The sequence below is a fragment of the Lolium perenne genome, chromosome 7 (genome assembly GCF_019359855.2).
Source record: "Lolium perenne isolate Kyuss_39 chromosome 7, Kyuss_2.0, whole genome shotgun sequence".
NCBI lineage: Eukaryota > Viridiplantae > Streptophyta > Magnoliopsida > Poales > Poaceae > Lolium > Lolium perenne.
The window spans coordinates 322,692,590-322,764,678 of record NC_067250.2 but is presented as its reverse complement, the minus strand read 5'-3'; the positions used below and the strand labels follow the sequence as shown (position 1 = coordinate 322,764,678).

At 43.9% G+C, this 72,089-nt stretch overlaps 1 protein-coding gene across 1 annotated transcript; it reads left to right on the top strand.

Annotated features, from left to right (window-relative positions):
- The first annotated feature begins 36,599 nt into the window (after nucleotides 1-36,599).
- Nucleotides 36,600-41,131, top strand: LOC127316216 (uncharacterized). The gene is made up of 14 exons (XM_051346625.2): nucleotides 36,600-36,769; nucleotides 36,957-37,036; nucleotides 37,119-37,193; nucleotides 37,280-37,358; nucleotides 37,799-37,866; nucleotides 38,098-38,199; nucleotides 39,154-39,243; nucleotides 39,326-39,400; nucleotides 39,532-39,564; nucleotides 39,653-39,733; nucleotides 39,874-39,927; nucleotides 40,002-40,073; nucleotides 40,149-40,223; nucleotides 40,692-41,131. The coding sequence occupies exons 1-14, from the start codon at nucleotides 36,733-36,735 to the stop codon at nucleotides 40,848-40,850; spliced, it is 1,080 nt and encodes a 359-aa protein (XP_051202585.1). The 5' UTR covers nucleotides 36,600-36,732; the 3' UTR covers nucleotides 40,851-41,131.
- Nucleotides 41,132-72,089: the final 30,958 nt, after the last annotated feature.

The following is a 72,089-nucleotide window of genomic DNA, read 5'->3' as shown; positions in this document are numbered from 1 at the left end:
TGCAAGAGCTGAACGGAAAGCCATACTGCAAATGGCATAACTCGCTCTCCCATGCCACCAACGACTGCAGGGTATGGCGTCAGCACATCCAAGCGGCGATAGAAAAGGGGCGTCTAATTTTCAACCAGTACGCCATGAAGGTCGACACCCAGCCCTTTCCCGCCGTTAACATGGTAGACTGCACTTACCCTGGAGGTTGCCAGCCAGGATCCTCGTTCAGCATCAACATGGTAGGACCTGGGCACCACTCTGGCAAAGATGTAGACGAGGGCAGCTGCTCTCGTAGCAAAGACACAGAGGAGGCCGCTCCACGCGATCGGCTCCGTCATGATGGCAAGCGCTACGTCACAGAGGGAGAAGTGAAGAACATGAGATATCAGCGACCCCTCTCTGATCACCCCCTCAACAAGTATGTGAGTCAGTATGACCAACGCCGACGATCCACCGATGATGATGAGAGAGATCGTCTGGCTAGAGAAGCCAGAAGACATCGTCGACACGATCGCGGTGAGGAGGAGCACGAGCGCCGTGCCATAGGAAAATCAAGGGAGCAAGACGACAACGACAGGCACTGGGACTGCCCCTTCTTCAGACACTGCTGGGATTCAGGAATGAGCCGATTGCCCACAATCGGCAATTGCCCAGAATGCAACCAGAAGAAGAAGGAGGCAGCCAACGTGTCTGTGTTCAGGCGCTTAGGGCCTCTCCCGCCACAAAGCAAACGTGCTGAGTCCCCTCGGTGGGCAGATCTCGAGGATTCCGAAGACGAGGGACAAGTAGAGGAAGAAGACAGGTACCACCGTCCAAGGTGGTGCCCTGATGGACTCAGCCGTTCACAAAAGCGCAGGGTTCAGCGATTGCGCGGCCTGGAGGAAGCCGAAAGGTTATACTTGCATACGCTAAGGAAGGCACGACCTGATCTGGCTGCGAAAGTTCAGCGAACCCTGGATGAAGAGGGTCGTCCACGGAAAATGGAGTGGCGCCCCAAGCAAAGGAAAGCCGATGATGAAACATCGGCTGGTACAAACATGGTGCTCGTCCTTCCGACGGAGCTTAGTGCTCCACGATTCTACGATGCACTCAAGGTGGACGACAGCAGGCGCATCAAGTCAGACGTTGGGCTGGTTTTATCCACCAGCCTGGCCGAGTAGCAAGAACAAACCGATGAGCAAACGGGGCGAGGCTGGTCCTTGTGACCGGCCCCAAAAATTATGAAGGAGCATTACAGAACCTTCAGTCAGCGCTCCAATGGATATGGAGGCCGATTCCAGCAATCGGCCAAAATTATCTTCACCACATGTTCTGCTTGTGTTCAGCATCGATCCACTGGGCAGCGGCCACGTCGGCGGATGAAAGTCAGCACGAATCCTTGCGGAGCCGACGTGCAAGTGCAGTGCCCTGGCTAACCATAAAAGCCGATATCTGCAGTCATCTGGCAGATTCGGCTCGGGGGGCATGTAGCCAGAGGAACATGTGCAGATAAACATGTGTAAACATGGATACAGTGAAACATTGGGGGCCGATTAGAACAAATCGGCCAGTAAAAAAAAAAATTTATGACGCACAGCCGATGCGCAGCCATCGACTCTAGTACAGTTACACAAGACCTGCCGGCTATGTGCTCAAGGCCCAGATTTTCGCCAAGATGGTTTTCAGTTCGGCTTCTGTTTCCAGCCTTGGTTGAGCCAACAACCCTTTGCGCCAAGTTCAGCAGTAACATCAGTTAGGCATGCAAGGCAGCCTCTTTCTCATTAAGCTGGTGGTGTTTCATCTACAACATCGGCGTTCAATAGAAGAAAGCTGATCTGGGGCAAGTTTGGCTGATTCTTCATGGTGGCTATCTCGGATTACCAGATTACCTGAGGTCAGAGCCTTTTGTTTGATCTGTGCATCCTTGCCGGTATTCTCGCCTTGATTGAGGCTCGGGGGGCAGCTCGCCCTGGAATATCCTTTGCTCTGAGGAGCCGATATTGGTTGGAATCGGCTGGTTCTGCATTACGACTTGGAAACCAATGGCGACGCATTTGGCTCGCTTTGGCTGAGGCTCGGGGGGCAACTCGCCCGAGAGGTTCTTGGCTTTGGAGCCGATTTTGTTGGGATCAGCTGGCTCTACGTCGCAACTGTTCTGAAGAATCCTCGGTCTGCTGCAGTCGGCTGCACCCAAAGCTATCGTCATCGGCAGAGCTGGCTAACTTGGAAGGATGGCTGAATTGGCCTGTCTCACAGATTGTCGTGAGAAACCAAGGCGTGGCCCCATCTGGTCATTAAGCATTGGTTAGGTTAACAACCGTCAAGGTCAGATGAGGAAAATCGGCTGAGTCGGCATAAAGAACATCGGCAAAATCAAAAGAAATTTTTCATTGATAATAAGATTTCTTACAAAGAGAAGCCGATTGTTCAGCAAAAGGGACAGATTGCTACTGCTATTCCTATGCTAGTAGGTCCCTATTCTAAGGGTTGTTGCCGTCTTCGCCGTCGCTGGGGTAGCTGCCCTCATTGCTGCTGTCGACGAATCCCTCGGTGCTGCTACTGTGACCTTCAGCGGAGGCTTCTTCCTCGTCATCATCATCGTCCTCGTCTGACCAAGCCCAGCCCCGGATGCGTTTCACCGGCGGTTCGTCGGAGGAGGTGTCGTCCTCCTGTTCCTTCTTCATGTCGGAGGAGATGTCTTCGTCTTCGACATCCTCTTCTTCTCTTTTGGTGACGGATGTGAATTTACCCCGGAAAGGAGGGTCGTCGTCGCCGCTCTCCGCCTCTAGTGCTCCGTCAACCAGGTACCGGAGGTCATCTTCCCCGTCGGTTAGGGGCATGGCCCCATCTGACCAGACGAGGTTTTCACCCTCCGGCACGAAGTCGAAGTCCCACTCCTGCTCGTCCCAATGTTTGGGAGCCCGGCGGTTGTACGCCTCCATCTTGTCGTGCTCTGGAACCAACTCGCTTGAGGAAGAGGATTGGAGAGAGACGAAAGAGGAGGAAGAAGAAGACATGGCTGAGGGAGAAGAGGGTTTTTTGGGTGCCGATGGCTGGAACAGGGGAAGGGGATGAAGAGAGCTAATCAATCGGCACAGTTAAATAATGAGAAGCCTGGTGGAAATTTAATGCCATTGCAGTTTTCGAGGAAGTGATGCCAAAGTTATCAAATTTTGCAGAGAAGCTGGAAAGACAGGGCATCATGATGAGGAATACTGCGACAGGTCTGCTCTGCCATGACATGACCCTTCGAAGGAAAAACAGAATGGTTTTGAAATTATCATTGCCAAAACCAGGGGGGCATGTGTTATCACCAGATTTTGGTCAAATCAGGAGGTGGGCCGTAAGGGAGATGGGCTTAGAAGATTACGCGTGGAAGATCTCTGAAGCGGCCTTGCACGAAGAGTTTGGGCTAGATTGCCCGTGTATCTTTAATTATAGCAGATTGTATCTTAGATTAAAAGTTAGAGTTTGTATCGTGCACGGTGGGGATTATTCCCACGTTAGAAAGTCCCCTGGACTATAAATATGTATCTAGGGTTTATGGAATAAACAACAACCAACGTTCAACCAAACAAATCAATCTCAGCGCATCGCCAACTCCTTCGTCTCGAGGGTTTCTACCGGTAAGCGACATGCTGCCTAGATCGCATCTTGCGATCTAGGCAGCACAAGCTCCACATTGTTCATGCGTTGCTCGTACTGAAGCCTTGTTGATGGCGAGCAACGTAGTTATCATAGATGTGTTAGGGTTAGCATAGTTCTTCGTGTAACATGCTATCGTAGTGCAACCCTCGCATGTCTAGCCGCCCGATAGGTGTAAGGGCGGCACCCCGCTTGATCATTATTTAGTAGATCTGATCCGTTACGATTGCTCCTTGTTCTACAAGGATTAGTTTAATATCTGCAATAGTTAGGCCTTACAAAGGGGTGGAGGATCCAGCGGCACGTAGGGTGTCGTTCGCTAGCCCTAAACAGGATGTTCCGGGGATCAACCTCGTGTTGGTTTTTAGGCCTTGTTTAGGATCGGCTTACGATCACCGTGCGTGGCCGCGAGGCCCAACCGTGAGTAGGATGATCCGATTATGCGGTGAAAACCCTAAATCGTCGTAGATCTCATTAGCTTTATCTTGATCAAGCAGGACCACCATATATTCGTGCACCTCGTACGAATCATGGGTGGATCGGCTCCTTGAGCCGATTCACAGGATAACCTGAGAGCCGATCGAGGCTCGTATTTAATGTTTACGTGTATGCCATGCAGGAAACTAAGCGAGGCATCTCCATCACCTTCCTGACCAGGTATAGGTCAGGTGGCACGCCCTTGCAATCAGCATCAGACGTGTGACCAGAAGGCTTTGCGGGCCGTCGCTCGGAGGGACCTCAGCCAGCCGCAGCTCTAGGTTGTTCCCGGCTCTACGGTGTTGCCCGTCGCTGCCCGCCGGTGGGTTTCTGACGTCAACAATATGCAAATCAGATGTCATCAAACATATGTTGTCGGCTCCTGTGTTGAAAGGCCGACTCGGTAAATGGATGTTTGCATTATCGGAATTTGATATCCGGTATCAGCCTGCGAAAGCAGTCAAGGGACAGGCGTTGGCCAATCTTATTGCTGAACGAATCAACACTGATATAGCAGCATTGTCCGTGCGTGCATGGGCCATGTTTTTCGATGGATCGGTTTGTGATGATGGTTGCGGCATCGGCATTCTACTCGTGTCACCTCGGGGGGCAACATATTCCTTCTCCATCAGGCTACCTACCCCTTGCACCAACAATGTCGCTGAGTATGAAGCAATCTGCAAGGGAATGGAGTTGCTATTGGAAGCCGGGGCAGAAGCAGTGGAACTTTTTGGAGACTCCAAATTGGTGATTTCCCAACTCACGGAGGAATATAAATGTGAGAGCGAGTCGCTCTTCCCATTATGGATGCAATGCCGTGAGCTGATGGCACAGTTCAGGTATATAAACTTCAATTGGATCCCAAGGTCGCACAATACCGAGGCAAATGATCTCACACAGATGGCGTCAGGATACAAGGACGTAGCGGGTGATGCCGATGTTCAGGTACAGTTCATGGAACCAGATGACTGGAGAGCCGATATCTTCAATTACTTGAAAGATTCGGCTCGGGGGGCACCTAAACGGATAAGATACAAGGCCATGAAGTATGTCCTTATTGGGGATGACATGTTCTACAGGACTTTGGAAGGGTTACTCCTCAAATGTTTGGGACCAGCCGAGTCAAATCGGCTCTTACACGAGGTACATGAAGGCGCCTGTGGAACTCACCAATCGGCTCATAAGATGAAATGGTTGATTAGGCGATCGGGGTTTTATTGGTCCACCATGCTTGAGGATTGTTTTAAGTACTATAAAGGGTGTCAAGCATGTCAGAAGTTTGGGAGCATCTAGATGGTACCCACATCAGCGATGAATCCCATCATCAAGCCTTGGCCATTTCGAGGTTGGGGCATAGATATGATCGGCAAAATCAATCCTCCATCGAGCAAAGGCCATGTGTGGGTTCTGGCCATTACAGATTATTTCACTAAATGGGTGGAGGCCGTCCCTATGAAGTCAGTGGCATCGTCAGATGTTATCAATTTCGTGAAAGAACATGTCATTCATAAATTCGGGATTCCCCAGACTATCACGACCGATGGAGGTTCGGTCTTCATTTCTCGCGAATTTAGAAAGTTCTGTGAGGACATGGGAATCAAGCTGATCCGATCGTCTCCATACTATGCTCAAGCAAATGGGCAAGCTGAAGCGTCCAACAAGAGCCTTATCAAGCTGATTAAGAGGAAAATCGACGAGTACCCTAGACGCTGGCACGAGGTATTGTCAGAGGCTTTGTGGGCGTATCGCATGTCATGTCATGGAGCGATAAAAACCTCGCCATACCATCTGGTTTATGGACAAGAAGCGGTGTTACCCTGGGAAATTACGGCTGGCTCGAGACGGATTGCGTTCCAGAATGACTTAACTACTGAAGAATATGCAGCCCTGATGAGTGATAGCATTGAGGATGTAACGGAGCTTAGACTGTGGTCGCTTGAGAAAATTAAAGAGAACAAAGCCAAAGTAGCTCGTGCATATAATAAGAAGGTGAGACCAAAGGAGTTCCACGTTGGTGATCTGGTATGGAAAGCTGTATTGCCATTGGGGACTAAGGATGCAACGTGTGGTAAATGGTCTCCAAATTGGCACGGGCCGTACAGAGTCGACCAAGTTTTAAAGGGTAATGCATACATGCTCGAGGAGCTGAATGGTGTGAAGTTCCCAGTGGCTGTCAATGGCTAGCATCTCAAGAAGTATTTCCCAAGTATGTGGGATGATGGGCAGTAAAATATGGAGGCCGATGCACGAAATCGGCCAGTAAAAAAAACCGGTAAAAAGAAATATATGTGCAAAGCAACAGGATGTTAGGTACAGCCGATGCACATACATCGACTTGAGAACGAAACAGCCAATGCACAGCCATCGACTTTAGAGGTACAAAATATTACGAGCAGGTATCAAGTTACTGTTTGGATTTGGGGAATGTCTGCTTCGACCTGTCTAATTAGGTAATTGAGTTTCGCCTTATTGGCGTTTGACGGTGAAAGACCGATGCGTTGCTATCAGTCCTTGGGGCGTTGACCTGCTTTGACAATCGGAAGGATTACTTTAACAATCGGAAGAATCGAATTGTACAGTTGGGAAGTCAAATTGGAGAAGTATTCTTCATTGATTGAAAGAGGGATTTTACAAGAAAGAGCCGATTGCTCTCAAAAGGATGATCTGATGCCTAATGCACTAATACTAGTCCCTAATCTAAGGGCCGGCGCCGCCCTCGCCGTCGCTGCCCTCGTCGTCGCCGTCATAGCTGCCGTCGGCGCTGCTGCCGGTGACGTCTTCGTCGCTGCTGTTGAAGCCGCCTGTAGGGGCTTCATCTTCCTCGTCGTCGTCGTCGTCGTCGTCGTCCGACCCGGCGCGGAAGCGCTTCGCCGGCGGGTACTCTTCGGAGGAGGAGTCCTCCTCCGCTTCCTCTTCCTCCTCGTCGGAGGAGATGTCCTCGCCCCAGAGAGCGTCGTCGTCGCTCTCCTCCTCCAAATCCCCATCAACGAGGAAGTGGAGGTCACCCTCCCCGTCGGTCAGGGAGTCGTCGTCCTCGGACTCGACGCAGAAGTCCCACTCCCTCTCGTCCCCCACATTGGGGCGCGGGCCTCGTACGCCGCTATTCGGTCGTACTCCGGCGCCGGCTCGCTGGAGGAGGAAGAAAGGGAGGAGAGGTCCGAGGAGTAGGAGGAGGAGTCCATGGCAGAGGAGGGTTTTTTACCGATGGCTAATGCAGAACAGGGGAGTGAAGAGGAGAACTGCTCGGTTGAGTTATCCCCCGAGGATGAGGGCTCTACCGGTAGCTATGTGGTTCATCTCTCTCTCCCATGGTGTGATCTCTTTGTGATCATAGGCTTTGCAATCTAGATGTCATATGCTATTCAAGTGTTTTATTATGTGAACTTTGGATTTACTGTGACCTTGGTGTAATGGTGACAGTGTGTGCGCCGTGTGTAACTCCCTTATGAATTGTGGTGTGTTAGTACCTCCTATGAATGCTCACGGTGACAGTGTGGGGTGTTTATTAGTACTTGGGAATACACCTTTGAGGTGTGCTTTTGCACACTTGCCCAATGAATTTGAGTTCTTTATCCAACAAGAGAGTGTTTTCAGAGTAGTATGATGAAGTGCTTATATTTATATTCAATTATGATTGCAATGTTGAGAGTGTTATCACCAGATTTTGGCCAAATCAGGAGATGGGCCGTAATTGAGATGGGCTTGGAGGATATGCACATGAAGGGTCTCTGAATCGGCCTCGTGCGAGAATTTGGGCTAGATTGCCCGTGTATCTGTACATTATAGTAGATCGCATCTTAGTTTAGAATTAAGAGATAGAGTTTGGTCGTATACGACTAGGTTTATTCCAAAGATAGAAAGTCCACGGACTATAAATATGTACCTAGGGTTATTGAGAAAGGAGGACGATCACGTTCACAACAAACACAATCCAGGCGCATCGCCACCCCTTGTTTCGAGGGTTTCTTCCGGGTAAGCATCATGCTGCCTAGATCGCATCTTGCGATCTAGGCAGTATAGGTTTATTCGTTATTTGGTGTTGCTCGTACTGAAGCCTTGTTGATGGCGAGTAATACTGTTTATCTTAGGTGTTTTGGGGCTTGCATCGATGTTTTCTGATATGCTTGCTTAGCTACGCTGCCCCTCAATATCCAGCTGCCTTTACACCTATCCTAGGTGTAAGGGCAGCACCTTGCTTCGTCTTTATTTAGTAGATCTGATCTGTTACGGTTGTTCCTTGTTCTTCAAGGATTAATTTGATATCCGTATGGTTAGGCCTTGCAAACGGGTTGAATGATCCAGTAGCGCGTAAGGTATGGTTTGCCGATCTTAGAAGGGATGTTCCGGGAATCGATGTCACGTTGGTTTTTAGGCCTCTTCTAGGGTTAGTTTTCTATTATCTTACGTATCTGTCAGGCTCAACTACGTGTAGGATGTTCCGGTTATGCGGTGAAAACCCTAAACTGTCGTAGATCGATTTAACTTAGTATTGATAAAGCAGGATACTCATGTTATTGCAGATCCAATATGAACCATGGGTCAATCGGCTCTTTGAGCCGATTAGCAGGGTAACCTGAAAGCCGATCGAGGCTCATTTAATGTTTACGTGTCTACCATGCAGGAAACTAATCGAAGCAATCCAACACCTTCCTGACCAGGTATAGGTCAGGTGGCACGCCCTTGCAACCGTCAGGACGTGTGCCAGAGCATTGCGGGCCGTTGCCCGAGGGACCAGGGCCCACCAGCAGTCCTGGGAGCCTCCCGGCTCTCCGTGTTGCTCGTCGCTGCTCGCCGGTGGGTTTTGGCAGGCAACAGAGAGTGGCCACTAGTGAAAGTAGGATCCCTAGGACTTGTTTCCAAATTGTGCAAACAACGCTTATTTACTGTTTTACTGCATGTTTACTTGCTGCAATATTTAATTCAGATCGCAATTACCGTTTACCACCATCTATACCATCTACGTTTTAATATCTCTTCGCCAAACTAGTGCGCCTATACATCTGACAAGTGTATTAGGTGTGTTGGGGACACAAGAGACTTCTTGTATCTTAATTGCAGGGTTGCTTGAGAGGAATATCTTTGATCTCTACCTCCCTGAGTTCGATAAACCTTGGGTGATTCATTTAAGGGAAACTTGCTGCTGTTCTACAAACCTCTGCTCTTGGAGGCCCAACACTGTCTACAGGAATAGAAGCGTGCGTAGACATCAAGCTATTTTCTGGCGCCGTTGCCGGGGAGGTAAGGTAAAAGGTATTCACATCCTCCGACTACTAAGCTATTTCCTAGCACTGTTGCCGGCGTGTGAGTGCTCGAAGCTATCTCCTTTAGATTCTGCAATTATATCTTTCTGTTTCTTGTTTTTATTTTCACTAGTTAGGCATAATGGAAAACAAAAAAAATTTAGTGAGCTTTTTAATCTTTTTCCTGAGTTGAGACATGGATTGTTTGATGCGAAAATTAAAAAACCTATGGAACCTTATTTGCATGCTAGTAGCAATGTTATTAGTATGAATGCAATTACTGCTAATGCTATGGAAAAGTCTAAGCTTGGGGAAGCTAGTTTTTATGATCTTTGTAGCTTTCCAGCTTTAGGGGAGAAAATTTGCTCTGATAATACTTTATCTCCCATATGTGATAACTCTAATGATGCTTGCGATATTTTAAATCCACCTACTGAAAATATTCCTTTCAAGATACCTATGAAAATTATTGAACTTGTTGTGGATAACCGCTATGAAGGGGATGGAACTGTTCATCCTGGAGTTCATTTACTATTTTTACATGAATTATGCGGGTTATTCAAGTGTGCAGGTATTTCTATGGATGAAGTTAGGAAGAAATTATTCTCTATGTCGCTGTCTGGTAAAGCGGCGCATTGATATAAACTGCTGAAGGATGGGCATTCTCTTGATTGGAAGGATATTGTGCTTCTATTTTATTCTAAATTCTATCCTCCAAGTGAAAATCACAAAGACCGAAACCGCATATATAATTTCTGGCCTCATGATGGAGAGAGTATTGCCCAAGCATGGGAGAGATTGAAGTCTTTAATGCTCAAATGCCCCATTCATGAGCTTCCTGGTAATATCATCATTGATAATTTCTATGCAAGACTTTCTTTTCAAGATAAAACTTTGCTGGATACTACTTGTTCTGGATCATTCACACGCAACAAAGAAGAGTTTAAATGGGACCTTCTTGATCGGATTCAGGAGAATACTGAAGGATGGGAGAATGACAAAGGTAGAGAGTCAGGTATAAATTATGATTATGAATGCATTGAAACTTTTATGGATACTGATAAATTTCGAAATATGAGTGCTACTTATGGTCTTGACTCTCAAGTTGTTGCAAATTTTTATAAAGCCTTTGCTTCTCATATTAATGTTCCTAAAGAAAATTGGTACATGTAACATGAACCTTTTAAAGACACTTGCATGAAAAATGAAATTGTTGTTAATGATTGCAATAAACATGCTCAAACTTCTGAAATGCTATTTCCTATAAGCATGTTAATTTTTGTGGAGTTCATAGACCTTGTGAAAAGAATAAAATTGAAGAAGAATATTGTATCCATCATAGGAATGAAAAAACTAGAAAGTGGTCTAGAGCTCTAGATGATCTTGGTGAAAAAGTTTGTGCCCTCTATCCTTTTATTTGTGAACTTTGCCATAGAGTGGGTCATTTTAATTTTCAATGCTCCTCCAATGATAATTCGAACCTTATGAGTGCTGCAAATTTGTATTGTGATGATGAAATCACTCTTAATCAGCATGATGAACTTACTTTATTTTTGGGGTGTGAAGAGTTATTGAGAAAAACTTCTTTGGTGGATATGAGTGCTCTTAATATTAATAGTTTCCTGCATGGGTGTCTTTCTTATTGCATTGATAATTGCCACACAAATACTTACATACAAAATATTTTAGAAGATGACACTTTGCCAAAATATGATAGGACCGTTGTGTGTTTCGAACTTATTAATGAAAAGGAGGAATCCTCCCAAGTTTCTTCTATTGTTTCTGGAAATAAATCAGGTTATGTGGAGAAGCCTCCCTTCAAACCTCTTCCTCCTAAAGAAGGGAACAAGGAGAAGGAAAAGAAGAGGAAGAAGAGTGGGAATAAGAAGAAAGAGGTAACGGCATATCCCCGCGTGTATGAGATAACGATAGGTAACCGTAAGTATGTTGCTCCTAATGATTATTATGATAATGAATCTAAGTACAATGATCTTCCTATGCCCTTTACCCATATTAGTGATCATGATTTGGAAGAGCACACTACCTTTGATACTGAAAATCTCTTTGTTACCGATTATGAAAGTAATGATGTTAGCACTATCCATGTTCCCTCAAACGATGATATTAAAAGCTCTAAGCTTGGGGATGTTGTGCTTGAAGATACTATATTTGAGACCTTTACTTTTAGTGAAAATGATGATATTATATCTTCGGGTTTAGATAATCGTTATAGAGATGGCTATGACACAGGTTATAATTATCCTTATGAAACTTGTCATAGTTATGATGGGATTGCTAAAAACCATTTCCTTAGTATGCAACTTGTTTACCATGTTCAAATTCTTGATAATGATCCTGCTCCAATTACTATTAATGAGAAGAGTTTTTCTTATGCCAAAAATAATGATACTTTTATGCATATGAACCATGATAAGAATGTTTTAAGTGATGGATATATTATGGATTTCATCAATGATGCTACTGAAAGTTATTATGAGAGAGGGAAACATGGTTATATGCATCTTAATAATATTAAGTTTCCCCTCTTTATGTTGAGAATATTGAAGTTGCGCTTGTGTTGCCTTTCTATGCTTGTTGCATTATGCTTACATGACTTGTTTATTTACAAGATTCCTTTTCATAGAAAGTGGGTTAGACTTAAATGTGTTTTGAATTTTCTTCTTGATGCTCTCTTTTGCTTCAACTCTTATTTCTTGCGAGAGCATCATTAAAATTACTGAGCCCATCTTAATGGCTATAAAGAAAGCACTTCCTGGGAGATAACCCATGTTTTTATTTTGCTACTGTTTTGTTGTGTCTTGGAAGTTGTTACTACTGTAGCAACTTCCCCTTATCTTTATTTTATCGCATTTTTGTGCCAAGTAAAGTCTCTAATAGGAAGTTATACTAGATTTGGATTTCTGCGCAGAAACAGATTTCTTATCTGTCACGAATTCGCGTTTTTCTCTCTGTAGAAGAATCAAAAAAATCTGCGAAAATTCATGCATGATCCTCAGATATGTATGCAACTTTCATTAGTTTTGAGTTTTCTGATCTGAGCAAGTTAAGTGCCTCGAAAAAATTCATCTTTACGGACTGTTCTGTTGTGATAGATTCTGCCTTTTATTTCGCATTGCCTCTTTTACTGTGTTTGATTGGATTTCTTTGCTCCATTAATTTCAGTAGCATTGAGTAATGTCCAGAAGTGTTGGGAATGATTGTGTCCTTGCTGAACATGTGAATTTTTGATTATGTACTAACCCTCTAATGAAGTTTATGAGAAGTTTGGTGTGGCGGAAGTTTTCAAGGATCAAGAGAGAAGGGTGATATAATGTGGTCAAGAAGAGTGAAGAGCCTAAGCTTGGGGATGCCCCCGTGGGTCACCAAGCATATTTCAAGAAGACTCAAGCGTCTAAGCTTGGGGATGCCCAAGGCATCCCCTTCTTCATTAACAACTTATCAGGTCACCTCTAGTGAAACTATATTTTTATTCCGTCACATTTTATGTACTTTACTTGGAGCGTCTGTGTGCTTTTATTTTCATTTTGTTATTTTCATTCTCTGAATCAAATCGGATCCTAGCAATCCATGTGTGGGAGAGAGACACGCTCCGCTTTTTCATTTGAACACTTGTGTTCTTCGTTTTACTTTTAATGTTCAATGGCGAAAGTTGACCGCTTCGTTGATTGCTATTTGGTTGGAAACAGAAAATGCTTCATGTGGTAAATGGTATATTGTCTTGAATAATTTGATACTTGGCAATTGTTTTGAGCTCTCATAGATCATGTTTAAGCTCTTGCATCAGGTAGTTTAAATCTATTAGTGGAGAACTACCGTAGAGCTTGTTGAAATTTGGTTTGCATGATTGGTCTCTCTAAGGTCTAGATATTTTCTGGTAAAAGTGTTTGAACAACAAGGAAGACAGTGTAGAGTCTTATAATGCTTGCAATATGTTCTTGTGTAAGTTTTTGCTGTACCGGTTCATACTTGTGTTTGCTTCAAACAACCTTGCTAGCCAAAGCCTTGTACTGAGAGGGAATGCTTCTCGTGCATCCAAAAACCTTGAGCCAAAACCTATGCCATTTGTGTCCACCATAACTACCTATATGTGGTATTTTTCTGCCATTCCAAAGTAAATTGCTTGCGTGCTACCTTTCAAATTTCATTCTTTGTCTTTGCAATACATAGCTCATGGGAAAATAGCTTAAAAACTATTGTGGTATTGAATATGTTGCTATGTATCTTATTTCTTATAAGTTGCTTGTTGAGCGATAACCATGTTTCTGGGGACGCCATCAACTTTTTACACCTTTGTTGAATATCATGTGAGTTGCTATGCATGTTCGTCTTGTCTGAAGTAAGGGTGATTTATCATGATTGAATGGTTTGAGTATGCATATTGTTAGAGAAGAACATTGGGCCGCCAACCAAAGCCATGTATCATGGTGGAAGTTTTAGCTTGGACATTAATCCTCAATCTCTAATGAGAATATTATCTGTTGTTGAATGCTTAAGCATTAAAGAGGAGTCCATTATCTGTTTTCTATGTTGTCCCGGTATGGATGTCCTCAAGTTGAGATCTATCAAAACTGAGAAATCAAATGAGATCTATCTCCTTGGACCTTTGTACAGGTGACATAGAGGTACCCCTTTGTGACACTTGGTTGAAACATATGTAATGCAATGATAGTCCATGGAAATCCGAGCTAATTAGGACAAGGTGCGGGCACTATTGGTATTCGATGCATGAGGCTTGCAACTTATAAGAGGTTTTATGCATAACACATATAAATTATTACTACCGTTGACAAAATTGTTTCCATGTTTTCAAAATAAAAAGCTCTAGCACATGAGTAATCCATGCTTCCCTCTGCGAAGGGTCTTTCTTTTACTTTATGTTGAGTCAGTTTACCTACTTCTTTCTATCTTAGAAGCAAACACTTGTGTCAACTGTGTGCATTGATTCTTACATGTTTACTTATTGCACTTGTTATATTGCTTTATGTTGACAACTATCCATGAGATATAAATGTTACAAGTTGAAGCAATTGCTGAAACTTAATCATCCTTTGTGTTGCTTCAAAACCTTCTATTAAGAATCTATTGCTTTATGAGTTAACTCTTATGCAAGACTTATTGATGCTTGTCTTGAAAGTACTATTCATGAAAAGTCTTTGCTATATGATTCAGTTGTTTAGTCATTATCTTTACCATTGCTTCGAATCACTTCATTCATCTCATATGCTTTACAATAGTATGATCAAGATTATGTTAGTAGCATGTCACTTCAGAAATTATTCTTTTTATCGTTTACCTACTCGAGGGCGAGTAGGAACTAAGCTTGGGGATGCTTGATACGTCTCCAACGTATCTATAATTTCTTATGTTCCATGCTAGTTTTATGACAATACCTACATGTTTTGCTCACACTTTATAATGTTTTTATGCATTTTCTGGAACTAACCTATTAACAAGATGCCGAAGTGCCAGTTCATGTTTTCTGCTGTTTTTGGTTTCAGAAATTCTACATAGAAAATATTCTCGGAATTCAACGAAACAAAAGCCAAACCTCCTATTTTGCCGAGACGGACACAAGGAGTCAGAGAGGGGCCAAAGGAGAGCCAAGGGGGCCCCACCCCACATGGCGGCGCGGCCAAGGGGGGGGCGCGCCCCCTATGGTGTGGGCCCCTCGGGACCCCTCCGAGGCCGCCCTTCTGCCTATATACTCTCCCCGTCGCGAAAACCCTAAATAATCAAGCCACGATACGAGAAAAGTTACGCAGCCGCCGCCATCGCGAAGCCAAGTTCGGGGGACAGAAGTCTCTGTTCCGGCACGCCGCCGGGACGGGGAATTGCCCCCGGAATCCATTGATGACCCACAAGTATAGGGGGTGTATCGTAGTATTTTCGATAAGTAAGAATGTCGATCCCAACGAGGAGCAGAAGGTGTTGACAAGCAGTTTCGATGAAGGATTCACTGTAAATGCTCACAGACAAGTATTCAGGGGGTTTTGATGTAACAGTTGAATAAAGTACGAGTAAGTAAAGTGCGAGAGTAACAATTGCAGCGAGTGGCCCAATCCTTTTTAGCACAAAGGACAAGCCGGTTTGTTTACTTATAATGACCAAACGTTCTCGAGGACACACGGGATTTTAGTCTAGTGCTTTCGCTACATACGGCTAAATAATCTTCATTGTTATGATAAGTGTTGTGTGGGTGAACCTATGCTAATGTACCGCCCTTCCTAGGACTAATACATACTTGTGATTATACCCCTTGCAAGCATCCGCAACTACAAGAAAGTAATTAAGAATAAATCTAACCACAGCCTTAAACTCTGAGATCCTGCTATCCCTCCTGCATCGATATACCAACGGGGGTTTAGGTTTCTGTCACTCCGGCAACCCCGCAATTGGCAAACGAGTACAAGATGCATTCCCCTAGGCCCATAAATGGTGAAGTGTCATGTAGTCGACGTTCACATGACACCACTAGAAGAATATGTAGGATAACGTTGCATAGAAAACAAAAATTTTCCTATCGCGAACACGCAATCCAAGCCAAGATGCAATCTAGAAGACGGTAGCAACGAGGGGATGATCAAGACTAACCCTTGAAGAGATTCCAAAGCCTATAAGAGTAGGCTCTTATTGCTGCGGTAGACGATCACTTGCCGCTTGCAAAAGCGCGTAGAAGATCTTGATCACGATCGGTTCCGGCGCCACGAACGGGCAGCACCTCCGTACTCGGTCACACGTTCGGTTGTTGATGAAGACGACGTCCATCTCCCCGTTCCAGCGGGCAGCGGAAGTAGTAGCTCCTCTTGAATCCGACAGCACGACGGCGTGGTATCGGTGGTGGTGGAGAAATCCGGCGGAGCTTCGCTTAAGCGTGCGGGATGTGGTGGAGGAGAGAGACCGCTAGGGTTTGGGGAGAGAGGGGGGTTGGGCGCCGGCCCTCTAAGGGGTGCGGCCAAGGCTGAGCCAAAGAGTGGCTGCCCCCTCCCTCTCCTCCTCATTATATAGGTGGAAGCCCCAAGAGTTCTAGTCCAAGTCTTCGAATAAGACCCCAACACTAAAACCTCCCATATGTGGGAAACCTACTCAAGGAGGGAGTCCCACTCAAGGTGGGACTCCCACCTTTCCTTGAGGTGGGGTGGCCGGCCACCTCTAGGTGGAGCCCACCTGGGACTCCTCCTTTAGGGTTTGGCTGGTCAAGCTTGTGGAGTCCTTCCGGGACTCCACCTTCCATAGTGCGTTTCTTCCGGACTTTTCTAGAACCTTCTAGAACCTGCCATAAATGCACCGGATCATTTCCAAACTTGGAATATGACTTCCTATATATGAATCTTATTCTCCGGACCATTCCGGAACTCCTCGTGATGTCCGGGATCTCATCCGGGACTCCGAACAAATATTCGAACTCCATTCCATATTCAAGTTCTACCATTTCAACATCCAACTTTAAGTGTGTCACCCTACGGTTCGTGAACTATGCGGACATGGTTGAGTACTCACTCCGACCAATAACCAATAGCGGGATCTGGAGATCCATAATGGCTCCCACATATTCAACGATGACTTTAGTGATCGAATGAACCATTCACATACAATACCAATTCCCTTTGTCACGCGATATTTTACTTGTCCGAGGTTTGATCTTCGGTATCACTCTATACCTTGTTCAACCTCGTCTCGACAAGTACTCTTTACTCGTACCGTGGTATGTGGTCTCTTATGAACTCATTCATATGCTTGCAAGACATTAGACGACATTCCACCGAGAGGGCCCGAGTATATCTATCCGTCATCGGGATGGACAAATCCCACTTTGTTGATCCATGTGCCTCAACTCATACTTTCCTGATACTTAATCCCACCTTTATAGCCACCCATTTACGCGGTGGTGTTTGGTGTAATCAAAGTACCTTTCCGGTACAAGTGATTTACATGATCTCATGGTCATAAGGACTAGGTAACTATGTATCGAAAGCTTATAGCAAATAACTTAATGACGAGATCTTATGCTACGCTTAATTGGGTGTGTCCATTACATCATTCATACAATGACATAACCTTGTTATTAATAACATCCAATGTTCATGATTATGAAACTAATCATCCATTAATCAACAAGCTAGTTAAGAGGCATACTAGGGACTTCTTTGTTTGTCTACATATCACACATGTACTAATGTTTCGGTTAATACAATTATAGCATGATATATAAACATTTATCATAAACATAAAGATATAAATAATAACCACTTTATTATTGCCTCTAGGGCATATCTCCTTCAGTCTCCCACTTGCACTAGAGTCAATAATCTAGTTTACATTTGTAAAGATATAACACCTTGGCCTTCCGGTGCTTTATCATGTATTGCTCACGGGAGAGGTTTTTAGTCAACGGATCTGACACGCTCAGAAACGTATGTATTTTGTAATTCATTTGCGTCTCAACGCATCACTCATTTCCAAATGAGTTGGCATTAAATATGTTTGATCTTATGGTGGAACCTTAATTCCGCGGTCTGAAATAAGTCACTAATATTGTCACATACAATATAGCTTCAAAGTTCTGACACTATCGGAACTACACCAAGTTCTCAAAGAACTTCTTGACTCAACATCCTCAGTCATTTGTCAAAACAAATGACATACTCTGCCTTCGTTTTGTAGAATCCATCACAATATTTAGAACTCTTCTAAATCTAACATAGACAACTTCTAGTTCATTGTGCTACCTTTAAAACAACACTTAGTCTAATTTGAGATTGAAATTCTATTTTGATATGTGACAAAATAAATATCGGTGTAACACCTTACAGCGATTTGTTTGTCATTTCTTCATACAAAAATATATATGTATATCCTTAGTTCTTCTAAAGTACTCAAGGATATTCTTACTGTCGTCCTATGATCATCTTATGAATCATTCCGGTATATGGTCATAACATTTTAGAGCACAAGATATCTGATTTTGTACATTTTATTTGTGATCTAAAATCACTCATGTATTTTTTACTCATCGAGTGTCAGATACACTCAAGTCTTGTTAAACCTTTACATGACAAGAACATTTTCTTAATATTTCTATATTGAACTATTTCAATATCCATTCTATGTACTTTGACTTAAACTTATTATGTGTTTCAATCTATCTTCATAGATCTTGACACTAAATATGTTTTAGTCCATATCCTTTCATTGAAGTTAATTTTCAATGAAACCTTTTTAATCAAGTATGTAATTACATTATTTATAACCAACTATATGTCTTCTACATAAGTGTTATAAATATGTCTCAGCGCTCCCACTTAATTTCTTGCAAATGCAAGCCTCTTCATCGTCTCTGATGAAATCAAAAACTCTTTGACTATTTCATCCAGTGAAGATTCAAACTCCGCGATACTTACTTCATCCAATTGAAGTTCGTATACCTATCTAGTATTTCACGGACCAGCAAAAACTCTTGGTTTGTATCTAGTATACACCTTTAATACACACTTCTGATAAGTAATGTATTTTGCCATCCTACTAACATATCTCATAAAGGAAATATGTAGTGATTACTAGAATAATCCATATAGACTTTAAGCATTGCTACGGAAGATCTAATCTTGTCGTAGTCAACTCTTTGAACTTTGTCGTAAACAACTTTTCGACAAGTTAAGCTTCTTCAAGGATATTTCATCCAAGTCCATCAATTTTATAGATCTATTTACTTTCAAAAAGTATTCATCTATCTTGGATTTCATGGCGTATAGCCATTTTAACGGAGTCAGGGCCCATCATAACTTCTTTGTTTTTAGTTGGTTTATCATTGTTCATAATCAATCCTTTGTCCACAAATCATTTATTTGATCACAAAGTAAACCATACCTACAAGGTTCAATATGTACTTCGATCTCCATGGCTAAAACACTTTGTAGTCATGGGAGCCATGATCGTCGTGGCCGCTTCCGAAACCAATTCCGATGCTGCGCTACTCTGATCATTATGCTCAGGTTCATAAACCTTATCAAATTATATTGTCCTCCCACTCAAATACTTCATTAGAAACAATTTCTCGGAAATAAGAAACATTGACAAACACTTTTGTCTTTGTCTTGTGAGAAGAATTCCCAATCAATTCTCTGGGATAACCAACAAAGACATTCATCCGATTTTGGTTGTAAACTCTTAGACCAAAATTTAAAGAAAGGACTATTAAGGTTTATACCCATGCCATAACTCGTATGGTGTCATTTCAGCGGATCATGATGATGCTCTATTTAGTGTAAAAGCGGTAGTCACTAAAGCATAATCCACAAAAATATAATGGCATCAATATTTTATTTCATCATTGATCCAACAAAGTTTGGATATATCTCTTGGATACTTCATCATCACTATGATACTCCAAGAAACATAAGTTGTAGAACAATTTCATAACTCTCTTAGATGTTTGCTAAAACTCGTAATTCAAATATTTTCACCATGATCCAATCATAGATATTTGACTTTTCTATTACGATGATTTCCACTTCATGCTGAAATTTATTTGAATCCTATTCAAATGTTTCAAACTTTTCCTTATTGAATATATCCACATATATACTCAATTCATTGTTTGAAGGTTTTCATGAAATAGAAGAATCTCCCGCACACAACTATGCCTAGTGAACCACATACATCATCATGTATATTTTCACAAAGTTAGTTGCCTGTTCAACTCTTGGCCTATGAACGGTATTTTAATCATTCTCTTTAGAAAAGATTTGCAAGTGCCAAATGATTCAAAAATCAAATGACTCCAAAAACCCATTTGCATGGAGTTCCTTCATGCGTTCCTTTCTAACATGACCTAAATGGCGGTTCCACAAATAAGTGGAATTCAAATCATTTGCCTTATGGCATTTTAGCGTCAGTTTTATGTATGTGTGTTTCACCTTTAAGATTTATAATAACTTATCCATCGTACATGGAGTAATGTCATAATTTGAACAACTCATTGTTTTTATTTGACCGAGCAAAATAACAATTATTAAGTTCTTTATTATAAATTCTAAGGGCTAGATAGAATGCCAACGACGAACATAATAACACTTTATTTTGTTCCAGACGTGCTTTTCTATCATATTCCTTGTCAGTCACTTAGGCCATTGTATTCTTGTATTGCGTTGTTTTGTATGACACTTCATACCAACCAATATGGTACTAATACCGAAGAATTTCATTGTGTGACTTAACTAGGAATACAACCATAACATGTATATCATTTATATACACCTGAGCTAGACTTTCTAGTCTTTTCTTTTCTTTTTGCCAAAATATCTTTTGCAGTTTCTCTTTTAGCTTTCCTCATTATTCAGAAAAACACTTCAACATTAATAACTTCTAGGTTTGTTGGTCAAATACCAATAACCTTGAGGTTCTTACTTTGAAGTTGATCATCATATGACAAGTGTTCCAGATTTCACTATTAGTAACTTTGTAATATGATGAACAATTTCACTCATAATTTTATCCATCATATCATGACGACTTTTCGAGACCATGTCTGTACATGCTAGGCTCGTAAAGTTTTAACCTTGGTATTTGCATGTGCAAATCTAGCTTGCACCCGTTGTATGCACACGTAGAATCTATCACACCCGATCATCACGTGATGCTTCGAAACGACGAGTTTTAGTAACGGTGCATATTAAGGATGGTCACTTCATGGATATGCGAATATCGTTAGTGCCCCAATAGTTGGAGGATTGTGACGCCTTGCGTCTTCAACCTTCGTACATTCCCATAAAACTTATGAGTTCATGTAGTCTCACCAAATTATATTCTATCATCTTGTAATAAGGTCTTAGATATCACATATATCTCATACCTTGATTATTTCTGAAAACTAAATTTTCAGCTCCTTACTTTTCAAACAGATTTGAATTTCAAGTTTCACGGAGACAAGATAACTTTAGGTACTAATTGAAACCATAGCTCTTTGAATCAACAATGTGAGGTTTACTAAAAGTTTGCAATAGGACTTAATCAATTCTTGATTCTTTAACAATACGGTACCAATCCGTAAAGTTTCTTGTCAGATTTTAACAGTATTTCTATCTCAATTATAAGACTAGCGCATAGAAGTAAACGGATGCCAATACTACAAAATTAATTCAAAATACTACTCAGACTATGTTTATGATAATTAGTTCATGTTTTAATCTAATTACTAATGAACTCCCACTTAATACAACATCCCTCATAGTTGTTAAGTGGTACACGATCCATATCCACTACACCAAAACCGATCATCACGTGAGATGATGTAGCTTCAATGGTGAACATCAACATGTTGATCATATCATCCATATGACTCGTGTTCAACCTTTCGGTTTCCGTTGTCCCGAGGCCATGTCTGTACATGCTAGGCTCGTCAAGCAAACCCAAGTATTCCGCGTGTGCAACATGGCTTACACCCGTTGTATGTGAATCGTTGAATCTATCACATCCGATCATCACGAGATGCTTGAAACGAATGACTGTTACAACGGTGCATACGAGGGAGAACACTTTATTATCTTGATATTAATGTGAGGGATCATCTTATAATGCTACCGTCGCGATCTAAGCAAAATAAGATGCATAAAAGGATTAACATCACATGCAGTTCATATGTGATATGATATGGCCCTTTTGTCTTTGCGCCTTTGATCTTTATCTTCAAAGCACGGACATGATCTCCATCATCAACGAGCATGATCTCCATCATCGTCGGCGTAGCGTCAAGGTTCATGGCGCCGTCTTCATGGTTGTTCACCTCATGTAGCAACTATTACAACTACTTTGAAATACTACTCAACATGAAAATTAAAGACAACCATAAGGCTCCTGCCGGTTGCCACAATACAATAATGATCATCTCATACATATTCATCATCATATCATGGCCATATCACATCACCAAACCCTGCAAAAACAAGTTAGACGTCTCTAATTTGGTTTGCATATTTTACGTGGTTTAGGGTTTTCGTGTAAGATCTAATCTACCTACGAACATGAACCACAACGGTGATACTAGTGTTGTCAATAGAAGAGTAAGTTGAATCTTCACTATAGTAGGAGAGATAGACACCCGCAAAGCCTCTTATGCAATACAAGTTGCATGTCGAACGAGGAACAAGTCTCATGAACGCGGTCATGTAAAGTTAGTCCGAGCCGCTTCATCCCACTATGCCACAAAGATGCAAAGTACTCAAACTAAAGACAACAAGAGCATCAACGCCCACAAAACCATTGTGTTCTACTCGTGCAACCATCTATGCATAGACACGGCTCTGATACCACTGTAGGATAACGTTGCATAGAAAACAAAAATTTTCCTATCGCGAACACGCAATCCAAGCCAAGATGCAATCTAGAAGACGGTAGCAACGAGGGGATGATCAAGACTAACCCTTGAAGAGATTCCAAAGCCTATAAGAGTAGGCTCTTATTGCTGCGGTAGACGATCACTTGCCGCTTGCAAAAGCGCGTAGAAGATCTTGATCACGATCGGTTCCGGCGCCACGAACGGGCAGCACCTCCGTACTCGGTCACACGTTCGGTTGTTGATGAAGACGACGTCCATCTCCCCGTTCCAGCGGGCAGCGGAAGTAGTAGCTCCTCTTGAATCCGACAGCACGACGGCGTGGTATCGGTGGTGGTGGAAAAATCCGGCGGAGCTTCGCTTAAGCGTGTGGGATGTGGTGGAGGAGAGAGACCGCTAGGGTTTGGGGAGAGAGGGGGGTTGGGCGCCGGCCCTCTAAGGGGTGCGGCCAAGGCTGAGCCAAAGAGTGGCTGCCCCCTCCCTCTCCTCCTCATTATATAGGTGGAAGCCCCAAGAGTTCTAGTCCAAGTCTTCGAATAAGACCCCAACACTAAAACCTCCCATATGTGGGAAACCTACTCAAGGAGGGAGTCCCACTCAAGGTGGGACTCCCACCTTTCCTTGAGGAGGGTTGTACGGCCACCTCTAGGTGGAGCCCACCAGGACTCCTCCTTTAGGGTTTGGCTGGTCAAGCTTGTGGAGTCCTTCCGGGACTCCACCTTCCATAGTGCGTTTCTTCCGGACTTTTCTAGAACCTTCTAGAACCTGCCATAAATGCACCGGATCATTTCCAAACTTGGAATATGACTTCCTATATATGAATCTTATTCTCCGACCATTCCTAACTCCTCGTGATGTCCGGGATCTCATCCGGACTCCGAACAAATATTCGAACTCCATTCCATATTCAAGTTCTACCATTTCAACATCCAACTTTAAGTGTGTCACCCTACGGTTCGTGAACTATGCGGACATGGTTGAGTACTCACTCAGACCAATAACCAATAGCGGGATACGGAGATCCATAATGGCTCCCACATATTCAACGATGACTTTAGTGATCGAATGAACCATTCACATACAATACCAATTCCCTTTGTCACGCGATATTTTACTTGTCCGAGGTTTGATCTTCGGTATCACTCTATACCTTGTTCAACCTCGTCTCCTGACAAGTACTCTTTACTCGTACCGTGGTATGTGGTCTCTTATGAACTCATTCATATGCTTGCAAGACAATAGACGACATTCCACCGAGAGGGACCCGAGTATATCTATCCTTCATCGGGATGGACAAATCCCACTGTTGATCCATGTGCCTCAACTCATACTTTCCGGATACTTAATCCCACCTTTATAGCCACCCATTTACGCAGTGGTGTTTGGTGTAATCAAAGTACCTTTCCGGTACAAGTGATTTACATGATCTCATGGTCATAAGGACTAGGTAACTATGTATCGAAAGCTTATAGCAAATAACTTAATGACGAGATCTTATGCTACGCTTAATTGGGTGTGTCCATTACATCATTCATACAATGACATAACCTTGTTATTAATAACATCCAATGTTCATGATTATGAAACTAATCATCCATTAATCAACAAGCTAGTTAAGAGGCATACTAGGGACTTCTTTGTTTGTCTACATATCACACATGTACTAATGTTTCGGTTAATACAATTATAGCATGATATATAAACATTTATCATAAACATAAAGATATAAATAATAACCACTTTATTATTGCCTCTAGGGCATATCTCCTTCAGAATAACACCACAACTTAAATATCATACCATTGAATATTACTCAACCATAGTTCACTACTAACATTTAGACTTCACCCATGTCCTCAAGAACTAAACGAACTACTGACGAGACATCATATGGAACATGATCAGAGGTGATATGATGATGAATAACAATCTGAACATAAACTTGGTTCAATGGTTTCACTCAATAGCATCAACAACAAGTAGAGATCGATACCGGGAGAGTTTCCCCTATCAAACAATCAAGATCAAACCCAAATTGCTACGGCGGTGACGGTGTCCAGCGGTGGAGACGGCGGTGATGATGGTGGAGATGGTGATGATGGTGATGGAGATGATGTCCAGCTTGATGACGGTGACGATGGCGTCGATTTCCCCCTCCGGGAGGGAATTTCCCCGGCGGATTTCTGCCCGCCGGAGAGCTCTTTTCTCTCTGGTGTTCTCCGCCCCGCAGAGGCGGCTGTAACTCTTCGCGAGGTACCCTCTGTGGCTTAGGTCTTCGGGACGAAGGGTTTCGCGAAGAAAAGGAGGCGAAAGGGGCTGTGGGGCCCCACACCACATGGTGGCGCGGCCGAACCATGGGCGCGCCGCCCTATGGTCTGGGCCCACCTTGGGTCCAGTGGCTCCCCCTTACGGCTTCCTTCGTCATCTGGAAAAATAGGATTTTTGGTATAATTTCCTTCCACAGTTGATCTTCCGAAATATTGCGTTCTGACGGTGCTTTTTCCAGCAGAATCCTGGCTCCGGTGCTTGATCCTCCAATAATGATGAAGCATGCAAAATAGATGAAATAACATAAGTATTGTATCCAAATATGAAATATATCAATGAATAACAGCAAATTATGATACAAAATAGTGATGCAAATTGGACGTATCAACTCCCCCCAAGCTTAGACTTCGCTTGTCCCCAAGTGAAACTAAGCTCGGTAAACAGGACCACATGTTTATGGAGTGAAGAGTCGATAAATAAAATACGGACAAGAAGCATCATATTCATTCACACAAGACATTATAGTAAACAACCTCCTCATATAACTCAACTTGAAACAAGTATAAGGTAATCACAAATAAAGGTGCATAAGAAATCATAGTTGGTGATGGCAAACTTCGTTCTTGGTCAGAGAACAATTAACAGATTATATTTATCTCATTGAGCAGCGCTCTCATGTTAAAGTTTATAAGGCACAACTTGCATACTCAATCATAATGGTCTCCTCATAATCATTGATAACTTGCAAAGCTATATTCATTCAGATAAAACTTGAACTAAACAAGGAAGAATAAAAGACATGATGAAGCAAATCACAATATAATGGTTTGATCACAACTACTCAAATGCTTGCTTGAGATGGAGGGAAATAGGTTTACTGACTCAATATAAAGTAAAAGACAGGCCCTTCGCAGAGGGAAGCAGTGATTAAATCATGTGCTAGAGCTTTTTTTCATTTTTGAAATCATATAAAGAGAATAAAAGTAACATTTTGAGAGGTGTCTGTTGTTGTCAACGACTGGTAGCGGGTACTCTAACCCTCTTGCCAGACAACCTTCAAAGAGCGGCTCCCATATTATTTTCATTTTATGTGGCACTCCTTCCAACCTTTCTTTCACAAACCATGGCTAACCGAATCCTCGGGTGCCTGCCAACAATCTCATACCATGAAGGAGTGCCTTTTTATTTTAGTTTTATTATGATGATGACACTCCCCCCAACCTTTGCTTACGCAAGCCATGGCTAACCGAATCCTTCGGGTGCCGTCCATCAATCACATACCATGGAGGAGTGTCTATTTAGTTTAATTAATTTGGGACTGGGAATCCCATTGCCAGCTCTTTTTGCAAAATTATTGGATAAGCGGATGAAGCCACTAGTCCATTGGTGAAAGTTGCCCAACAAGGTTGAAAGATAAAACACCACATACTTCCTCATGAGCTATGAAACATTGACACAAATAAGAGATAACAAGTTTTGAATTGTTTAAAGGTAGCACATGAAACATTTACTTGGAATGGCAGAAAATACCATGTAGTAGGTAGGTATGGTGGACACAAATGACATAGGTTTGGTTTAAGATTTGGATGCACGAGAAGTATTCCCTCTCAGTACAGGTTTTTGGCTAGCAAGGTTAATTAGCAAGCATAAGAGTTGAGGGAAACAAACAAATATACATGTGATAGAAACAATCATGCATCTTCCTTGTAAGCACAAACAATTTTAACTTCAGAATAATAAGCTATGAGCTAACAAGAAAGAAAGACAATGAAACAACTACATGTATTTCTCTTTTCTACTTAAACCTCAAAGTGTTGTTGCTATTGACCAATGCTAAGTTTGCCAAAACCAAATAGATTTATTCAATGCTCCCAAAGTGATATCAATACTAATGACAAGATAAATCATATAATAGAGATTCCAAACTAAAATAAGATGTGCAATATGTAAATGATAAGACTTCTCATTAATATTCCATAACGATAACTCACACCAAGGGATACATAGATAACCAACTAAAGGAGAGATACTTCCAAACTGCAACCCATCTTATATGATAACTTCCCTACTCATGATATGACACTACTTGACAGTAAAAAGTAAAAGATAGTGATAATGTGATACCGCGGCACTCCCCCAAGCTTGGAACAAACCAAGGGGATGCCAATACCGATGATGAATTACTCCTGCGGCGATGGTGGTGATGAACTCCCGTCATCAAACTTCCAAGGAAGAGGCTCTCCATCAAGAAACGACATCTTGGTCTCGGGAATCCTGAAACTAGCAGTAAGGCTTATGTATTTAAACCTGTTTTCATACTCACAGTTCTGATTCTGAACGTCATAGAGTTGTGCTTGGAGCTTGTTGGTGGTGTCGTGAAGTGAGAGGATGTCGCCCCAAAGCTTTGTAGTTTCCTTCTCATGTTCAGCAATGAGTTCAGACACAATCCTGTGGAAGATATCCACCTCACGCTCAGCCATCTTCTTGTATTTGAAAACCTCTTGTTCTAGCTTCTCCATCCTGTCTTCCAAGCTTCCTTCTCCTTTAGGACCCTGGACATCCTTGATCTGCAGTTCTCCTTCAACGAGCAGCAACTCCTTGGGGTGCATCCTCAGCTCCTCCATGTACAAGTTGCCAACATCCTTGCAGGAGCTGTCCTTCGGAGTTTCCGACGAAGACATGATGGCTCTAGATCCGAAGCAAATCCTGGCAGAAACAGCTCAAACAAAACACGTCGAGAAAACGATATACGGGCCTCCAGGGGTCCGGGGGATTATATAGCAAAAAATTTCACGACAAAAGGAAAGTACCAGATCGAACCAGAGTCGGAAAGGGGCGACGAGGCGGCCAGACCATAGGGTGGCGCGGGCCCAGGCCAGGCCGCGTCGGCCTATGGTGGCACGCCCTCGTGCGTCTTTTCCACTCCGTTTCGAACTCGTAATTTTTCATATTTTCCAAAAACAGCAAAAATATTGTTCGGAAAGTAAATTGCGTACTTTTCATTACCAGTACTGTTACCTATTCAAAGTCGAGTTCTGGTGGACTGTCAATTTGCCATTGATGAAAGCCTCCGGTGTTTCCACTTGAATAATATCAACATCAACATTATAAGAATCACCCGAGATATAATGCTTGAGTCTTTGTCCATTCACCACTTGCGTGGCATTGCCTTGGAGAGAGCTGATTTTAATTGCTCCTGAACGATACACCTCCTCAACAACATATGGTCCTTCCCATTTCGAGAGTAATTTCCCTGCAAAGAATCTGAGACGAGACCGATACAATAGGACTTTATCCCCAATATTAAATTCTATTTTGATAATCCTTCTATCATGCCATTTTTTAACTTTCTCTTTAAAGAGTTTAGCATTTTCATAAGCCTCACTTCTCCATTCATCTAGAGAACTCAATTGCAACAACCTCTTATTACCGGCAAGTTTAGGATCTTTATTTAATTCTCTAACAGCCCAATAAGCTTTGTGCTCTAGTTCTAAAGGTAAATGACAAGCTTTCCCATAAACCATTTTATAAGGTGACATTCCCATGGGATTTTTATAAGCAGTTCTATAAGCCCATAGTGCATCCTTCAATTTACTAGCCCAATTCTTTCTAGTTTTATTAACAGTCTTTTGCAAGATAGATTTAATCTCTCTATTTGATAATTCTACTTGCCCACTAGTTTGAGGATGATAAGCGGAAGCAATTCTATGATTAATACCATACCTAGCAAGAGTTTTTCTAAAACCTCCATGAATAAAATGAGAACCTCCATCAGTCATAATATATCTAGGCACTCCAAATCTAGGAAAAATAATATCTAAAAGCATTCTTAAAGAGGTCTCACCATCAGCACTTTTTGTAGGTATGGCTTCCACCCATTTAGTAACATAATCAACAGCAACAAGTATATGAGTGTCACCTTCTGAAGACGAAAAAGGTCCCATGAAGTCAAATCCCCAACAATCAAATGGTTCAATAACAAGAGTATAATTCATAGGCATTTCATTACGTCTGGATATATTACCAACCCTTTGGCATTCATCACAAGATAAAATAAACTTTCTCGCATCTTTGAAGAGAGTTGGCCAATAAAAACCTGATTGTAGAATATTTTGCGCGGTTCTTTCTCCGGCGTGATGTCCTCCATAAGCACTACCATGGCATTTACTCAATATCTCCTGTTGTTCATATTCGGGAACACATCTTCGCATAATACCATCCACTCCTTCTTTATATAAGTGTGGGTCATCCCAGAAATAATGCCTCAAGTCATAAAAAAATTTCCTCCTTTGCTGAGCTGAAAAGGTTGGAGGCAAGTACTTGGAAACAATAAAGTTAGCATAATCAGCATACCAAGAATTTGTCTCGCGAGCTCACCTTTATTACAGCCAATTGTTCATTTGGAAAACTATCATTAACAGGAACAGGATCATAAGCAATATTTTCCAATCTAGACAAATTATCAGCAACAGGATTATCAGCACCTTTCCAATCTACAATATGTAAATCAAATTCTTGCAAAAGAAGTACCCATCTAATAAGCCTCGGCTTAGCATCTTTCTTAGTCATAAGGTATCTAATTGCAGCATGATTAGTATGAATCGTAACTTTTGAATCAACAATATAAGATCTAAATTTATCACAAGCAAAGACTACAGCTAATAATTCTTTTTCAGTTGTAGCATAATTTCTTTGAGCAGCATCAAGAGTTTTACTAGCATAATGAATAACATTCAGTTTTTTATCTACTCGCTGTCCAAGAACAGCGCCTACAGCAAAATCACTAGCATCACACATAATTTCAAATGGTAAGTTCCAATCAGGAGGTTCAACTATAGGAGCAGTTGTTAAGGCTTTCTTTAGAGTTTCAAAAGCTTCCTTACAATCATCATCAAAAACAAAAGGTACATCTTTTTGAAGAAGATTAGTAAGAGGCTTTGAAATCTTGGAGAAATCTTTAATAAATCTCCTATAAAACCCAGCATGACCAAGAACACTACAAATACCTTTAACATCCCTAGGATAGGGCATCTTCTCAATTGCTTCAACTTTAGCTCTATCAACTTCAATACCTTTCTCAGAAATTTTATGTCCCAATACAATTCCTTCATTAACCATAAAGTGGCATTTCTCCCAATTAAGAACAAGGTTAGTTTCTTCACATCTCTGCAAAACTTTATCAAGGTTTCGCAAGCAACTATCAAAAGAATTCCCATAGACGGAAAAATCATCCATGAATACCTCTACAATACTCTCGCAAAAACCATGAAAAATAGCAGACATGCATCTTCGAAAAGTAGCAGGAGCATTACATAAACCAAAAGGCATGCGTCTATAAGCATAAGTTCCATAGGGACAAGTAAAAGTGGTTTTCTCTTGATCTTTTTTTTTAACAGCAATTTGTGAAAATCCAGAATAACCATCAAGAAAGCAAAAATGAGTATTTTTAGACAATCTTTCTAGCATTTGATCAATAAATGGTAAAGGGTAATGATCTTTCTTAGTAACTTTATTAACTTTTCGAAAATCAATGCACATTCTATACCCTACAACTACTCTTTGAGGGATGAGCTCATCATTATCATTAGGCACAACAGTCATTCCTCCTTTCTTGGGAACGCAATGCACAGGACTAACCCATCTACTATCAGCAATAGGATATATAATACCAGCTTCAAGAAGTCTTAATACCTCATTCCTTACCACTTCCTTCATCTTCGGAATTAGACGACGCTGATGTTCAACAACAGGCTTTGCATCATCTTCCATATTAATAGCATGTTGGCAAATAGAAGGAGAAATCCCTTTCAAATCATCAAGAGTATAGCCAATAGCTCCTCGGTGTTTCTTCAATATTTCCAATAACCTTTCTTCCTCAATCTCTGAAAGCTTAGAACTAATAATAATAGGATATATTTTCTTATCATCAATATGAGCATATTTAAGATTATCAGGCAAAGGCTTTAATTCAAAAATAGGATCTTCCTTTGGTGGCGGTGTTGTACCCAAATCTTCCACCGGTAAATCATGCTTGAGAATAGGTTGGCGGAGAAAAATTTCCTCAAGCTCATCTCTTTCTTTCCTAAAAACTTCACTCTCGCTATCCTCCAAATGTTGCTGCAAAGGATTATTAGGAACAAGAACAATAGATGCACACTGTTCCATTTTAAAATCATTATTAGGCAAATCAGCTTTATAAGGAGTTTTGGTAAATTTAGAGAAGTTAAACTCATAAGATTCACCAGCAAATTTAGTCAAAATTTTCTCTTTCTTGCAATCTATAATAGCTCCACAAGTATTTAGAAAAGGTCTACCAAAAATAATAGGACAATAATCACTAGCGTGAGAACCAAGTACCAAAAAGTCAGCAGGATATTTAATCTTACCACATAGAACTTCCACATCTCGAACAATACCAATTGGAGAAATAGTTTCTCTATTAGCCAGCTGAATAACCACATCAATATCTTCAAGTTCACAAGAATCAATTTCGTGCATAATCTCCGTGTAAAGCTCATAAGGAATAGCACTAACACTTGCACCAATATCACATAATCCATAATAGCAATGATCACCAATTCTAACAGATAGCATAGGAACACTAGCTTGTTTGGGTTTATTAGGATGTGAAACAATATTAGAAGCATCTTCACAGAAAATAATATGACCATCCTCCACATTTTCAGTCACAAGATCTTTAACTATTGCAACAAAGGTTCAACTTTTATTTGTTCTTCGGGTTCTACGGGTTTCTTTTCACTTTTATGAACCGCACTATTTATAACAGAGTACTCCTTCATTTTAGCAGGAAAAGGAGTTTTTTCAATATAAGCTTCAGGAATAACATGATCAGCGGTTTCAACTACAACGCATTTATTAATAGATGAATCAATTTTATCTTTATACGGTTCATGATACTTATCAAAATTCTTCTTAGGCAATTCATAATGAGAGGCAAAAGCTTTATAAAGATTTGCAGCAACTTGAGAATCAAGACCATATGTAGCACTCATATTACGAAATTTATCGGTATCCATAAAAGCTTCAATGCATTTATAATCATAAATTATACCTGATTCTCTATCCTTGTCGTTCTCCCAACCTTCAGTATTTTCTTGGATCCGATCAAGAAGGTCCCTTTTAAACTCTTCTTTGTTGCGTGTAAATGATCCAGAACAAGAAGTATCCAGCAAGGTCTTGTTTTGAAAAGAAAGTCTTGCATAGAAATTATCAATAATAACATTACCAGGAAGCTCACGAATGGGGCATTTGAGCATTAAAGACTTCAATCTCCCCCAAGCTTGGGCAATACTCTCTCCATCATGAGGCCAAAAATTATATATGCGATTCCGATCCTTGTGAATTTCACTTGGAGGATAGAACTTAGAATAAAACCGGGGCACAATATCATTCCATTCAAGAGAATCCCCATTATCCAGTAATTTATACCAATGCGCCGCCTTACCAGACAGTGATAAAGAGAATAGTTTCTTCCTCACTTCATCCATAGCAATACCTGCACACTTGAATAGACCGCATAATTCATGTAAAAACAATAAATGATCTCCAGGGTGGACAGTTCCATCCCCTTCATAGCGGTTATCCATAACACGTTCAATAATTTTCATAGGTATTTTATATGGTATCACTTCCTCACACAGCGCCTCATCCACTACCGTTGCGGTAGTAGTAGATTTCCCAAATAAAAATTGAAGAGAAGATCTCTCCATAATGACTTATAGCGGCGACAGAAATAAAATCAGCACAAACAGTAATGGTTTTCCTTACCAATTCCACTTACCAATAGCGCTTCACTCCCCGGCAACGGCGCCAGAAAATAGTCTTGATGACCCACAAGTATAGGGGGTGTATCGTAGTATTTTCGATAAGTAAGAATGTCGATCCCAACGAGGAGCAGAAGGTGTTGACAAGCAGTTTCGATGAAGGATTCACTGTAAATGCTCACAGACAAGTATTCAGGGGGTTTTGATGTAACAGTTGAATAAAGTACGAGTAAGTAAAGTGCGAGAGTAACAATTGCAGCGAGTGGCCCAATCCTTTTTAGCACAAAAGACAAGCCGGTTTGTTTACTTATAATGACCAAACGTTCTCGAGGACACACGGGATTTTAGTCTAGTGCTTTCGCTACATACGGCTAAATAATCTTCATTGTTATGATAAGTGTTGTGTGGGTGAACCTATGCTAATGTACCGCCCTTCCTAGGACTAATACATACTTGTGATTATACCCCTTGCAAGCATCCGCAACTACAAGAAAGTAATTAAGAATAAATCTAACCACAGCCTTAAACTCTGAGATCCTGCTATCCCTCCTGCATCGATATACCAACGGGGGTTTAGGTTTCTGTCACTCCGGCAACCCCGCAATTGGCAAACGAGTACAAGATGCATTCCCCTAGGCCCATAAATGGTGAAGTGTCATGTAGTCGACGTTCACATGACACCACTAGAAGAATAACACCACAACTTAAATATCATACCATTGAATATTACTCAACCATAGTTCACTACTAACATTTAGACTTCACCCATGTCCTCAAGAACTAAACGAACTACTCACGAGACATCATATGGAACATGATCAGAGGTGATATGATGATGAATAACAATCTGAACATAAACTTGGTTCAATGGTTTCACTCAATAGCATCAACAACAAGTAGAGATCGATATCGGGAGAGTTTCCCCTATCAAACAATCAAGATCAAACCCAAATTGCTATGATGATGGTGATGGAGATGATGTCCAGCTTGATGACGGTGACGATGGCGTCGATTTCCCCCTCCGGGAGGGAATTTCCCCGGCGGATTTCTGCCCGCCGGAGAGCTCTTTTCTCTCTGGTGTTCTCCGGCCCGCAGAGGCGGCTGTAACTCTTCGCGAGGTACCCTCTGTGGCTTAGGTCTTCGGGACGAAGGGTTTCACGAAGAAAAGGAGGCGAAAGGGGCTGTGGGGCCCCCACACCACATGGTGGCGCGGCCAGGCCATGGGCCGCGCCGCCCTATGGTCTGGGCCCACCTTGGGTCCAGCTGGCTCCCCCTTCTGGCTTCCTTCGTCATCTGGAAAAATAGGATTTTTGGTATAATTTCCTTCCACAGTTGATCTTCCGAAATATTGCGTTCTGACGGTGCTTTTTCCAGCAGAATCCTGGCTCCGGTGCTTGATCCTCCAATAATGATGAAGCATGCAAAATAGATGAAATAACATAAGTATTGTATCCAAATATGAAATATATCAATGAATAACAGCAAATTATGATACAAAATAGTGATGCAAATTGGACGTATCATCCATCTCCATCGACACCACCGCCATCTTCATCGCCGCCGCTGTCTCCCATGATGAGGAGGGAGTAGTTCTCCCCCGAGGCTGAGGGCTCTACCGGTAGCTATGTGGTTCATCTCTCTCTCCCATGGTGTGATCTCTATGTGATCATAGGCTTTGCAATCTAGATGTCATATGCTATTCAAGTGTTTTATTATGTGAACTTTGGAGTTACTGTGACCTCGGTGTAATGGTGACAGTGTGTGCGCCGTGTGTAACTTCCTTATGAATTGTGGTGTGTTAGTACCTCCTATGAATGCTCACGGTGACAGTGTGGGTTGTTTATTAGTACTTGGGAATACACCTTTGAGGTGTGCTTTTGCACACTTGCCCAATGAATTTGAGTTCTTTATCCAACAAGAGAGTGTTTTCAGAGTAGTATGATGAAGTGCTTATATTTATATTCAATTATGATTGCAATGTTGAGAGTGGCCACTAGTGAAAGTAGGATCCCTAGGCCTTATTTCCAAATACTGCAAACAACGCTTATTTACTGTTTTACTGCATGTTTACTTGCTGCAATATTTAATTCAGATCGCAATTACCGTTTACCACCATCTATACCATCTGCGTTTTAATATCTCTTCGCCGAACTAGTGCGCCTATACATCTGACAAGTGTATTAGGTGTGTTGGGGACATAAGAGACTTCTTGTATGTTAATTGCAGGGTTGCTTGAGAGGAATATCTTTGACCTCTACCTCCCTGAGTTCGATATACCTTGGGTGATTCACTTAAGGGAAACTTGCTGCTGTTCTACAAACCTCTGCTCTTGGAGGCCCAACACTGTCTACAGGAATAGAAGCGTGCGTAGATATCAAAGGGCGACCGGGAGATTGTAGCAGGGGCGTCAGACCATTTTAGCATCTCGGCCGGACAAATGTGGCAGCGCCGGGGCGTCGGCAACGACTTGTAGCAGCGTCGCTGGTCAGCTTGTAGCAGGAGCGGCGGGCGCGATTGTAGCACCGGCGCCGGCCGCTTGTAGCAGCGACGCTCACCACCGGCAGCATCACCGCTTGAAGCGTCGTTGGCTGCACCCGCCGTCGCAGTAGCCTGGCCGCACCTCGCACCCGCCGTCGCACATGGTAGAAAGTGAGGACGAGACCCACCTTGAAAATCTTCCCCAAAATCGAGGGAGAAGCTCTTCCTCCTCGGCGCGGTCGCGCCGCGCGACGGCACCTTCGCCACAGAACCACCACCTCTTCACGCGTGAGCGCCTCCGCCGTCGTCTTCGTCTCATGCGCATGGGAGAGGGATCTAGCCCGGTTTCCGTCATCCGCGCGCAAGGCAGGGGAAAATGGAAGGAGGTGTTGGCTCCCGACGGGGCGTGGCTGGTCAGCCCGGCGGCCCGTGGCTGGAAGATGGCGGTGCGGAGCTAGGAATCCAACAGGGCGCGGCGGCGCCGTTGCGGAGGGAGAGGAACGGCGTGGTGGCGGAATCCCACGGGGCGGGGCGGCAGCGTTACGGAGGGGGGTGGACGGTGTGGCGACAGCGGAATCCCACAGGCGCGCCAGCGGCATTTTCAGGAGGTCGGGCGTTGGGAATCATGGAGAAGACGAGTGAAGATGGGGACGAAGTTGTGGTGGGGCCCGCTTCTATTCTGTCACGGAAAAGGGACACGCGGCGCGCTCAGGAGGCGGAGGACGGACGCGTTCTCATCCCCCGGGGGAAAGCAATCGTTTTCCAAAACCAAAACAACTTATATTACTGAACGAAGGGAGTATATAAAGGAATCAAGTTCTTCCACCGAAACTCCGGCTCTATTGCAAGGCTTTGTGTTGTACATACTACGTTGAAGCGTCTTGGTTGTCAAAAGAAAACTTGTAGGGGTCAGAACATTTTCGTTGTTTTTTTATCTGAAGGAATATTGTTGAGGAAAAATAGTGGTTGAAGATGACTAATTGGTTTTTGAACCGAATTCGATTTGGGCCCATCCAGAAGCTGCAAGACGCGACAGCCGCACACCACCAGAAGAAATAACTAAAGCTGTCCAGAGGCCGGTCGGAAGAAGCTGCAAGACGCAACAGCCGCACACCACCATAAGAACACAAACAACCCTTAAAAGGAAGATGGTGGTGCCATCCCCTTGCTCTCCCTCGCCATCACCGCCGGCCGAGAGGAAGACGGTTGTGTTTTTTTTTATCTGAAGGAATATTGTTTTGAGAAAAAAAAAGTGGTTGAAGATCACTAATCTGTTTGTGAACCGAATTCGATTTGGGCCCGTCCATTCGGTCAAAGGTCGGCCCAGTCTGACTTTGAAGAATCTCCCGCAGCCGTAGCAGGCAGCATCTCTCTTCTCTTCTTCCCCTCGACGAAGAAAGAAAAAATAATAAAAAAACAAAAGGAGGGCGGCCGCGGAGTGGAGCAACCCTAGCTAATAATCCGTCGCCGTGGCCCGCCTCATCGCCAGCCACCCGGCCGGCGACCCCGCCCCGCCGCCGCCATGGTGCTCGGCAAGATCGCCATCGTCATCGGCTCAGGTCTGCACCCTCCTCTCCATTCCCCCCTTCCGCTCTCGCTCGCTCGCTCGCTCGCGATTCCGTCCGAGCTGCCCTCGATTCAGCTTCCCGAATCCCCACCTCCAGCAGCATCTCGCGAGCTGAATCTGATTGATTTAGCTTGCTCCCCCGCCTTCCTTGTACCTAAGTTTTTGCTTGTTGCTCGCAGGCATCGTCGGAACCCTAGTCACCGGCGGCGACGCCGGCAAGCTGCCGGACCTCAGGGACGTGCTCTCCGTCTCCTTCAAGGTACGCACAACACCGCTCCCTCCCTGTGTGCCCTGTTCTACCCACTCACCATCTGACTAATCCCCTCCCCTTCCTTCCCCAGTTCATGACCAAGCAGGACAAGAAGGAAGGCTCCTCCTCCGCCGCCTCCCCGCACACTGACCAGCTCCTATCCCAGGTAGTACCGACCTTCCTCTCCTTCACCGGCCTCTTATGCCTGCAACAAGCTCGTGCGCTAATAGATCGACCGCGTGTTGCTTTCAGGTCAACTATCTCAGGGAGCAGCTCCGCGTGCTGAGCGACCAGAAGGAGATGCCGCACATCATCATCAACGGCAGGCCAGGTTAGTTGCCGCCTACTCCCCGCCAGGGGCGAAGCTAGAAAATCAGATCACTGCGTTCACCACACGGCATAGAACAATAAATGGGTTCAAACATGTAATTTGGAAGAAATTAGTAGCAATTATAAAGAAGATAAGCACTATTTCATTGGGTTCAGCTGAACCCAATCCTTATGTGCTAGCTCCGCCACTGCTCCCCGCTTCCACAGACCATAGTATCTGTAGCCAGCCTTGTGGGTGGCCTCTGCTCTTTTGCCTCTACCCATGTACTGTTAACCCCAAACATCGAAGCAAACGAACTGTGTACTTTGTTTCTGCTGTTAGTCGTTTTAACTTGCTACTAGGATAGGATTAAGTTGGTTGTTACCAGAACCAGCCTAGCCTTGCTAAATACCCGTTGGTTCCCTTTTACGTGCCGGCTGAAGCAGAATCTTCTCATGCAGGCGCTGGTGCTTACGGTTTGACTGCTATCGCTCTTGGAGCCCTCGGCTATTTATACATAAGATGGAAGGTAAACATTTACCCCCCTGTTTACTCGGTGTAAGGTTAATAGTACATATATATTTACGAATTACAAAATAAAATAAAGCTGTCTTACACTACCCTACGAGCAGCTAGTTTTATTTCCTCGTCATTTTAGATTGTTAGTGCAGCGGGTCCTAGGCTGCAAGCCAAGGTGATCCTAATCCTGTCCGAAGTTCACCATTGGCACTTGTGCTGAAGCTAACTTGATGTTCTGCAGGGATGGAAGATTACTGATTTAATGTTTGTCACCAAACGCGGGTTATCCGATGCCTGCAACGTGGTTGGCAAACAACTGGATCAGGTTTCAGAGAGTGTCCATGTAAGTTCCTTCGTCGTATGTTCACTGGAATATTGCAGTCACCTTTTCAGATGCAGGTTGCAAGGATGCCATATTGCTATCTGATGCGCATTGCATGCTGTATTGTAGTAAAATTGCATCATCAAAGTAATCAATCATCCCATTCTGTGACATCTTGATCAAGTTTCGGGCTTACACTATATCAATCTGTCTCACAACTGTGACATCTAAAGCTGAGAATACACCCCCCGTCAGAGGTTGCTCAGTTAAAAATGGCTAAACATTTTCCTTAAAATGTTGATGGTCCATTTTTCTTACTTCACAGCATCTACTAGTTCATTTTCGCGTGTTCTGTACAATGAAATTTGTATAAATCTACTTAGTGCATGTATGTAATCAGAAGATGAAAATGCACACATACAGAAGACAAGGACTAGATAGGTCTCCATGTATTTAGAACATTTGTGTTCTACGCTAGCTGCTTTGCTATTTGATGTGTATTACACATTGTATTATAGTAAAATTTGCATTATAAGATTCACCTAAATAATCAATCGTCCTTGTCATTGACATCTTGATGAATTACGACTTACACTATGCCAATCTGTATTAGTACTGGGTCATTAAACTTCGCAATACCACACTTCAGGTTTTTAAGTTGAAAATTGCTAAAGGCCTTCAGTTTGCACATAGCTTTTTTTTTTATTAGATGGCTAAACATTTTTCTTACAAAGTTGATGGCCCATTTATGTTGATGATCCTAAGCATTATGTGTGTGGTGCAAATAAAGTTTGTATCATTCTACCTAGTCCCTGTATGCAATCAGAAGAGGCAAAATGCACAAAAATAGAAGACATGCCCTAGATAGGTCTCCATATATTTAGAGCATTTGTGTTATATATGCTAGCTTCATCGTTTGCTGACTCTTAATTGTTTGAAAAATAACCATATTTTTCTTCATTCGTCTGATACCAGGCTTCAAAGAAGCATTTGTCTGGAAGGATCGACCGAGTCGATTGTAATTTAGATGAGTGCCATGAGATTATTGAAGCCACAGGAAAAGAGGTTTGCGACTTGGTCATGCAGTTCTTGTTTCCAGGATTTAGTGTAAGGGAGACTGATAAAAAAATTGATTTCTATTTCATAGGTGACTGTCATCCATGGAGATCTGAGCGCCTTTCAGGAGGAAATACAATCAGTTCATCTTGTAGTTCGCACTCTGGTAGGTACCTTGCAGGCCTGCACAGTACATATTTATGTCTTTGTGTTCAGAATAGTCTCTTTCCCTTTGAGCAGGGATTAGGACTTGTAGTACTAGGGTACAAACTGAATCTCTCCCTTTTTTTCTTGCAGGAGACAAAGCTTGGACGCCTTGCATATACTCAAGTAAGTCGAAATTTCTAGCTCGATAATTTGTTTTGCTACAGAAAGTTTTGTGTTGCCAATCCCTTCGGCTTTGATTGAAATGTCTTAGGATCACACGACGAGAGGAATACATGAGCTATGTGAGTTCACTAAAAGATTAGATCGGAGTCCGAAAGCAGATACTCTTAAGGCAAGTCCACATAATATATCTCATATCTTATTCCCTTCTATGTCCTCTTTTTAATGTCAGCACTGTCATGATTTGTCTATGGCATGTGGCATGTTAGTGAAAGTTGTATTCTCTCCTAATCCTGATCACGTATTTTCCAGATCGCAGCATCAACTCCTCGCCCTGCTATCGAATCTTCAGAAGGACTTACTAGGGTAACATCATCCACCTTCTTCCAGTATTAATATAGTTTGAATCCTCGCTGTCTGACCTTTTTGTGTTTCTACAGACTGTTTCCTTGCCATCAGGTTCGGAACCGGAATCTCCTGTAGCTCAATCACCTAGAGTAGATACTGCTAAGGTCAGTTTTAGCTCAAATGTTTTCTGCAACACGTTTGACCTGGCGTATCCCGTCTAATACATGTTGTCTCTGTAGGTTGTGCGTCCATCTACGGCCATGTCAGCATCAGGGTTGAGCATGCTAGCTGGAACTACATCGATACCTAAAAGGGTAAGACATGAGTATCTCTTTGCGTTTTGTTTCGTTGGGTCTTGTCATGGTCTGTTTGTTAGTACTTTTCCACTTGAGGAAGAGGGTGCGATCTTCCTAATGATGATTGTACACAATGAAAATAAATAATAGTCGTCTTTATATTGTAATCTGTAGCGTTAAATGTTGAACCTAATTTTGGTTTGCCATCTATCAGTTTGATTCTCCATGTTAAACACAATATGGTAAATTCTGTAACCAAAAGCAATACAGGTTTTATGCCTTTATGGGCTGTATCTTGAAGAAACATGAACTTTGTAGCTGTGTTAGTTTGTTGTGGAACTTTGCTCCTTTTCATTTTTTGCCTAGCTGATCTTGTATTTTTTTTACTATTAGTATCAATTTGTAGATTAGTATGGTTGGTTAGATCGAAAAACAGTGTTTCCAAAACCGAGCAACTGAAACTATGTTTTCCTTTCTACTATGCAGGCACCTGTGATCAACCGAGCGACTTCTATGAAGGAAGGATCGTCGTCTTCATCGGGGGCGGTGCGGAACGACGTTCCTCGTCCTCCAAGTCCAGCCGCCCTCACAAAACCTGTTTCGAGCTCAAGCCGGTTTGGCTTCCTGAGGGGCTTCACGGGTTGAGTTGAGGATAGGCGTCGAACAGTGATATATATATATACATATGTGGCACTGCCTTTTCATGGTTTGTGTCGGGAGACAGGAAGATTAACCTTTCCCTTTTATTACATGTACCATCTATCTATCCATCCATTATCTATCTAGCTAGGTATATTAAGTTAAGGTAGTGGAACAACATGGCGGTTATGGCAAAGGAAGGGATTTTGCCAGATTTTTGTAGAAAGTGGGAAAGAGAATATGGTTGGTGTCGGTGGAGGAATGGCAAGAGAGTAGTTACACTGTCATTTACTTGCTTGGATGACATTGTTAATTTTTGGGAAGGTTGCATGATGGTGTATACCAGATTTATGACATCGTAATGTTAAATGGATGGTACACTATTGTATATGTGGCTGCAGCAGCTACAATATTTCGAGGCGTGTCACCTGATAAGCTGATATTCAGCAAAAACCATTGACCGTAGCAGGAACGCTGAAATGAAGAACCCAAAGTTCAGTCACAGGATATTTTCCCAAAGTTCAATAGCTCTTCTCAAGGGCACAAAAGCTCCTCTAGCGCTACGGGGGTGCGACCTGCCTTAAGAGTAGGACGGACTGGCTCGCTCGTCCCTCGACACCGTTTAGCGCTGAAGCTCATGGATGGACTTCGAGGCGCACCATGTTCTAATTATGTCTTTTATGCATACGAAAGTTACTTTAGCAAACCTGTTAACACTACGGGAGAGCACAGATGTGCCGACGGCCGCCGTGTGTGCCGACGGCCAAATATCGGGGCCGTCGGCACAGAAGCATCCGGACCGCGGCGACAAAGATGGCCGTCAGCGTTAAAATGGCCGTCGGCACAAGCCGGTTGTGCCGACGGTCACCGTCGGCACAGTTCTGGCCGTCGGCACAGGACCAGTCTGGCCGTCGGCACAACATTTTTTTTCTTTTTTTTTTACTACAGACATGTGCCGACGGTTATACCATCGGCATAGATTTTTTCTATTTCTGCACGACAGTCTTCAAAAAATCATAACTAAATCATTTTAATTGAGAAAAATAAGTATAATATATCAAATTTTGCAGAAAAACAAGATCTATCATAGAAAAATATAAAAAATGGAATATTTGAAATACCTAAACAAATATTTTTAGAAATGAGCTATAATGTTAGAGGTTTCATGGCTTTCACACACGCCAAAAATGAAAAAATTGTCGCTCGTGGGTCGGATTAGAAATCCGCGTCCGGGGACTTGCTTCTCATCCTAGGGTCCACACACGTGCCAAATATGATCTCGTTTCGGCAAACTATGCCATGCCGAGGCCGTTTCCCACCTCATTTCCCCTAAAATCCATAGAACTCCGGACGTGATAGCCCTTTTCGTGAAGGATTTTTCAAAATAATTGTCGTATCCCAGTTTTAACAAACGGAATAGTTACTATGACATATAAAATGACGTCACGCGGCTCCGTGGGATTTTTGGACTTCGTTCAAATTGTCATCTGGCCAAAACAGGACCCCCGGGACATGCGGTATCGCCGTACCGGGCGTGCGGGTGCACCCATTTACGAACAAACTAAACGGACAAAAATTAGCACATATAATGATGCGTCGTAGAACTTAAAACAATTTTTCCGAAATTTCTGGAGCGACGGATAGTTCACCTCTAGTTCAAATCTGGTCAGTTTCCAGCGGATTCGACGGGACACCGCCGGAGGCCGCATGGGTTCCCAAAATGCTAACGAGTCCACATGTCTTGTGATAGGTGGTGTGTAGGTGGTCTACTATCATTGCACGGAGGTTTCATGTCATAGTAAAATACGCCCCATGTAGCTGCTTCACAAATAAAAACCGTTTGGGCACGCTAAAAATGAAAAGATGGTCGTCCGTAGGTCGGTTTAGAAATCCGCGTCCGGGGTCTTGCTTCCCATCCTAGGGCCCACATACGTGCCAAATATGATCTTGTTTCAGCAAACTATGCCATACCGAGGCCGTTTCCCACCTCATTTCACTTGAAATCCATAGAACTCCGGACGTGATAGCCATTTTCATGAAGGGTTTTTAAAAATAATTTCCGTATCTAATGCTCATGATTTTTGGGTAAGTTAACTTTGTAGGTTCAAAAGATGATATGGATGTCATACTTGTATTCCTCTCATTTTTCTGATCAATTTAGACATATTATTTGCCAAATTCGCATTTACTGATATTAATTATTCCTTATTAAATAAAAAACAAAAAATAAAATCATTTAATTGTATTTCAAATTCTGTATTATTATTATTTATATATATTCATTATTTTTTACTTAATAATTGTTTAGAATTTAAAAATATAGAGGTGTGACATCACGGTCAAAGGGTTAATATGATAGATATGGTAATATTAACATCAAGGTGTCATTTCTTTCAGGGAAGCTCATCCGAAGAGAACCAAGAAGTTAAGCGTGCCGGGGCGGGAGTAGTGTGAGGATGGGTGACCAACTGGGAAGTTTGACCATAAGTGCAATTTGACCTAAGATTAAGTGTACTAAGTGTGATTGTGAAAGATTAACAAGTAAAAAAGTAGAAGAAGAAAAGTGAAACAAAAATTAATTTTTTTTTTCAAATTTTTTTTTTAATATTTTTTCGAAAATAAATTTGGAAATTTTGAAATACTATGCCGACGGTGTTACCGTCGGCACAACAATCTATGCCGACGGCCAGTCTGTGCCGACGGTGATCGGGCAGTCCCCGACCAGAACTATGCCGACGACGCTATGCCGACGGTCACCGTCGGCACAGCCTGTGCCGACGGCCTTCTAGGCTGTGCCGACGGCTGGCGGCCGTCGGCATACAACATCTCTCCCGTAGTGTAAGCTCATGCATGTTCTAGTCATTACAGATACCACGCTTGCTTTCTTTTACAGCATATATGTCCATTCTGCGCTCCCTTAACAATTAGGCCTTCCTAAGGCAAAGTACCACACTTGAGTTATGTGAAGATGCCAACCTTATATGAATGTTGCTTTTGCCATTCCTTTGTGCTCAGCTGTTTCTGTACTTCTTTTAAAAACCATTAAGGCCTGATAATAAATTTTCATGCATTGATGCCAAAGTCTAGGAACACTCGTTAAACCATGCATCTAAATCTAGTGCTCGCTCTGACCCATAATACTAAGTGACATAGATTAAATGAGGGAGTAATACACATTTAAACTAAATTCACGATACTTATTATAGATGGGAGCGAATAGTACAGTATATCTAATAAACGGGGTCCGTGTCACAAGAAGAAGGACAGATCGCCGCTAGCTCTGGACCGAGAAGATGGACAAGGAAGCGCCTCCATTGTGGGGCTGGGATCCCCTTGTTCTTTTTTCGAGCCGGGCCAGTGACATCGCCGTAGGCGTGTCTCTTAACCACTTCCTTGCCCATCACCGGCGGCTCCTCTCCCTTTCCCTTTGTGCTCGTGTTGGTCTCGGCACCTCTCTCTTGCCTCTCGCACTCAATTTTCACAAAAGTGCCCGTCTCAAAGATCAAGTGTGGGAGCGTGCGGCTGTCGTCCAGCTCCTCCGCACCCAACAAGAGGCTCTGGCACTCCACCGGTACACCTTCCGCCTCCTCCACCCGCTCCTTGATCCTGCCCACCGTGTCTGTGACATCCATGTCCAGCTCCACCGACCTTGTCCGGTAATTGACAATCCAGCGGACGAGAAGCGTCATGGTTATTTCGTTCCGCACGCCGTAGGCCGCGAGCGTGTGGCCGTCCTCCATCTGTGTCCCGCCGCAGAGGAGTCGCTGCCGCGCCGGCCGGATCCCGACGCCGCCCTGACGTTGCTTCGCCCCGATGCCGTCCTGCTCCTGCACCCTGACCCGGAAGCTCTCGACGGTGTCGCTGCTCTCTACGCCGGAGATGGTCATGATGCTGCTGCGGTCTAACCTCTTCACGAACACCCGCATCCCCGTCTCCACGAGCTGGATCGTCGCCGAGTGGACGACGCCGTGCTCTGCCAGCGTGGTGTCGTCGTCGTCCGGCAGGGCCGAGCAGGCGAACACCAGGCGCTGCCGCGACGGAGGGATCCCCTCCATGTTGCGGAGCGTTGCCTTGACGCTCGCCACCGTGTCGTCGCTAGAGACCTCTAGGGCGACGACCTTTAGGGCGTCCGGAGCATAGTCTGGACGGCATGGCCTAGGGACGGTGACGAAGACCGTCATCTTCTTCGTCTCGCTCTCTTCCTCGTTGACTTGGGCTGCCATGGCTGTCGCGAGGTTTTCTTGGATGGTGCGGCATTCAGATCGGGCAAGCGTAGAGCTAAGACGATGGCCAGCCGGCCGAACTCTGTGCTAGACTTCCCAGGAATACCTTGGTTTAGATGGAAAGATAAATTTCGAGGAATACTAGAAATACACACCTGGTGCACGAGAATCTTTTCTTTTGCGAAACAAATTTAGCCCTAACCTTGTTTTTCAGTAGAAAATAATGTGTAATAGTACGTGTTACAGGGAAATTTCATATATGCTTCAAAAATACAGTAGGCAGTAGAATTTGTACTTGGGGATGAATAAATTTGTACACTTTTGTTGGCTCCTGTTTGCTTGTCAATTTGGACGGTTCACAACAAAATACCCTTTGATGGATACGTTCACCACCTGAAGTTCACAATGTCTCTAGGATGGACACGCTCCCGACATCACCATCAAACCATAGCATATGTTTTGTTCCAGTAGCGGCCCATGCATAAAGCTAGCGTTCCGGCCTGTAGGTTGCATCTCGGCGCTCCTATTGGTGTTCCTCTTGATGTTGATCTTATTACTCTGCGGAGCCGTGGGGTTGTGCGTATCTTGGTGGCCATGGTGCCCAAGGCACTGGAGAGACAGGTGGATCTGGGTCATATCTTTGCCGTGGCATGTGCTGTGAAGGTTTTTGATTTTGTTTTTCATCGCGAGCCGACTGATTTTGTCGCGGACCCGTCTTTCGCTCCTTTTTTTTCTGGAGACGGAAGGATGATGATGTGGATGAAGAGGACTTGGGCAACGAACAAGGACCATGCTATTTCTGGTCCATCTGGGGCATCGACCTCGTCTGAGGCTTCTAACATGGACGTGGACACTTCTCTCCCTCCTTCCTCGGCGAATAAAGGAAAGTCTGTGGCGGCATCTCATGTCTTCTGTTCGGTCATTACTTCATATAATGCTAACCCGAGGACTAGGATTCTAAATGTTACAGATAAACCTAGAAGTACACCTACGTGAGGACGACGGAGGAAGTATCACCTATGATGGGTTCACGCTTGCCACCGTCCACTTAAATTTTCGTACCCTAATTAATTGTTAGTACCACGGCTACACATAAGCACCAAAATTTGGTACGAAAATACTTGACCTAGCCACTCCATCGACAGAAGTAATCTTGGGAAGCGTGAGGTCGAAGAGGGTTAGAGTCTTGCCGGTTGGGCACCAACAATACCTTCTCCAGCTCCAATTTGGGCACCCCGCCCGCTGTTCCTAGCCCAACTCCGGGTGCTACCCCAGCCACCGCCGTCGCCGCTCCATCCGAATCGAGGATGAGCTCGTGCGACGAGTTCGTCGATGTCGATCTGTCGGATTCGTCGAGGTCGGACGATTCCGACCTCGACGAGCTGCTCCAGGACCACGAGATGGAGTCCACCATGCTCCTCCTCTCCGTCAAGGAGCTGGAGGACCGCGCGAAGCTGCTGAATCAGAGACGCGGGTCCATGTTAGGCCGGAACCACATCCAGTGGAATCGCCTCCTCGGCGACGAGCAGCTGATGGAGGACTACTTCGCCGAGGTACCTACCTATCCTCCCCATCTATTCCGTAGGAGGTTGATACGTCTCAAACGTATCTATAATTTCTTATGTTTCATGCTAGTTTTATGACATTACCTACATGTTTTGTTCACACTTTATATCGTTTTGATGCATTTTCCGGAACTAACCTATTGACGAGATGCCGAAGTGCCAGTTCCTGTTTTCTGCTGTTTTTGGTTTCAGAAATTATAGTAAGGAAATATTCTCGGAATTGGACGAAATCAACGCCCAGCATCTTAGAATCACACGAAGCTTCCAGAACACCCGAGAGCCGCCAGAGGAGGGCCCTGTGGGCCCCAGATGATAGGCTGGCGCGGCCAGGGGGTGGGTCGCGCCCCCCTACTGTGTCGTCGCCTCGTCAGCCCTCCGACTCCGCCTCTTCGCCTATTTAAAGGTCCCTGACCTAAAACCTCGGACGAAAAAGCCACGGTACGAGAAAACTTCCAGAGCCGCCGCCATCGCGAAGCCAAGATCTGGGGGACAGGAGTCTCTGTTCCGGCACGCCGCCGGGACGGGGAAGTGCCCCCGGAAGGCTCCTCCATCGACACCACCGCCATCTTCATCACCGCTACTGTCTCCCATGAGGAGGGAGTAGTTCTCCATCGAGGCTAAGAGCTGTACCGGTAGCTATGTGGTTAATCTCTCTCTCTGTACCCCAATGCAATGATCTCATGAATTGCTTTGCATGATTGAGATCCATATGATTAGCTTTGTATCACTATTAGTCTATGTGCTACTCTTGTGATGTTATTAAAGTAGTCTATTCCTCCTTCACGGTGTAATGGTGACAGTGTGTGCATCGTATAGTACTTGGCGTAGGTTATGATCATAATCTCTTGTAGGTTATGGAGTTAATTATTACTATGATAGTATTGATGTGATTTATTCCCCCTTCATAGTGTAAAGGTGACAGTGTGTATGCTATGTTAGTACTCGGTTTAAATTGCAAAGATCTATTATGCTCTAAAGGTTACTTAAATATGAATGCCGAATGTTGTGGAGCTTGTTAACTCCGGCATTGAGGGAGCTCTTGTAGCCCTACGCAATTAGTGGTGTTCATCATCCAACAAGAGAGTGTAGAGTGGTTTTTTTATGTGATCAATTTTGAGAGTGTCCACTAGTGAAAGTATGATCCCTAGGCCTTGTTTCCAAACATCGAAACACCGTTTATTTACTGTTTTACTGCATCTTTACTTCCTGCAATATTACTACCATCAACTGCACGCCAGCAAGCACTTTTCTGGCGCCGTTACTACTGCTCATATTCATTCATACCACTTGTATTTCACTATCTCTTCGCCGAACTAGTGCACCTATACATCTGACAAGTGTATTAGGTGTGTTGGGGACACAAGAGACTTCTTGTATCGTGATTGCAGGGTTGCTTGAGAGGGATATCTTTGACCTCTTCCTCCCTGAGTTCGATAAACCTTGGGTGATCCACTTAAGGGAAACTTGCTGCTGTTCTACAAACCTCTGCTCTTGGAGGCCCAACACTGTCTACAAGAATAGAAGCACCCGTAGACATCAAGCACTTTTCTGGCGCCGTTGCCGGGGAGGAAAGGTAAAAGGCACTCATACTCCGGTCCCAGGTAACTAAGTACTTTTATGTTGCCGTTGTGTGTGTGCTCGAAGCTATTTCCTTTAGATCCTGCAATTGCATCTTTTTGTTTCTTGTTTACACTAGTTAGGCCTAATGGAAAACAACACAATGAGAGATCTTTATGAACTTTATCTTGAATTAGGACATGATGTGTTTGAAGAGAAAATTAAAAAACCCATGGAACTTATGCATGCTAATGGGAATGTTATTAGTATGAATGCTTTGAACACCATTGTTGCTAATGCTATGGAAGAATTTAAGCTTGGGGAGGTCGGTTTTGATGGAAATGATCTCTTTAGCCCTCCGGGTATTGAGGAGAAAGTTTATGTTGATTATGATATGCCTCCCATATATGATGATTATAATGATAGTGGTCTTTTGGTGCCGCCTACTATGGAGGATAAGTTTAATTATGATTACAATATTCCTCCTATATTTGATGATGAGAATAATAATGATAGCTACTTTGTTGAATTTGCTCCCACTACAACTAATAAAATTGATTATGCTTATGTGGAGAGTAATGATACTTTTATGCATGTGAATAAGAATGATTTATGTGATACTTATATTGTTGAGTTTGTTCATGATGCCTTTGAAAATTATTATGAGAGAGGAAAATATGGTTGTAGAAATTTTCATGTTACTAAAACACCTCTCTATATGCTGAAATTTTTGAAGTTACACTGGTTTTATCTTCCTATGCTTGTTACTTTGCTCTTCATGAACTTGTTTATTTACAAGATTCCTATGCATAGGAAGCATGTTAGACTTAAATGTGTTTTGAATTTGCTTCTTGATGCTCTCTTTTGCTTCAACTCTTGTTTCTTGCGAGTGCATCATTAAAATTGCTGAGCCCATCTTAATGGTTATAAAGAAAGAACTTCTTGGGAGATAACCCATGTGTTTATTTTACTACAACACTTTTGTTTTATATTTGAGTCTTGGAAGTTGTTACTACTGTAGCAACCTCTCCTTATCTTATTTTATTGCATTGTTGTGCCAAGTAAAGTCTTTGATAGTAATGTTGATACTAGATTTGGATTACTGCGCAGAAATAGATTTCTGTCTGTCACGAATTTGGGCAGGGTTCTCTGTAGGTAACTCAGAAAAATCTGCCAATTTACGTACGTGATCCTCAGATATGTACGCAACTTTCATTAAATGTGAGCATTTTCATCTGAGCAAGTCTGGTGCCACTTTAAAATTCGTCTTTACGGACTATTCTGTTTTGACAGATTCCGCCTTTTATTTCGCATTGCCTCTTTTGCTATGTTGGATGGATTTCTTTGTTCCATTGACTTCCAGTAGCTTTGGGCAATGTCCAGAAGTGTTAAGAATGATTGTGTTATCTCTGAACATGTGAATTTTTGATTATGCACTAACCCTCTAATGTGTTTGTTTCGAGTTTGGTGTGGAGGAAGTTTTCAAGGGTCAAGAGAGGAGGATGATATACTAAGATCAAGAAGAGTGAAAAGTCTAAGCTTGGGGATGCCCCCGTGGTTCATCCCTGCATATTTCAAGAAGACCCAAGTGTCTAAGCTTGGGGATGCCCAAGGCATCCCCTTCTTCATCAACAATTTATCAGGTTTCTTCTCTTGAAACTATATTTTTTTTCGGTCACATCTTATGTACTTTACTTGGAGCGTCTGTTTGTTATTGTTTATGTTTTAATAAGTTCATCCTTGTGTGGGAGAGAGACACGCTCCGCTGGTTCGTATGAACACATGTGTTCTTAGCTTTTAATGTTCATGGCGAAGGTTGAAACTGCTTCGTTCATTGTTATATAGTTGGAAACAGGAAATGCTGCATGTGGTAATTGGTATAATGTCTTGAATAATTTGATACTTGGCAATTGTTGTGCTCATATAGATCATGTTTAAGCTCTTGCATCATGTACTTTGTACCCATTAATGAAGAACTACATAGAGCTTGTTAAAATTTGGTTTGCATGATTGGTCTCTAGAGTCTAGATATTTTCTGGTTAAGGTGTTTGAACAACAAGGAAGACGATGTAAAGTCTTATAATGCTTACAATATGTTCATATGTGAGTCTTGCTGCAACGTTTTATACTTGAGTTTGCTTCAAACAACCTTGCTAGCCTAGCCTTGTATTGAGAGGAATTCTTCTCGTGCATCCAAATCCTTGAGCCAAAAACTATGCCATTTGTGTCCACCATACCTACCTACTACATGGTATTTCTCTGCCATTCCAAGCAAATACTTCATGTGCTACCTTTAAACAATTCAAAAGCTATTATCTCTTATTTGTGTCAATGTTTTATAGCTCATGAGGAAGTATGTGGTGTTTATCTTTCGATCTTGTCATTTACTTTTGACAGACTTTCACAATGGACTAGTGGCTTCATCCGCTTATCCAATAACTTTGCAAAAAGAGCTGGCAATGGGGTTCCCAGCCCCAATTAATTAACTTGCATTAATAATTCTCTTCACATGTTTTGCTCTGATTCATCAGTAAGCAACTTAATTTTGCAAATAGACACTCCTTCATGGTATGTGATTGTTGGAAGGCACCCGAGGATTCGGTTAGCCATGGCTTGAGAAAGCAAAGGTTGGGAGGAGTGTCATCCATAAATAAATAAAAAAACTAAACTAAAGTACATGTGTAAACAAAAGAGAAGAGGGATGATCTACCTTGCTGGTAGAGATAACGTCCTTCATGGGAGCCGCTCTTGAAAGTCTGGTTGATGAGTGATGGCTACGGGTGCTTCTATTCTTGTAGACAGTGTTGGGCCTCCAAGAGCAGAGGTTTGTAGAACAGCAGCAAGTTTCCCTTAAGTACGTGGATCACCCAACGTTTATCGAACTCAGGGAGGAAGAGGTCAAAGATATCCCTCTCATGCAACCCTGCAACCACAAAGCAAGAAGTCTCTTGTGTCCCCAACACACCTAATAGGTGCACTAGTTCGGCGAAGAGATAGTGAAATACAAGTGGTATGAATGAATATGAGTTGTAGTACGGCGCCAGAAAAGTGCTTGCTGGCGTGCAGTTGATGGTAGTAATATTGCAGGCAGTATAAATGCAGTAAAACAGTAAACAAGCAGCGATAGCAGTATTTAGGAACAAGGCCTAGGGATCATACTTTCACTAGTGGACACTCTCAACATTGATCACATAACAGAATAAATTGATAGATGCTAGACTCTACACCCTCTTGTTGGATGATGAACACCACTAACTGTGTAGGATTACACGAACCCTCAATGCCGGAGTTAACAAGCTCCACAATATTCAATGTTCATATTTAAATAACCTTAGAGTGCATAACAGATCAACATAACCAAACCAAGTACTAACATAGCATGCACACTGTCACCTTCACACTACGAAAGGAGGAATAGATCACATCAATACTATCATAGCAATAGTTATCTTCATAATCTACAAGAGATCACAATCATAGCCTACGCCAAGTACTACACGATGCACACACTGTCACCATTACACCGTGCAGGAGGAATAAACTACTTTAATAACATCACTAGAGTAGCACACAGATAAATTGTGATACAAAACACATTGCAATCATAAAGGGATATAAATAAGCACTTCACTATGCTATTCATAACAGTGAATAAGTATTCTGTGAAATATAGCCTAAGAGACCCACACGGTGCACACACTGTCACCTTTACGCACGTGGGACAAGGAGTCTCCGAAGATCACATAAGTAAAATCCACTTGACTAGCATAATGACATCTAGATTACAAGCATCATCATATGAATCTCAATCATGTAAGGCAGCTCATGAGATTATTGTATTGAAGTACACAGGAGAGAGATGAACCACATAGCTACCGGTACAACCCCGAGCCTCGATGGAGAACTACTCCCTCCTCATGGGAGACAGCAGCGTTGATGAAGATGGCGGTGGTGTTGATGGAGAAGCCTTCCGGGGGCACTTCCCCGTCCCGGCGGCGTGCCGGAACAGAGACTCCTGTCCCCCAGATCTTGCCTTCGCGATGGCGGCGGCTCTGGAAGGTTTCTCGTATCGTGGCTTTTCCGTATCGAAGATTTAGGTCAGGGACCTTTATATAGGCGAAGAGGCGGCGTCAGAAGGTCAACGAGGCGACGACACAACAGGGGGGCGCGGGCCCCCCTTGGCCGCGCCGGCCTACTGTTTGGTGGGCCTGTGGCCCCCCTCTGGCGGCTCTCGGGTGTTCTGGAAGCTTCATGCAATCCTAAGATGCTGGGCGTTGATTTCGTCCGATTCCGAGAATATTTCCTTACTAGGATTTCTGAAACCAAAAACAGCAGAAAACAGCAACTGGCCCTTCGGCATCTCGTCAATAGGTTAGTTCCGGAAAACGCATAAAAACGATATAAAGTGTGAACAAAACATGTAGGTATTGTCATAAAACAAGCATGGAACATAAGAAATTGTAGATACGTTTGAGACGTATCAAGCATCCCCAAGCTTAGTTCCTACTCGCCCTCGAGTAGGTAAACGATAACAATGATAATTTCTTAAGTGACATGCTACCAACATAATCTTGATCAACATTATTGTAAAGCATATGAAGTGAATGAAGTGATAATAAAGATAATGACTAAACAACTGAATCATATAGCAAAGACTTTTCATGAATAGTACTTTCAAGACAAGCATCAATAAGACTTGCATAAAAGTTAACTCATAAAGCAATAGATTCAAAGTAGAAGGCATTGAAGCAACACAAAGGATGATTAAGTTTCAGCAATTGATTTCAACTTGTAACATGTATATCTCATGGATAGTTTTCAACATAAAGCAATATAACAAGTGCAATAGGTAAACATGTAAGAATCAATGCACACAGTTTACACAAGTGTTTGCTTCTAGGATAGAAAGAAGTAGGTAAACTGACTCAACAATAAAGTAAAAGATAGGCCCTTCACAGAGGGAAGCATTGATTGCTATATTTGTGCTAGAGCTTTGGTTTTGAAAACAAGAAACAATTTTGTCAACGGTAGTAATAAAGCATATGCATTATGTAAATTATATCCTACAAGTTGCAAGCCTCATGCATAATATACTAATAGTGCCCGCACCTTGTCCTAATTAGCTCGGATTACCTGGATTATCATCGCAATACATATGTTTTAACCAAGTGTCACAAAGGGGTACCTCTATGCCGCCTGTACAAAGGTCTAAGGAGAAAGCTCGCATTGGATTTCTCGCTTTTGATTATTCTCAACTTAGACATCCATACCGGGACAACATAGACAACAGATAATGGACTCCTCTTTAATGCATAAGCAATTAGCAACAATTAATGTTCTCATATGAGATTGAGGATATTTGTCCAAAACTGAAACTTCCACCATGATTCATGGCTTTAGTTAGCGGCCCAATGTTCTTCTCTAACAGTATGCATGCTCTAACCATTCAACTAGTGGTAAATCTCCCTTACTTCAGACAAGACGGACATGCATAGCAACTCACATGATATTCAACAAAGTGTTGATGGCGTTGTTGCGGTCAGAAACCCACCGGCGAGCAGCGACGGGCAACACAGTAGAGCCGGGAGGCTCCCAGGACTGCGGCTGGCCCTGGTCCCTCGAGCGACGGCCCGCAAAGCCTCGGCACGCACGTCCGATGCTGGTGCAAGGGCGTGCCACCTGACCTATACCTGGTGATGGCGTGTATTTCACACGTTCGTTGGGCAACCCCAAGAGGAAGGTATGATGCGCACAGCAGCAAGTTTTCCCTCAGAAAGAAACCAAGGTTTATCGAACCAGGAGGAGCCAAGAAGCACGTTGAAGGTTGATGGCGGCGGGATGTAGTGCGGCGCAACACCAGAGATTCCGGCGCCAACGTGGAACCTGCACAACACAACCAAAGTACTTTGCCCCAACGAAACAGTGAGGTTGTCAATCTCACCGGCTTGCTGTAACAAAGGATTAACCGTATTGTGTGGAAGATGATTGTTTGCAGAAAACGAGAGAACAAGATTGCAAGAGATTGTATTTCAGTAAAGAGAATTGGACCGGGGTCCACAGTTCACTAGAGGTGTCTCTCCCATAAGACAAACAGCATGTTGGGTGAACAAATTACAGTTGGGCAATTGACAAATAAAGAGAGCATGACCATGCACATACATATCATGATGAGTATAGTGAGATTTAATTGGGCATTACGACAAAGTACATAGACCGCCATCCAACTGCATCTATGCCTAAAAAGTCCACCTTCAGGTTATCATCCGAACCCCCTCCAGTATTAAGTTGCTAACAACAGACAATTGCATTAAGTATGGTGCGTAATGTAATCAACAACTACATCCTTAGACATAGCATCAATGTTTTATCCCTAGTGGCAACATCACAACACAACCTTAGAACTTTCTCACATTGTCCCGGTGTCAATGCGAGGCATGAACCCACTATCGAGCATAAGTACTCCCTCTTGGAGTTACAAGCATCTACTTGGCCAGAGCATCTACTAGTAACGGAAAGCATGCAAGATCATAAACAACACATAAGCATAACTTTGATAATCAACATAACAAGTATTCTCTATTCATCGGATCCCAACAAACGCAACATATAGGATTACAGATAGACGATCTTGATCATGTTAGGCAGCTCACAAGATCCGACAATGATAGCACAATGGGGAGAAGACAACCATCTAGCTACTGCTATGGACCCATAGTCCAGGGGTAGACTACTCACTCATCACTCCGGAGGCGACCATGGCGGTGTAGAGTCCTCCGGGAGATGAATCCCCTCTCCGGCAGGGTGCCGGCGGCGATCTCTGGATCCCCGAGATGGGATCGGCGGTGGCGGCGTCTCGCAAGGTTTTCCGTATCGTGGCTCTCTGCAGGGGGTTTCGTCACGGGGGCTATTTGTAGGCGGAAGGGTAGGTCAAGAGGCGGCACGGGGCCCCACACCACGGGGCCGCGCGGCCAAGGGGGGCCGCGCCGCCTATGGTGTGGCCCCTCCGTGGCCCCTCTTCGTCTCTCCTTCGGACTTACGGAAGCTTCGTGGAAAAATAGGCCCTGGGCTTTGATTTCGTCCAATTCCGAGAATATTTCGTTACTAGGATTTCTGAAACCAAAAACAGCAGAAACAAAGAATCGGCACTTCGGCATCTTGTTAATAGGTTAGTTCCAGAAAATGCACGAATATGACATAAAGTGTGCATAAAACATGTAGATAACATCAATAATGTGGCATGGAACATAAGAAATTATCGATACGTCGGAGACGTATCAGCATCCCCAAGCTTAGTTCTGCTCGTCCCGAGCAGGTAAAACGATAACACAGATAATTTCTGGAGTGACATGCCATCATAATTTTGATCATACTATTTGTAAAGGATATGTAGTGAATGCAGCGATCAAAACAATGTATATGACATGAGTAAACAAGTGAATCATAAAGCAAAGACTTTTCATGAATAGCACTTCAAGACAAGCATCAATAAGTCTTGCATAAGAGTTAACTCATAAAGCAATAATTCAAAGTAAAGGCATTGAAACAACACAAAAGAAGATTAAGTTTCAGCGGTTGCTTTTAACTTGTAACATGTATATCTCATGGATATTGTCAACATAGAGTAATATAATAAGTGCAATAAGCAAGTATGTAGGAATCAATGCACAGTTCACACAAGTGTTTGCTTCTTGAGGTGGAGAGAAATAGGTGAACTGACTCAACATTGAAAGTAAAAGAATGGTCCTCATAGAGGAAAAGCATCGATTGCTATATTTGTGCTAGAGCTTTGATTTTGAAAACATGAAACAATTTTGTCAACGGTAGTAATAAAGCATATGCATCATGTAAATTATATCTTATAAGTTGCAAGTCTCATGCATAGTATACTAATGTTATCACCAGAATTTGACCGAGTCAGAGGTGGGCCACGATTGAGAAAGACTTGAAGATATACATGGAAGGGAAAAACAAGAATTGGCCTTATACACGAAATTGGGCTGAATTGCCCATTGTATCTGTAATATAGTAGATCGTATCTTTAGATTAAAAGTTAGAGTTTTACTCGTGCACGGTTAGGTGCACGTCCGAATTAGAAAGTCCGCTGGACTATAAATATGTATCTAGGGTTTATGGAATAAACAACAACACAACGTTCACCCCAAAACAAACCAATCTCGGCGCACCGCCAACTCCTTCGTCTCGAGGGTTTCAATCAGGTAAGCGATATGCTGCCTAGATCGCATCTCGCGATCTAGGCAGCACAAGCTCCACGTTGTTCATGCGTTGCGCGTACTGAAGCGTCTTTGATGGCGCGCAACGTAGTTATCATAGATGTGTTAGGGTTAGCATGGCTCTTCGTATAAACATGCTTACGTAGTGCAACCCTTGCATGTCTAGCCGCCCTCACGCCTATCTCAGGCGTGGGGGCGGCACCCTGCTTGTTCATCATCTAGTAGATCTGATCCGTTACGATTGCTCCTTGTTATGCAAGGATTAGTTTAATATCTGCAATAGTTAGGCCTTACAAAGGGGGGGAGGATCCAGTGGCACGTAGGGTGGCGTTCGCAAGTCCTAAACAGGATGTTCCGCGGATCAACATCATTGTTGGTTCTTTGGCCTTGTTTAGGATCGGCTTATGAGCACCGTGCGTGGCCGCGAGGCCCAACCTGGAGTAGGATGATCCGATTATGCGGTGAAAACCCTAAATCGTCGTAGATCTCATTAGCTTTATCTTGATCAAGCAGGATCACCAAGTATTCGTGCACCCCGTACGGATCATGGGTGGATCGGCTCTTTGAGCCGATTCACAGGATAACCTGAGAGCCGATCGAGGCTCGTATTTAATGTTTACGTGTATGCCATGCAGGAACTAAGCGAGGCATCCCCATCACCTTCCTGACCAGGTATAGGTCAGGTGGCACGCCCTTGCACTTCGCATCGCCGCGTGTGACCAGAAGAGCATTGCGGGCCGTCGCTCGGAGGGGTCTCAGCCAGCCGCAGCTCTAGGCTCTTCCCGGCTCTACCGTGTTGACAGGCCGCTGCCCGCCGGTGGGTTTTGGCGATCAACACATTCTGGCACGCCCGGTGGGACTATCATCTACATCAACCACATCGCCATCTACATCTGAGATGGCGGCGGACGGCACGCCAGTCACCTACGAGGAGCTGCCTGCTGAGCTCAAGAAGAAACATGACGAGATCAAGGCCACCCTCGAAGCCGACCTCATCGGCTCTTTTCAGAGAACCCGTACCCATGGCATCAGATGGAAGGGGTTCTCACCACAAGGTGCACTCGATGGGATAGATCTCTCGGCCCCGTCGGAGGAACGCACCAGGGCCCTGCGGCAGGAGATCAACTACTTGGTGGCTCACTCGCTACACCGCCACTCTGAAAACTTGGTCAACGTGTTGGAGCGTCTCGCTCTGCGCGTGATCCAGGAGATCATGAGCCACCAGTACTCGCCGTCAGGACCAGCTCTCGGGACGCACCAAGGAGAGTTGCCACTCCAGTCCCGTCCACCGCTGCCATATGCGTTGGCAGCATCACCTGAAGTGCCGGCTACACCGGCATTCGTCGTCTACAAGATCGGTGGTGACCCTAGTGACTACCAGTTCTTGGCTGAGGCGCCTAAGGAGATCCCTCAAGGATACGCGTGCACGTATGTGCCAGATTGTGGCAACTGGGCACTCTCAAACCAGGCCACAACGTCAGGGACTCCGGCGCAGACAGAGGGACGTCGGCCGACGAGCTTGAGAAGCGAGACGTGGCTAACTAAGTACGCCACCCCGACGAAACTCCAGGCCCAGCTCCTGCAGTTGGCTCAGAGCTGGAAAAGCAAACATGGCTGGCTAAGTACGCCACCCCGGCGAATCTTCAGAGTGCATCTCCTGCAGCCAGCACGGCGGATCAGATCAGTACCATACTGAGAGACCAGTTCGGCATTATGCCGAAAAGGAGGGCAATCGGCTATTCCAAGCCGTACCCCGACGAGTACGAGATGATCCCGCTGCCACCTAAATATCGGCTCCCTGACTTCTCCAAATTCAGTGGATCAGATGGCTCCAGCTCCATCGAGCACATCGGCCGATATTTGGCGCAACTAGGACCGGCTTCAGTGTCGGATCAGCTACGTGTGAGGCTCTTTTCACAGTCCCTCACAGGATCGGCTTTTGGATGGTATACCTCTTTGCCAGCAAACTCCATCCAGTCTTGGAAGCAATTGGAAGAACAGTTCCATATGCAATATCATTCAGAAGCTTCCGAGTCTAGCATTGCCGATCTAGCACAACTACGTCAGAAGCGCGGAGAAACGGTGACAGAGTACATCCAGCGCTTCAGAATCTTAGGAACCGATGTTATTCGGTTCGTATAAGCGAAAAGGAAGCGATCGAGTTGGCGTAGCTGGCCTTGCAACACAGCTCAAGGACATGGCCTCCCAAGCAGATTATCCCTCGCCGGCGCACATGGTTCGAAACTATCAGCATATGAACAGCGCCACCCGGACCTGTACCAAGACAAGTTCAAGCGTGCGATAGTCATGGTCGATACGAGAGGAAGGTGAAGTGCTGCGGGAGACCAAGAAGTAGCGGTGGCTGAATGGACTCGGGGAGGAACCCCTGTGTCCTGCAAATGGGTAAAGCCACCAGGGCCGCCCAGGGGATTTGATTTTGACGTGACCAAGACTGAACAAATCTTCGACCTCCTGCTCAAGGAGAAACAGTTGACGATTCCTGAAGGTCTCAAGTTCCCTACGGCGCAAGAGCTAAACGGAAAGCCATACTGCAAGTTCCACAACTCGCTTTCCCATGCCACCAACGACTGCAGGGTGTGGCGTCAGCACATCCAAGCGGCGATAGAGAAGGGGCGTTTAATTTTCAACCAGTACGCCATGAAGGTAGACACCCAGCCCTTCCCCGCCGTTAACATGGTAGAAGTCATCTACCCTGAGAGTTGCCAGCCAGGTCCCACGTTCAGCATCAACATGGTAGGACCTGGGAACCACTCTGGCAAAGATGGAGATGAGGGCAGCTGCTCTCATAGCAAGGATACAGAGGAGGCCGCTCCACGCGATCGGCTCCATCATGATGGCAAGCGCTACGTTACAGAGGGAGAAGTGAAGAACATAAGATATCAACGACCTCTCTCTGATCACCTCCTCAACAAATATGTGAGACAGTATGACCAACGCCGACGGTCCAACTATGATGATGAAGAAGATCGTCTGGCTAGAGAAGCCAGAAGACATCGTCGGCAGGATCGCTATGAGGAGGAGCACGAGCGCCGTGCCACGGACACATCAAGGGAGCAAGATGACAACGCCAGACACTGGGACTGCCCTTTCTTCGATTAACCGCTGGGATTCAGGAATGAGCCGATTGCCCACAATCGGCAATTGCCCAGAATGCAACAAGAAGAAGACGGAGGCAGCCAACGTGTCTGTGTTTGAGCGCTTAGGGCCTCTCCCACCACCAAGCAAACGTGCTGAGTCACTTCGTTGGGCAAATTTTGAGGATTCCGAAGACGAAGGACTTGAAGAAGAAGAAGACAGGTGCCACCGTCCGAGGTGGTGCCCTGACGGACTCAGCTGTTCACAAAAGCGCAGGGTTCAACGTTTGCGCGGCCTGGAGGAAGCCGAAAGGTTATACCTGCATACGCTAAGGAAGGCACGGCCTGATCTGGCCGCAAAGGTTCAGCGAGCCCTGGATGAAGAGGGTCGTCCACGAAGAATGGAGTGGCGTCCCAAGCAAAAGAAAGCCGATGATGAAACATCGGCTGGCGCAAACATGGTGCTTCTCTTGCCGACGGAGCTTAGTGTTCCACGATTATACGATGCACTTAAGGTGGACGACAGCAGGCGCGTCAAGTCAGAGGTTGGGTTGGTTTTATCCAGCCTAACCGAGTAGCAAGATTAAACCAATGAGCAAACCGTGCGAGGCTGATCCTTGTGATCGGCCCCGAAAAGCTTATGGAGGGACATTACAAAACCTTCATCGAACAAGCAGTGTGGAGGCCGATTCCAGCAATCGGCCAAAATTATCTTCTGCACATATTCTGTTTGTGGTCAGCAACGATCTACTGGGCAGTGGCCACGTCGGCAGATGAAAGTCAGCATAAGTCTTTGCGAAGCCGACGTGCAAGTACAGTGCCCTGACTAACCAAGAAAGCCGATATCTGCAGTCATTCAGCAGATTCGGCTCGGGGGGCATATAGTCAGATGAACATATGCAGATAAACATGTGCAGACATGCGTGCAATGAATACTGGGGGCTGATAGGAGAAAATCGGCCAGTAAAAAAAAAAATTTTTTACAGCCGATGCAAGGGCATCGACTTTAGAATTGAGACTTTAGAATTGAGAGGCAGCCGATGCGCAGCCATCGACTTTAGTGGATTTATGCAATTTTTATCGAGTCTCCACCAGATCCAGGCTAACGGTGGTACCTTCTGTTGCCTCGAGTGAGTAAAACAATGGAAACTTCTTCAGCTACTTCGAGCCGATCCGGGTTCCTGAACCTCTTTGTCAAGGATTTCCAATCTTTGGGGCTAGTTCAGCTGAAATGGAAGATTATCGGCTGTTGGAGGAAGAAAGAGGATCGGCTGTGGCGCATTCTCTCTGACATTCTCGCCCCGAGTAAGGCTCGGGGGGCAGCAGGCTCGAGTAAGACTCGGGGGGCAACAGGCCTAGTGGATACTCTGTTTAAAGAGCCGATGGGGATGCCATCGGCTGATTTTTCATTGCAGCCTCCTTCACAGATGATGAGTATTAAAAAGGACCATTGGTTTTGGTTGGAAGAATTCCAAGGTTTTCCTGAAGATTCTGCATTATCCGCCAGAATTAGAAAAAATCATCAGTTGAAGAAGGAAGGGACGAATTTCGAAGGACCGATGCGTTGTTATCGGTTTATTACGCATTGGCAAAGGGGGCGAATCGGCAAGGTCAGTAGAAGAGGGAATCGGCTAAATTGAACTAAGAAGAAATCGGCAAAATCAAATTGGGGAAGAGATCTTCATTAATAGGCAAGATTTCTTACATGAAGAGCTGATTGCTCTCAAAAGGAAACACCAGGGGATACATTGCCCCATCTACTACTACTGGCCCTATTCTAGAGGTCCTATCTATGGGCCATCACTGCTCTCGTCGTCGCCGTCGTCGCCGCTATCGGCGCTGCTCCCGGCGGGCTCGTCGTCGCTCCAATGGCCGCCGACCGGGCCCTCGTTGTCTTCATCTTCTTCGTCAGCGTCGTCCTCGTCGCCCTGTCGAAGTCGCTTCGGCCCGGCCAAGGGCAGAACCGCTTGGCCGGCGGCTCGTCGGAGGAGCTCTCGTCGTCGTCGTCCTCCTCCTCTTCCTGCTCCTCCTCCTCCTCGGAGGAGGTGAAGTCGCAGGAGAAGCTGTCGTCATCGCTCTCCTCCTCCGTTTCCCCAACGGCGAGGAAGCGGAGGTCGCTCTCCCCGTCGGTCAGGGACTTGTCGTCCTCGGACCAGATGGAGAAGTCGTGGCTAGACTCCTCCCCGGCCGCAATGGCGCGGCGGGTGTTGGCCGCGTGGTTCTCCGCCGGGTTGTACTCCGGCGTCGGCTCGCGGGACGTGGAGGACTGGCTGGCAAGATCCGATGGGGCAGAGGAGGAGGAAGACATGGTGGCGCAGGAGGGCTCTTGGAGTGCTAATGCGAAGGGGATGCAGAGGAGAACCGTTCGTGGCGGTTAAATAAAAGGGGATATAGTGGAAATTCAATGCCACAGCAGTTTCCGAGGAAGTGGTGCCACGCGGAGAAGTTGAGAAGGAAAGGCATCATGATACTGCAACGGTTCTGCCACGACATGACCCGACGAAGGAAAACAGAGTGATTTTGGAATTACCAATTCCAAAACCAGGGGGGCATGTGTTATCACCAGAATTTGACCGAGTCAGAGGTGGGCCACGATTGAGAAAGACTTGAAGATATACATGGAAGGGAAAAACAAGAATTGGCCTTATACACGAAATTGGGCTGAATTGCCCATTGTATCTGTAATATAGTAGATCGTATCTTTAGATTAAAAGTTAGAGTTTTACTCGTGCACGGTTAGGTGCACGTCCGAATTAGAAAGTCCGCTGGACTATAAATATGTATCTAGGGTTTATGGAATAAACAACAACACAACGTTCACCCCAAAACAAACCAATCTCGGCGCACCGCCAACTCCTTCGTCTCGAGGGTTTCAATCAGGTAAGCGATATGCTGCCTAGATCGCATCTCGCGATCTAGGCAGCACAAGCTCCACGTTGTTCATGCGTTGCGCGTACTGAAGCGTCTTTGATGGCGCGCAACGTAGTTATCATAGATGTGTTAGGGTTAGCATGGCTCTTCGTATAAACATGCTTACGTAGTGCAACCCTTGCATGTCTAGCCGCCCTCACGCCTATCTCAGGCGTGGGGGCGGCACCCTGCTTGTTCATCATCTAGTAGATCTGATCCGTTACGATTGCTCCTTGTTATGCAAGGATTAGTTTAATATCTGCAATAGTTAGGCCTTACAAAGGGGGGGAGGATCCAGTGGCACGTAGGGTGGCGTTCGCAAGTCCTAAACAGGATGTTCCGCGGATCAACATCATTGTTGGTTCTTTGGCCTTGTTTAGGATCGGCTTATGAGCACCGTGCGTGGCCACGAGGCCCAACCTGGAGTAGGATGATCCGATTATGCGGTGAAAACCCTAAATCGTCGTAGATCTCATTAGCTTTATCTTGATCAAGCAGGATCACCAAGTATTCGTGCACCCCGTACGGATCATGGGTGGATCGGCTCTTTGAGCCGATTCACAGGATAACCTGAGAGCCGATCGAGGCTCGTATTTAATGTTTACGTGTATGCCATGCAGGAACTAAGCGAGGCATCCCCATCACCTTCCTGACCAGGTATAGGTCAGGTGGCACGCCCTTGCACTTCGCATCGCCGCGTGTGACCAGAAGAGCATTGCGGGCCGTCGCTCGGAGGGGTCTCAGCCAGCCGCAGCTCTAGGCTCTTCCCGGCTCTACCGTGTTGACAGGCCGCTGCCCGCCGGTGGGTTTTGGCGATCAACAACTAATAGTGCCCGCACCTTGTCCTAATTAGCTTGGACTACCGGATCATCACAATGCATTGTTTTTACCAAGTGTCACAAAGGGGTACTTCTATGCCGCCTGTACAAAGGTCTAAGGAGAAAGCTCGCATTGGATTTCTCGCTATTGATTATTCTTCAACTTAGACATCCATACCGGGACAACATAGACAACAGATAATGGACTCCTCTTTTATGCATAAGCATGTAACAACAATTAATAATTTTCTCATTTGAGATTTGAGGATTGTTGTCCAAAACTGAAACTTCCACCATGGATCATGGCTTTAGTTAGCGGCCCAATGTTCTTCTCTAACATATGCATGCTCCAACCATAAGGTGGTAGATCGCTCTTACTTCAAACAAGACGGACATGCATAGCAACTCACATGATATTCAACAATGAATAGTTGATGGCGTCCCCAGTGAACATGGTTATCGCACAACATGCAACTTAATAAGAGATAAAGTGCATAATTACATATTCAATACCACAATAGTTTTTAAGCTATTTGTCCCATGAGCTATATATTGCAAAGGTGAATGATGGAATTTTAAAGGTAGCACTCAAGCAATTTACTTTGGAATGGCGGAAAATACCATGTAGTAGGTAGGTATGGTGGACACAAATGGCATAGTGGTTGGCTCAAGTATTTTGGATGCATGAGAAGTATTCCCTCTCGATACAAGGTTTAGGCTAGCAAGGCTTATTTGAAACAAACACAAGGATGAACCGGTGCAGCAAAACTCACATAAAAGATATATTGAAAACATTATAAGACTCTACACCGTCTTCCTTGTTGTTCAAACTCAATACTAGAAATTATCTAGACCTTAGAGAAACCAAATATGCAAACCAAATTTTAGCATGCTCTATGTATTTCTTCATTAATGGGTGCAAAGCATATGATGCAAGAGCTTAAACATGAGCACAACAATTGCCAAGTATCACATTACCCAAGACATTTATAGCAATTACTACATGTATCATTTTCCAATTCCAACCATATAACAATTTAACGAAGGAGAAACTTCGCCATGAATACTATGAGTAGAAACCAAGGACATACTTGTCCATATGCTACAGCGGAGCGTGTCTCTCTCCCATAAAGTGAATGCTAGGATCCATTTTATTCAAACAAAACAAAAACAAAAACAAACCGACGCTCCAAGAAAAAGCACATAAGATGTGATGGAATAAAAATATAGTTTCGGGGAGGAACCTGATAATGTTGTCGATGAAGAAGGGGATGCCTTGGGCATCCCCAAGCTTAGACGCTTGAGTCTTCTTGATATATGCAGGGGTGAACCACCGGGTGCATCCCCAAGCTTAGAGCTTTCACTCTCCTTGATCATGTTGCATCATACTCCTCTCTTGATCCTTGAAAACTTCCTCCACACCAAACTCGAAACAACTCATTAGAGGGTTAGTGCACAATATAAATTGACATATTCAGAGGTGACACAATCATTCTTAACACTTCTGGACATTGCATAATGCTACTGGACATTAATGGATCAAAGAAATTCATCCAACATAGCGAAAGAGGCAATGCGAAATAAAAGGCAGAATCTGTCAAAACAGAATAGTTCGTATTGACGAATTTTAAAATGGCACCAGACTTGCTCAAATGAAAATGCTCAAATTGAATGAAAGTTGCGTACATATCTGAGGATCACTCACGTAAATTGGCATAATTTTCTGAGTTACCTACAGAGGGATTTTGCCCAGATTCGTGACAGCAAAGAAATCTGGGACTGCGCAGTAATCCAAATCTAGTACTTACTTTTCTATCAACGGCTTAACTTGGCACAACAAAACACAAAACTAAGATAAGGAGAGGTTGCTACAGTAGTAAACAACTTCCAAGACACAAAATAAAAACAAAGTACTGTAGGTAAAAACATGGGTTGTCTCCCATAAGCGCTTTTCTTTAACGCCTTTCAGCTAGGCGCAGAAAGTGTGTATCAAGTATTATCAAGAGATGAAGTGTCAACATCATAATTTGTTCTCATAATAGAATCAAAAGGTACCTTCATTCTCTTTCTAGGGAAGTGTTCCATACCTTTCTTGAGAGGAAATTGATATTTTATATTACCTTCCTTCATATCAATGATAGCACCAACAGTTCGAAGAAAAGGTCTTCCCAATATAATGGGACAAGATGCATTGCATTCAATATCCAAGACAACAAAATCAACGGGAACAAGGTTATTGTTAACGGTAATGTGAACATTATCAACTTTACCCAAAGGTTTCTTTGTAGAATGATCAGCAAGATTAACATCCAAATAACAATTTTTCAGCGGTGGCAAGTCAAGCATATTATAAATTTTCTTAGGCATAACAGAGATACTTGCACCAAGATCACATAAAGCATTACAATCAAAATCTTTAATCTTCATCTTAATGATGGGCTCCCAACCATCCTCTAACTTTTTAGGAATAGAGGCTTCACGCTCTAGTTTCTCTTCTCTAGCTTTTATGAGAGCATTTGTAATATGATGCGTGAAAGCCAAATTTATAGCACTAGAATTAGGACTTTTAGCAAGTTTTTGCAAGAACTTTATAACTTCAGAGATGTGGCAATCATCAAAATTCAAACCATTATAATCTAAAGCAATGGGATCATCATCCCCAATGTTGGAAAAAATTTCAGCAGCTTTATCACAGGCAGTTTCAGCAGTTTTAGCAGTTTCAGGAAGTTTTTCGCGCTTTGCATTCGAAGTGGAAACATTGCTAACACCAATTCTTTTATTAGTATGAGTAGGAGGTGCAGCAACATGTGTAGCATTAGCATTACTAGTGGTGGTAATAGTCCAAACTTTAGCTATATTCTTCTCTTTAGCTAGTTTTTCATTTTCTTCTCTATCCCACCTAGCACGCAGTTCAGCCATTAATCTTATATTCTCATTAATTCTAACTTGAATGGCATTTGCTGTAGTAGTAATTTTATCATCTAAATCCTCAGGTTTAGCAGCCATTTTATTAATTAAAGAAGATTGTGATGCAGACATATATGAGATTCGGGTTTCAGCATTAGCAAGTTTAGTTTGCAACCCCGAGATCTCCCTATTCAAATTTTCAAGTTGATTCCCTATATTCTTCAACAAGGTAGATTGCTCATTCATAGTTTTAGTAAACAGTTTATTTTGCTCATGTTGTGATTGCATAAAGCTCTTAGTGGATCTTTCAATTTCTAGCATCTTTTCTTCATTAGATGAAGCATATCTACCATAAGAATTACAATTAGCGGTGGTATGGCCTGGAATCATTGTGATTGTTATTTTTAATGAAATTCACATCAACATATTCTTTTTGAGCAACTAATGACGCTAACGGAACATTATTAGAATTAACATTAGGCCTACCATTCACAAGCATAGACATAATAGCATCAATCTTATCACTCAAGGAAGAGGTTTCTTCGATAATTTACCTTCTTACCATGTGGAGCTCTTTCCGTGTGCCATTCAGAGTAGTTGATCATCATATTATCAAGAAGCTTTGTTGCTTCACCAAGAGTGATGGACATAAAGGTACCTCCAGCAGCTGAATCCAATAAATTCCGTGAAGAAAAATTTAGTCCTGCATAGAAGGTTTGGATGATCATCCAAGTAGTCGATCCATGGGTTGGGCAGTTTTTAACCAGAGATTTCATTCTTTCCCAAGCTTGAGCAACATGTTCAGTATCTAATTGTTTAAAATTCATTATGCTACTCCTCAAAGATATAATTTTAGCAGGGGGATAATATCTACCAATAAAAGCATCCTTGCATTTAGTCCATGAATCAATACTATTCTTAGGCAGAGATAGCAACCAATCTTTAGCTCTTCCTCTTAATGAGAAAGGGAACAATTTTAGTTTAATAATATCACCATCTACATCTTTATATTTTTGCATTTCACATAGTTCAACAAAATTATTAAGATGGGCAGCAGCATCATCAGAACTAACACCAGAAAATTGCTCTCGCATAACAAGATTCGAAAGCAGGTTTAATTTCAAAGAATTCTGCTGTAGTAGCAGGTGGAGCAATAGGTGTGCATAAGAAATCATTATTATTTGTGGTTGTGAAGTCACACAACTTAGTGTTTTCAGCGTTGGCCATTTTAGCAACAGTAAATAAAGCAAACTAGATAAAGTAAATGCAAGTAAACTAATTTTTTTTGTGTTTTTGATATAGCAAACAAGATAGCAAATAAAGTAAAACTAGCAACTAATTTTTTTGTATTTTGATTTAGTGCAGCAAACAAAGTAGTAAATAAAACTAAGCAAGACAAAAACAAAGTAAAGAGATTGAGAAGTGGAGACTCCCCTTGCAGCGTGTCTTGATCTCCCGGCAACGGCGCGAGAAAAAGAGCTTGATGGCGTGTATTTCACACGTTCGTTGGGCAACCCCAAGAGGAAGGTATGATGCGCACAGCAGCAAGTTTTCCCTGAGAAAGAAACCAAGGTTTATCGAACCAGGAGGAGCCAAGAAGCACGTTGAAGGTTGATGGCGGCGGGATGTAGTGCGGCGCAACACCAGAGATTCCGGCGCCAACGTGGAACCTGCACAACACAACCAAAGTACTTTGCCCCAACGAAATAGTGAGGTTGTCAATCTCACCGGCTTGCTGTAACAAAGGATTAACCGTATTGTGTGGAAGATGATTGTTTGCGAAAACGGTAGAACAAAGTATTGCAGTAGATTGTATTTCAGTAAAGAGAATTGGACCGGGGTCCACAGTTCACTAGAGGTGTCTCTCCCATAAGACAAACAGCATGTTGGGTGAACAAATTACAGTTGGGCAATTGACAAATAAAGAGAGCATGACCATGCACATACATATCATGATGAGTATAGTGAGATTTAATTGGGCATTACGACAAAGTACATAGACCGCCATCCAACTGCATCAATGCCTAAAAAGTCCACCTTCGTGTTATCATCCGAACCCTCCAGTATTAAGTTGCTAACAACAGACAATTGCATTAAGTATGGTGCGTAATGTAATCAACAACTACATCCTTAGACATAGCATCAATGTTTTATCCCTAGTGGCAACAAGACAACACAACCTTAGAACTTTCTTCATCACCGTCCCGGTGTCAATGCAGGCATGAACCCACTATCGAGCATAAGTACTCCCTCTTGGAGTTACAAGCATCTACTTGGCCAGAGCATCTACTAGTAACGGAAAGCATGCAAGATCATAAACAACACATAAGCATAACTTTGATAATCAACATAACAAGTATTCTCTATTCATCGGATCCCAACAAACGCAACATATAGGATTACAGATAGACGATCTTGATCATGTTAGGCAGCTCACAAGATCCGACAATGATAGCACAATGGGGAGAAGACAACCATCTAGCTACTGCTATGGACCCATAGTCCAGGGGTAGACTACTCACTCATCACTCCGGAGGCGACCATGGCGGTGTAGAGTCCTCCGGGAGATGAATCCCCTCTCCGGCAGGGTGCCGGAGGCGATCTCCTGGATCCCCCGAGATGGGATCGGCGGTGGCGGCGTCTCAGTAAGGTTTTCCGTATCGTGGCTCTCGGTACTGGGGGTTTCGTCACGGGGGCTATTTGTAGGCGGAAGGGTAGGTCAAGAGGCGGCACGGGGGCCCCACACCACAGGGCCGCGCGGCCAAGGGGGGGCCGCGCCGCCCTATGGTGTGGCCCCTCCGTGGCCCCTCTTCGTCTCTCCTTCGGACTTCTGGAAGCTTCGTGGAAAAATAGGCCCCTGGGCTTTGATTTCGTCCAATTCCGAGAATATTTCGTTACTAGGATTTCTGAAACCAAAAACAGCAGAAAACAGCAACTGGCACTTCGGCATCTTGTTAATAGGTTAGTTCCAGAAAATGCACGAATATGACATAAAGTGTGCATAAAACATGTAGATAACATCAATAATGTGGCATGGAACATAAGAAATTATCGATACGTCGGAGACGTATCACCTGGTCAGGAAGGTGATGGATTTGCTTCGCTTAGTTTCCTGCATGGCATACACGTAAACATTAAATACGAGCCTCGATCGGCTCTCAGGTTGTCCTGTGAATCGGCTCAAGGAGCCGATCCACCCATGATCCGTATGAGGTATACGATCACATGGTGGTCCTGCTTGATCAATATAAAGCTAAAACGACCTACGACGATTTAGGGTTTTCACCACATAATCGGAACATCCTACGCGTGATTGAGCCTGGCAGCCACGCACGGTGATAATAAACCGACCCTAGATAAGGCCTAAAAACCAACGTGAAGTTGATCCCCGGAACATCTCATCTAGGGCTAGCAAACTACACCCTACGTGCTACTGGATCCTTCAACCCATTTGTAAGGCCTAACTATGCAGATATTAAACTAATCCTTGAATGACAAGGAGCAATCATAACGGATCGGATCTACTAAATAATGACCAAGCGAGGTGCCACCCTTACACCTAAGATAGGTGTAAGGGCGGCTAGACGTCTAAGGGTTGCATGGACGAAAGCATGTGACACGATGAAACAATGCTAACCCTAACACATCTATGATAACTACGTTGCTCGCCATCAACAAGGCTTCAGCACGAGCAACGCATGAACAACGAATAAACGTGTACTGCCTAGATCGCAAGATGCGATCTAGGCAGCATGATGCTTACCCGGAAGAAACCCTCGAAACAAGGGGTTGGCGATGCGCCTAGATTGATTTGTGATGAACGTGATTGTTGTCTTTCTCAATAACCCTAGATACATATTTATAGTCCGTAGACTTTCTAACGTGGGAGTAATCCCAACCGTGCACGAGCCAAATTCTATCTAACCGACACGTATCCTACTATATTTACAGATACACGGGCAAACTAGCCCAAACTTTGTATACAAGGCCGATTCATGTAATTCTTCCAGGTATATTCTTCAAGCCCATCTTAATCGCGGCCCACCTCTGATCCGGTCAAATTCTGGTGATAACACATGCCCCCTGGTTTTGGAAATGACAATTCCAAAATCACTCTGTTTTTTCTTCGTCGGGTCATGTCGTGGCAGAGCAGAACCGTCGCAGTACCCATCATCATGGTGCCTTGCCTCCTCAACTTCTCCGCATGACCTGGCACCACTTCCTCGGAAACTGCTGTGGCATTGAATCTCCACTATATCCCCTCTTATTTAACCGCTCCAAACAGTTCGCCATTCAAATCAATGTTAAGATTAAGCAGCAAACACCTGAATTAATGTCCTATTCCGTTATTAATTTTAGGTTTCCGACATCCTGCTGCCGCATCCTTCTCTCCCAAATTCTATGTGTCTTGGTCCCCGTTCTTCCGAGAGTCCCGCTCACTTAATCTCATGCGAGGCCAACAGAATCCCCTTCGTGAACCAGAATTTAGATCTGACTTCCTGGGCCGACTGCCTGCTAGCCTAGCGTAATCCTCCTGAAGGTTGGGTGGCATGGTACAGTAGAGTATCTAAAACCCATTATGCCACCTGGGAAACGATAGGGATAGCCGATGCTTTGTCATTATCATTGTCTCCTCTTGAAAAGAATGAGAACATTCTGAAAACCATCGGCTACTTTTGGTCTGATGCACTGAATTGCTTCATGTTCGGCCATGGCCCCATGACACCAACTCTGCTGGACGTGGCCATGATCACATGCCTGGACATTGCATCCTCAAGCCCCTCTGCCTTTAAGTCACCAAAGGTCCCTTTCACCCTTTCCTCTAAAACAGAGTGTACAAGCTGGGGCGCCTACCTCAGGCGTTATATGAAAACCAAAGGCCCCGTGACAGAGAAAGAGCACACGGCCTTCTTGAACTTCTGGCTGGAGCACTTCATTTTCTGTGGTCCTTCACTCGCCCCAACCAAGAATTACCTTTCCCTGGCCTACGAACTCGCCAAAGGCACTCAACTTGGCCTTGGCAAACTGTTCCTTGGAGAGGTCTATCGATCTCTCCAACTGATGTCCACAAACTGTTCTCCCAAAAGACAGTTAAAACAGGAGGCCCCTGGTGGTTTATTCAGTTATGGGCTCAGCTGTACTTTCAGAACCAGATCCCAAACTTCCCACCTTTGGCCACCTGTACCTTCCCAGATGCTAATGGGAAGGAGATCCGATGCACTAGCTATGGCCAAGCTCTGTATAGCCTTCCAGCAGCGAAGCTGATCCCTAAGGAAGCAGCAGAGTGGTTCAAGATTTTCTTCCAAGGCTTGGGCAACCCCCTGTTCTTCCCTTATACTGAATCGGAGAACTTTGAGAATCCAGTCTCCTTCCGGTTAGACAGCTTTGCCGATGACGCTAGCACCCGGCACTTGTACTCTATCATGATCCGTCCTTGCTTTCTCCCAGTTGGCATGAGTACCTCTAACAGGATCATCAAGCCTGGTTATGAGTCTTACCAACCGGTGGTAGTAGCCCGACAGCTTGGTCTCGGGCAAGTGCCCCCACACTTCTTTCTACACCACCTGACAGCAAGCAGAGCTGAACTGCCTGACATCCTTACTGGCCAAAGGTGCTATACCTTCTTTGACGCTCTGGCCATTCCAATTCCTCACAACCTCTGTTTCACCACCACTACCGATGGTTTCGAGACATGGTGGACCATGTGGAAGACTCATGCCTTCAGGAGAGCTCTGGGACCATTGCTGAAGCAACTTGACGCTGAATATGACATGCCTACAGAACAGGTACCACTACTCACAATTTATTTTGAAGTGGCTTTTATTTTGAAGTGGCTTGCAATGATTTCCTTTTATAACATTGCTTTGCCTCCTTGCAGCAACAAGACGGTCCGGATCCTGTAGATGATGACGGCTCCCTCTTCCAATTCCTCCCACTGG

What these genes read in the sequence shown, in the direction of transcription:
- LOC127316216 (XM_051346625.2), top strand. Translation starts at nt 36,733, where the DNA reads ATGGTGCTCGGCAAGATCGCCATCGTCATCGGCTCAG. An exon ending in CATCATCAACGGCAGGCCAG is followed by an intron (nt 37,359 to 37,798) that starts GTTAGTTGCCGC and finishes CTTCTCATGCAG; the next exon opens with GCGCTGGTGCTTACGGTTTG. An exon ending in ATCTTGTAGTTCGCACTCTG is followed by an intron (nt 39,401 to 39,531) that starts GTAGGTACCTTG and finishes TTTTTCTTGCAG; the next exon opens with GAGACAAAGCTTGGACGCCT.